Source organism: Panicum virgatum, chromosome 2N (assembly GCF_016808335.1).
Source record: "Panicum virgatum strain AP13 chromosome 2N, P.virgatum_v5, whole genome shotgun sequence".
NCBI classification, from domain to species: domain Eukaryota; kingdom Viridiplantae; phylum Streptophyta; class Magnoliopsida; order Poales; family Poaceae; genus Panicum; species Panicum virgatum.
In genome coordinates this window covers 19,323,472-19,392,267 of record NC_053146.1, presented here as the reverse complement: position 1 = coordinate 19,392,267, position 68,796 = coordinate 19,323,472, and the positions used below count along the sequence as shown (strand labels likewise).

The following is a 68,796-nucleotide window of genomic DNA, read 5'->3' as shown; positions in this document are numbered from 1 at the left end:
CCACTTCTCCTTGGCGCTGATCGGGGCCGGCGGCGGCGGCGGCACCAGTAGAACTCTGCCATGGCGATCGCTGCGTGTCCAGCGCGCTGAGCCGCAGAGACGCGAGCGCTTGAGAAAGCGAATCCGTGATGTCTGACAGGAGGGCCTCCACGGCGCTGCCAGGGGATCCTGCTCCGGCGCGAGCGCCTAGTCCAGCAGCCGGAAGTAGCTCGGCCAGCACAACCTTTGAGCTGGTTGGTTGACTTCTGAGCTCCGACGATGAACCGCTCCACCGTTGCGCCACCCGGGCCGGCAGCCATCTCTCAAACTGAAACTTGAAGATCGCCCAATCTGTGTTGCTCGAAGAGATGAAGATGTGAAGATGATGACTATTGTGTTAAGATACTAGAACATAATGCGCGCTTTGCGCGCCCGATCACGAGTTGCATACAGTATCCAATATTCCATGCAATTATTCTAATAATATTAATATTATTGATTGAATGGGATCTGCAGCTCATAGGTGCTGTGAAAACCATAAATTATATTTAACAAATCAGTATTAGTAGCTACCAAATATTTTAACAGATAACTTAGAATACTGATCCAAATAAGAGTGGAGTACTAAGATATTAAAAGGAGGAGATAACACACTTTGTAGTCATCTGGTATCCAAAAGAGTTTCACTGATGTTGAAAACACCAGGTTATAAAGGGCAGACCCCAGAGGCTCCCACTCGAGTGGGGTCTGGGGAAGGGAAATATATGGGCAAGCCTTACCCCCACAGTAAATTGCGGGGAGGCCGCTCGAACTCACGACCTGGCACTTCGGTGAGCAAGCGCTCAACCAACTGCACCAGGCCTGCCCTTCATATAAAATGCCTAAATATATATAGCACCAAGCAGCAGGGCATCAAATGCAGATCAAGGCATGGTTGGAACTGTGTAAACATAAAATAAGCTGATCCCCTTCTTCCTTCTAAGCATCGTCATTTGGAACTGTAAATATAGGATCGATAGTTAGTTGCTATAGAGCTTGTTAATAGCCGCACGAAGAGTTTACAATAAATCTAATATTTTGAGGAGGCAGCCATATTTGAATGAGGATCTGATGTTGAAAAAAAATTAAAGTGATCAGAAGCATCTCTATGGTACCTATGGCTATGTCTCTCACATATACTCACAATTTGGAAGAGAAAGATATAAAACAATAAAGAGGCACATGTAAAGAATTATTAGAAATTCTATGTTGACATTCAACTTGAGAGGAAGGCTGTTGTCTAGATAGGCAAATTATATAAGCAGAAGGATATGTAAATAGGGCAGCAATATGCAAAATCAGATATATTTTTGCATTGCTAAGTAGAGGAAGATGCTTACATTAGTATAAATGATATATGCACTATCAATTTTATAGATACTATGATATACCAAATGTCCAACTTGGTGACGACTAATAAAGATAATGCTTTACGATCAAGTGCAGCCATGATCTAGTCGGTCTATCTATTTTATTTACAGTTTGTAGCAAGGAGATACCTAGATTTGGAAATGCCATGTTCACAACCACGAGCTTTGCTTCCAGTGTCTTTATCAAGCAGTAGCTTATTGATGATTTTCTTGTTAGAGGAGTAGTGAAACCTGAAAAATAAACATGTTAGTTACCATGGTATTACTTGACATGTTGAAGAAAACAAATTTATGTTTATAAGGTCGATCTTTTCTTACGATAGTCTTTTCTATCTTTATTGCAGAATTGCCAGCTCTCTTGATCCAACTGACTTCGCTAGCGAATGAATCCAGCAGACTCTAGACTTTAGTTACTTTTTCGCGGGGCGTCTATACATAACACGCACGACATCAACCGTCGTCGCCGCAGGAGGTCGGTCCACCGTGGCCCGCTGGATGTGCACCCATGAACTTGCATCATAAAAGATGTTCTAAAAATAAATTAAAAATTGTTTTAGAAAGACAACAATATTTTGATTGTGTTGTTACTAAGGAGATGTAAAAATGTTCATCATAGAAAGATTGTTTAAAGATAAAATAAATTATTCCAAAAATAAAATTTCATATTCTAAGAAAAATATTCTAAAAAATGTTTTAGAGCAAAAAATATTTTAAATATTTTTTTAAACGTAGGCAAGTGTGATCTAGTTTTGAAAGTCTTAACACAAAGATCACTATGGTGTAATCATAATTTGATTTAGATAATTAGTTTGTGAAATACAAATTTTTTTAGTTGGAGTACATGCACATAAACTGAGATATGTCAGGTGAGATATGCAGCCGCTGATTTTTTACACTTGAATGCTCCGTGAGTGTTGTGGTTCGTTCGAGGCAGCTGGCTAGAATCGGCCCATGAAAATAACAGATGGGCTAAAAGCATGCGCCAGCAACTGTGACGTGGTGCATTATGGTCAGGGAGCATGGAGCAACCCAGTTCCTACAGCAACACCAGACCCATCCATCTTACGCCCCTGTACATGACGTGGCGAGAAGCAGAGGGCACCGCAAGCCGCGAAACGCGGACGAGCGAGGAGGAGCTACCTCTCTTTAATTAACCCGATTCTGTCTTCTTGACTCTTGAGGGTAGGTGACTGGGATTGTAAAATCAGTGCACTTTGTTCTCTTTTAATACTAACAAATTGCACTTTATTCAGCAGGGGTCAGTCAAGATAGCAACCAGTGATCCAATCACTGGAGGGCACATCTTCGCCCCGTTCGGCTGGAAATAAGTGGCTGGCTAGAGCAGCCGCTGGAGCAGCCACCGAACAGGCTTCTCCCGCCAGCCGAACAGGGGCTTATCGCTAAGGCGGTAAGGTCACGGAGTGTTTAAGAGTAAAAAACTACTCATAGATACTACCTTCCCAATGCATAGTTTATATGATAAATAAAAAAATAAATCTCATCCAATCCTCTCTCTTCTCTCTCTCCTTATCTCATCCTATCACTCTTTTCCCTTTCTTGATTCTTGTGTAGACATGGCGTCTTGCATAAGAAATCATGTCTATCTTTTTTCTCGTTAACTCACTTGCTGTGTCACCAAATTATTTATGCAACATTCTCATTGATGCTATGAAAATCATCCTAGTACGAGGGTTGGGACTGGTCTAATAAGAGACTAGGACGAACCAGCTCCCATCCGTGGGAACATTTGAAACCTTTTTGGATAATCGCATAATTAGATAGGAGTGTACTTTCTACCACTTGGTATCTCACAGACTACACTTACCTCATTTTTAGTATATATCTTATATTGCGAAGGAAAGGAAATATAACATACACATGTCATTCTCTACGTATAAAAAAAGGTCAATACAAATGGTTAAAAACCATGTATAGGATGTTTTCCTTCCATCTGGGTGAGAGGGTTGGTTATCGAAACCAACCGAAGATCTTCTTCGCATGCAGCGAAATCCAACACTAAAGTAAATTAATGTGATAATATTTCACATCCTCTACTTGCTTCATAGCCCTAATCTATGCCTTCTGCCGCATTTTGGACTTGTAAGTCATTGCCTCAAGTCTCGGAAACAATGAAAAGGTTTTTTTTTTAACGTTCCTTCTGTCGGGCTGATGATTATTTTGTTGCACAATATGAAAACATGGTGACGAATTCGAATGCTTGTTAATTTGAGCAAACCACGTCATGCGTTGCCTATTGGGACAAATACATGAAATGCAATCCCATGCTATGGTTAGGCATCCAGAGTTGTCTTCCAGCATGTGCAGGACGTGCACATGAATTGATAGATAAGACAGCTTAATAACACGCCATTTGGCTAAGCACGCAAGTAATTTCCATCTGTGTGTCACTGTTTTCCAGCTAAGAAATGCACGTGCTGATCTGCACAATTGAAAACAGGGGGATCACAATGCTCAAGGTGATAGAGAAACTAGCAAACTTAAGCTATAATCTTCAGCTATAATAAACAGCAGGGTCAGCGAACACTACTTACTCAACACTTGATAGGGCACAGCCAAGAAACAATGGAGACAAAAGATTACAAACACACCAATATTTTATAGAGGAAAAATGGTGGGTTAAATTATTCAATACATCACACATTACTAGACTATATGCTTCTTTAGCTACACAACACTGTCCTCCAACCTCGATCTTCTTCTGTTCACCCAATTACTCACAAATCACAGTATAAAATACAGTTGCCGAGAAGAATACCTTATAAATACAACATATGCAGGCAACAGTGTCCAAAATGGTGGTTTTGGGTCTTGAATTCAACCACTAGGTGCCGCGATCGCTATATCTTCCATAGTCTTCTGGAACATTATCTCAGTAGGTTTCAAGCACACACGAATGTATTCATGCCCAAGTTGCGCTCGTTCATTGTCCCCAAACCCAAATACAATGCCTTTATTTGTCACAGCAACAGTGTGATATAGTCCGGTACTTATTTGGGAGACATAGTGACCCCGCAGGCTCTCGAGAACGCGGGGCTTCATTACTTTGTCAGATGATCCTCGGTCAGGAAACCCTAAACTCCCAAAGCCCATCCATCCGAATGCATAAACTGAGCCCTCATCTGTGAGAACAAAGGTCTTTCTCTTCCTTGCGCATACCTAATTCAAGAAAATGTGAACGATTTTTACACATGAAACTGATAGGCATGGTCCTACACTGCTACAAGCAGCATTTTAATTAGAACAATTTGCATCATATATCAGTGTAAAGAAGAATTGCTTTAAACTGTTTAAATAAAAACTTTGCAGCTTCATTCTTCTCTAGCTATCGACAGGGCATATGCAAGCATGTTAAACAGACCTGCACAGCAACTTGGCTCTTCAGACTGCTGATCAATTCTGGGCTAGTTTTATCATTCTCATCACCATGGCCCAAGGCTCCACAGTATCCTCTGCCCCATGTATAAACCTGCAAAGTAAAGATTTTTTTAAACTTCTGTCTGGGGAGAAATTAAATTCAGAATATATAACCGAATCGACACAATACAATATATACTCACGTGTCCCAGAGCATCGAGGGCCACAGCATGCTCATCTCCAGCAGAAACACGAACTACATGAATGTTCCTCCTCTTAAACGATTGGATGGCACGTGGACGAAGTTCATCATGCTGATCACCGTGTCCAAGGCAGAAATTAGTGCAAGACCCAAAGGAATGAACTGTTCCATCGTCTGTTACAGCAAATGTGTAGCTTGCCCCAGCTGCTATCTGCACCACTTGAGTGGGGCCTTCAAATAATTCAATAATCTTTGGAGTGGCCTTGTCTATGGTGTCACCATGGCCAAGTTGGCCGTGTGTGTTACTTCCACATGTATATACTTGGCCATCCCTTGTAAGAATCACAGTAAAACTTAGACCAGTGGCGACCTGTCAAATGTTAACAAGATAGCATCAGAATGGGAAAATTGAAATGCAGAAACAAAGTGAAAGATCTTAACCACTTGGAAGAAAAGCTAGCAGATTAGTGAACCCATGATAACATTTAAGAACAAACAATTGCTTCTACAAGGAAATAATAGGTGCAAGTGCAGAAATTAAGAGCCTTAGAAATCTTATCATAAGAACAAATATGAACTAGATACATGTAAAATGCTGACTGATATGATATGTGTTCAGTAGAAGTGCTGATTTGATACAACAACAACAACATAGCCTTTTTTCCCAAGCAAGTTGGGGTAGGCTAGAGATGAAACCCGAAAGAAATAAGTTCAAGGTTCAGAAGTGCTGATTTGATAATTAATAAAAATGAACTAGCAAAAGATGAAAAGATGAGAATCTCCTGCTCAAAAAACAAGTAAGAGAATTAGGTGGTTTGCCCTGATGGCCTGAGCCGTCAGAGAGACTTCCCTAAGATATGTGCATATGCACATGATTACGCGAGGAAGGGATCATTAACAATGGTCAAATCAATTTTACACTGATGGCATATATAAAAAACATCACGACATGGAGAAATTACTGATCAAATCTTCAACATGTGAGTCATAATGATTAGCATGTGCTCTCAACAAGAACTAGAATAAGGGAGAAACATGTGAAAATATCAACCCCCTAGAAACCATTGTTGAGCATGCTGCATTGCTGCTAGCTTCCCAGTCAATACAAATCTCAGCACTAAGTTAGCAACTTCTCATAAAAAAAGTTACAAGAGAATGATAGGACACAGTACAATTTTATCAACACTTAGCAGACCAGTCATGGAAACAAGTACAGAAGCATCACTGTCAAGGAAAAAAATGTACATTATGTCTTGAAATGAAAGTGGATATGCCAAGTCAGATAATCAGAGGTGCACTTGGATACAGAGCACAAAAGGATGAAAGATTTGTGGTCACACCTGCTTGCAAGAAACCCCTTTAAGTGCTTCTACTTGCGTTGGTCGAAATATCGTCCTCCCCACTTCACCATGACCACAGCATAATGATGAATTATCACCACAGGTGAAAACCTATTTAGACCAAACTATTCAGGACAGAAAGGCAACAGAAAAATAGTAATGCACCAATATGCATAACTAGCTTCCATTGAGAGCATCAATTACCTCACCAGACTCCGTAACAAAAGCAGCATGGTTGTGCGAGGCAGAGATGTTGATAACACGGGAAAGTGATGGAAAGGAAACCCGACTGAATGCTGCACACTGTGTAGTATCTGGGCCATGACCTAGCACACCACACAAGCTGGACCCACAAGAATAGAGAGAAGAGTCACGGACCAAAAGTGTGTGATATCTTCCTGTGGCTACTTGCATCTGGAAACATACAGCAGGTTCACATGTATGAGAAAACAATTTGGACATATCGAAAAACTTGTAGCTATTTCAATGCAAGGTAAACCTATATCCAAGCAACAACATAATATTTTTTTTCTCATCTGGTATTCTGGTTTCTTTGTGGCAAACATATATAAATAAAATAATAAACATGAGACTGACAATTAGCAATGCCCTCAACATACTACTAAACTCCCATGTCATCCAAGATCAGGGAAACCATTGTCCAAGAAACAAGAAAACTACATTTTCCTCATTTCGACTTGGTATTTTGTTTCTTTCTGAAAAACATATATAAAGAGAATCATAAACAACATGAACATGATGATTAGCAATGTCTGGACATAATGCTAGACTTATAACCAGGAATTGTGTGCCATCTATATTTACTATGAGAGGTTACAGCTGCATCAAGATATAAGAATTGAAGGTATACCTCATATATTTAAGTAATTATGACAGTAGCAATACAATTTCACCAAGATTTTTCTCCATAACAATTAATCACTTCCAGAAAGCTTCATAGTGTAAGTGTGCTCCATGTTCATGTTAGTATTGTTTCTAACGAGTAAAAGCATACCAGCTTATAATTTCAGGATGTTACCATGATTGTCAATCAGAGATAAGTTGTTAACTACCCTCCAGCTCAAAACTAGAAAAATGATCTCTAGCAGCTTAGCAATAGCATGTAAATTTGTCATCTAATGCAATAATAAATATCCAGTTTAAGACATACAAACCATGCAAAATTAAAATGTCTTGCTAACTACTCCAAGGTGGGTAACATGTGAAATAAGCATTTCTACACAACAGTGCAGTCAAATGGCCATACAAGCGCTATCAAGATTGAGATTTTTTAGTCCACGTAAGTGAAGGAAGAAAGGAAGGACGCTCACGCTGCCCGATGAGGTCGCGACTGTGCCGGACGACTGCTCGACGGACTGAAGGAACCTGAGCACCTTCTTCCAGCTGCCCCCGCACCGCTCCAGCAGGTCCCCCCTCGCCGCGGGCCCCATGGCCGCGAACGCCGCCCGCGCGACGCAGAGCTTGGACGCGGCGTACTCCGCGAGCGGCCTGAGCGCGCGGCAGGTGGCCTCGAGCCTTGCGAGGTCGGCGGCCGTGAGCCTGCCGGAGGTCAGGACCTCCCCGACGAGGTGGCCCGGGAGCTCCTCGATGGAGAACGCACGCGACGCCTTCTCCCCCGCCATGGATCCACCGCCGCCGGGGCCCTGGTGAGGTGACGAAGCCCTGGTCCTCTTGGTCCCGGATCGATCGGAATCATCCAAGGATCCGGCCGCGCGGGTCGAAATGGCGCCGGAATCAGCAGGAAGCGGCGGCGGGGGAGCTGCGGCGGCTGGGGACCGAATTAGATCGAGCAGCGGAGGGTATCACCCGGAGACTCCGCCGCCCAGCTCGAGCAGCTGGGAGCACCCCCGGCGGCGGAAGCAGCAAGCCCCGGTGGGAACCAATCGAATCGCGCGGAGGGGGGCGGCCGAATTGGGCGCGGAACAGCTCCCCCGCACCGAATTCCAGCACCAATCCCGACCTCGGCAGCAGCAACCGGAAGCTAATCGAGGGCGGCCGTGCTGGGGGGATCAGGGGATGGGATTTGAGGCGTGGGAGCGGGGAATCTTTCCTAATCGGGGGATTCCTTGCCCCCCAACTCTTCGAAAATCGGCGCGCGTGCGTGCGCTTGCACGCGATCTCACACGCACGGACGGACGAACGCAGACTCCAAAAGCTACGCCGCGGGGGGAGCCGAAAGGGGGAAGACGAAGGCGAGAGGAAAGAGAGGGGAGCCGCCGCGCCAGCACGCAGAGGGAATTCTTGTGCGCACGCGAAGGGATGGAGGAGAGGGAAAGAGAGGGACGCGACGCGAGTGATGGGAGGGCGGGCTGGTGCCGCCGCAAGTGTGCCGTGGATCCATCCACCAGCGAGCGCCTCCGCCCGCCACCCACCAGGCGCGTGGAGCGGGAGCAGCTGCCCGCGGGCCCGGGAGGCATGGGGCCACCTGTCGGCGACGGGGCTTGGCTGGTGGCTGAGCGTGACGTGGCGTGTGGTCGGGGAGGAGGCGGGGCCCGGGTGTCGGTGCCCGGGGGGGAGGCGCGGGGGAGGGAGGAGAAGGACGTGGCGGCCACTATCGCCTCAGGCGGACTGGCGGAGGATGCGTCGCGGGCGGCGCGAGAGGCCACAGCCCACAAGTGGGATGGGGATGGGTGGTGGTCTCTCTCTCCGCTCTCCGGGCGGTGCGCGGCGCTGGCTGACCGGGCGGCCGCCGTCGATTCGGCTTTCCGGGAGGAACGCAGGAGGACCACGAGCTGCGCTGGCCCCCCGGGAGCGAGCTCACCCCCAATATTGAATCTAGAGTAAAATACACATGAGCACCTAAATGTGTAGCGCTGTGTCAAATAGGTTCATGAACTTAGAAATCAGACATCTAGCCCCTCGAATTTGCGAATCCGTTCACCCCAGGTCCAGTCCGATTTTGCATGGCTTTCATGACACTGTGCGGCCGGGATTTGCTACAGTAACCCCGTATTTGCTAGCGGTTTTGTTTTTTCCTTTTCTAATTTATTTCGGCCGAATCTTCGAAAAATCATAAATCTTCGATACGACATCGGATGAAAATGATTTTTATATGAAAATTGTAGCCCTCAACGAGATCTACAACTTTTTAGTTTTGAATTTTTTCATTTGACGATGTTAAGGTGATCAAAAAAATTATATAAAATTATAGCACCATAATAATCGCGTACTTTTGCTTGTCGCATTAGAAAATTAATATATTTTTTGTTTGTTGTCAAATGAAGAAACTTTATATACCAAAATTTTAACACTTTTAACGATCTAGATTCTTGTAGTTTTGAGTTTTTACATTTGAAGTTGTTAAGATGTCGATAAAACAGGCTTTATACTGTTTTATCGACATCTTAACAACTTCAAATGTAAAAACTCAAAACTACAAGAATATAGATCGTTAAAAGTATTAAAATTTTGGTATACAAAGTGTCTTCATTTGACAACAAACAAAAAATATATTAATTTTCTAATGCGACAAGCAAAAGTACGCGATTATTATGGTGCTGTAATTTTATAGAATTTTTTTGACCACCTTAACATCGTCAAATAAAAAAATTCAAAATAAGAAAGTTGTAGATCTCGTCGAGGGCTACAATTTTCATATAAAAATCATCTTGATCCGATGTCGTATCGAAGAGTTATGATTTTTTTGAAGATTTAGCCGAAATAAATTAGAAAAGAGAAAAACAAAACCGCGGTTACTGTAGCAAATCCCGGCCGCACAGTGCAATGCAAGCTATGCAAAACCGGGCTGGACCTGGGGTGAACGGGTTCGCAAGTTCGAAGGGCTAAATGTCTGGTTTATAAGTTTATGGACCTATTTGACACAGCGCTGCAAGTTTAGGTGCCCACGGTGCATTTTACTCTTGAATCTACATCTGAGCAATTTTTATAACTCACGGTCGAAGTTGAGGTGTCTCTCCCTAAAAATATCTATCCTCCATTCTTCCTCCCATCTCATTCCACTCCTGCACTCTCCTCCCTTTCTCTTCCCCTTCCCCTCCCCGTCCCTTCCCTTCACCCCACTCGAATTCCCGGCGGCGGCGGCGCGAAGCTCCGCTCGCAACGCGGCGGCGGCGCGGAGCTCTGCCAGCACGGCGCAGTGGCGGCGGGCGAGCTCCACTAGCGGCGGCGGGGGGCTCCGATCGCGGCGTGGCGGCCACGCGCTCCCCGGCGGCGGGGGCGGCGAGTCCCCCGGCGGCACAATCCCCGACGGCGGGGGCAGACGGTGGCGGTGACTCCTCGAGCGATGTTTTTTTTTCTTTTTCTTTTACTTTTTTTTCTTTTTTCTTTTATTTCCAAATTAAAGTTTTTTACCCAAGTTTCTTTTTTTTGGATGGAATTTTTTTACTTTGAGCTTTTTTGTTTTAGGATGCAAAAATATTTTACCTAAATTTTTTGTTCTAAGCGCAAAATTTTCCTCTTCAATTTTTTTGAATTTTGTTTTTCAAATTTTTCTCGTCAAAATTTTTCTATCTCTTCAATCTTTCTCTTGAATTTTTTTTTCTGAAATCAGAAAACAACAAAAAATTACTAAAAAAGAAAAAAACGGTTTGAAAAGTCGACCGTAAACTAGCCAACCCCGAGCTCACCTGATGTCACAGCCAGGGGTATGCCCCTGTATGCCTAGGCATACCCAAAATTTAGAGAAAAATATCAACATGTATTCATAGATGTATATACTCCCTTCATTGCACAAAAATTGTAGTTTTAGAAAATTTCAAACACATTACTTATTCAAAAAAATAACTTTGTTACCCATAATTACTTCTACCAATTGTGATTGAAAACTGTATTATTTATTTGGTTTTCTAGATTCTTAGTGAATGTATACACATTGAAACTAGAAAAATAATATCTACTGAATATTTGATTCGCTCTATACGTTCTTCTATGCAATGCTTTCTTGGTATAATTGGTATTGCTTTAATTAGATGAATCTCATTACAAGCTAAAACTACATTCTTTGTGGGATAAAATTTGGATGCCAAAAACTATACTTATTTTGACACGGAGAGAGTATCATATACAACTTATGGACCCAATTCAACAAAGCCTAACAAGGAAGCCCCAAATGCAAAAGAATCATTCACTCCGTCTCTGCTCACAGCTCGCCCTGAGCCTCCGTCCCCCCGGCTCCGCGTTCGCCCCAGTGCGCCTCCGGCCCTCGGCTTTGAGCCCTTCGCCTTTGGCCCTCGGCCCTCCACCTATCCCCTGGATCGGCGTTTGGCGGCACTCCGGCGACTGGCATCCGGCTCTCTCATCCTGATGACCTCCCCAACTCGGCAACGGCAACTCCGGCAGGGGCAGGCCGCAAGCCCCTCGCCGCCCCAGTGCCAGCACCCCAACATCAGTGCGAAGGAGGCCGCCACCGGTTATTATTCGCACCGTTCAACAGCGCTTGGCTGTAGCTACCGCATGTTGAGGCAGCGCAAAATGGCGGTGGCAGCTGTAACAGCAGCCGAACGGTGCGATTATGGATTTGTTATGCAACTTGTCGTCAACTATATTGCGTATTAGCTTCAATTTTTTTTTCTATATTCGGCATACCCAGCCGTAAATTTCTGGCTCCGCCACTGGTCACAGCGCCGCTGGGTTGCTGTGACATGTGCGCCGGGCGCATCTTACCTCCATATTTTAAAAAAATTCAGTTGCACTTGTACGTTCTCATGCAAATTTTTTAATTGTGTACTGATCCGTCCACCTGCTGTTAATATCTAACGTTTAAATTGCCCTGATAGGTAAAACCCATCAAAGAAAATGTCTACATTGCCCTCAGACTGAAAAAGGCCCTCACGGGTCCTCTCGTCCTCTCCTTAGCCGGCGGCGCCCAGGCCAGTAACGTCAAAGCGAGAGCTCCATCTTCGGCAGCGTCCACGGCTCCTAGCTAAGCCAGCGGCATGGAGGCGGGAAGGGGGCTCCCGGAGCAGTGGCACTTAGACCAGCGGCACGGAGGTGGGGGGCTCCCGGGGTGGCGGTGTGGACGCCGGTGGCACAGAGGCGGGATGCTCCCTAGCCAGCAACACAGAGACCGTGAACGCTATGGCTGGTGCCATTACCTGGGACTCCCTCGCCGACGGCGCAAACGCCACAGGTGCCACGCTGGCGCGTGCGGAGGACAAGGGCTCATCACTTCGGACCGGCGCCTGTCACATCCGGCAGCTCTCTAGGATCTCTACCCACAGACTTACTCATTTTATCCTCGCTCGTGCGCACCCGGGAAGGATTTCCCGGTCGGTCACTCATCTCTAAATTATTTCGGACCAAACACGCTTAAACTCGGAGTTCTTTGGAGATCGGCTTCCCCTGGCCCACACGACAACTCTCTAGGATCTCTAAATTGTCCCCACAAACCAACACTAGTCTTTGGAGATCGGCTTCCCCTGGCCCACACGACAACTCTCTAGGATCTCTAAATTGTCCTCATAGACCAACACTAGTCTTTCCTACGTACTTTGTCATCACTCGTGCGCACCCGAGAAGGACTTTCCGGTCGGTCACCCATCCCCAAATTGCTCCGGACCAAACACGCTTAACCTCGGAGTTCTTTGGATATCGACTTCCGAAAAAAAAATTACAACTTATTGATATGAGTATTCTATCAATTCAATTAAACCCAAGGGTCAGAATCTGACAGGGGCTGCTTGGCCAGCAACCCCACCGACACCATGGCTGAGGCGCGAAGGTCACTGGCGCCCAGGCTGTCGGCGTGGGCTCCCTGGCCGGCGGCGCAGAGGCAGCGAACACCTTGGCTGACAACTCGAACGGCACCATGCATGGTCGAATGCGCGTTCAATGGATTAGAGGAGCAATTTAGGGTGCGATTGGTAGGCTACACTAAGGTCTCTAGCCAAGCTTCGATAGTGCAGACTGGTTCGTTTGGTAGGCTGAATAGCACCCTTAGCCAGACTCTGGTTCATTTGGCCTTGTACGGCCTGCACAACCGGGAACGCAATAGAGTTGCATCTCCGGTTATGCAGCCTGCATCTCGCTCCCACTAGCCAAAGTTTGGTGGGCTCAGGCTGGTTACCTGAATCACCTCATTTGCCATGGAGGGAGCGCTCCTGAACCATTTTTTTTTAGCCTTCTCATGCATTGGCACCTGAGCCAATCAACCAGAGGAAGACGAAGCAGAGCAGCTGACGTTGTTGTTTTCGTTTTCTTTAATCAGATCAGCCATGAAGTGGCGCAGATAGAGGAAAGAGAGACTAAGACTTAAAGGATAGGAATGCTTTTTTCATCTTCTGTTAGTCACCGTTAGTGCTCATTTCTTTCAAAAAAATTACACGTGTAAAAAAAAGTGCGCCAGAACATACAAATGCAATTGAATGTTTTAAAGGTACGGAGATAACCATCAATTTTTTTATAAAGGTATATATACGGATCATCTCGTTACGCCTGTAGGACCTCGACGCCCATGTGCGGGCTCGATGCCTGGGGACGTGACGCCGGTGAAGCGGGCCCACCGCGCAGAGGGGCGGAGCGAAAACTCAATCGGCCAAACAACAGTTGCACTTTGGGATCACCGATGGTCTTTGGCAGGCGTGTCACGGAAGAACTTTTTTTTTCTTTTCGTTAATTTGGATAAAGGTCTGGGTGCACACACACTTTTATGATGTATGGGGTCATTGTTAATGAAGTATTCTACGAGTTTATTCTTGTTAAATTCTATACCACATAGACAAAAGTGATAAGATGGTATGCAGTTTAAGGGGGTGTTTGTTTCATGGGATTTATGCAAAAGTCTCTGGGTCTTATGAGCCTAAAAACCCAAACAGGTGAGTCTAAAAACTCTAAAAGGAGGTTGGAGTCTAAAGAACTAGGTGATACCCCGCGCGTTGCTGCGGAATTTTTTAAATAAAATTTTAACGTGAAATTTGAAAGTAGAAAAATTAAGATGCTTGTATGGCAACATTCACAAAAAAATCAGTGGACGGTGATGTGGCATTTGATATAATAGGTTCCTATATGATGCAGATAACTTACATGTTAAGAGAAATAGAATTAATGACTTTAGTAGGTGTCATCTATATAGACTATATAGATGATATGAATTTTACTTGCATATTATTTTTTATCAGGATCCAGCAGAAATCGATAAACTAATAGAATAAACATCAATAGAATATTTGATCACATTATAGAAGAATATGTGCTCAAAAAATAGAGTATGTATATGACTTTACATTAAAGATTAAAAGTATTGCACATAGTCGAGATGATATGGACATTTTTTTTATTTATTGAATCTCGTAAAAATCGATAAACTAATAGAAGAAACACCAATAGAATATTTGATCACGTTATAGAAGAATATGTGATGAAAAAATAGCATATGTATATGACTTTACTTTAGTTAATTAAAGATTAAAAGTATTGCATATTGTAGAGATGACATGGACATTTTTTGTAATTAATAAGGTAGTCGAAAGTTAGTGGGACACTTAGTGGAGAATGATGTGGACACCTTGCATGAAGAGAAAAATAGTTAGTGGGTGCCATCTATATAGAATATATAGATAAAAAGACTCTCTTGAGGAGCTTTTTGGGTCTTTTAGATCCAAATTCCAGCCTACTCCCGCGGGCCCCACACCCCTCACCACCACCGTCCCCCGTGACCCCCCCCCCCCTCCGCGGCTCCGCCCCCCGACCCGTTCCCCCACATCCTCTGCACCTCGCCGCATCTCGGTCGCCGCCCCCCTCCCCTGCGACCCCCAGATCCCCGCCGCCGCCGAATTTGAATCCGGCGGTGTCGGATACCACAATTAGGGGCACCCTAATTAGGGACTAAATCGCCCTCAAACGCAGAACACATGTTCGGCAATCGGGCCCACAAAAGCCTACAGTCTTCTTCCCATCCGAAGGGAAAGAAAGGCTCCACAGAGGCCCCATCTTCGCTAGGCCCACGGCCCAGCTTCACAGTGCAGCCCATCCGAACCCCCTCGAACCCGCGGAGCCATCTCCGCTTCGCTCGAGACCTCCCCGCCGAGGCCCTCGACAGCACACTGCGACTCCGTCTCGCTCGAGGGTAGCGGACCTACCCTCAGGAGAGCGAACTAACTCCGACTCGCTCGAGGCTACCCCTCGGCTGACGGAGTTAACGACCCGCCGGCTCACCCGCCCGCCTGATGGAGGCAATAAATGCCAACCACTCCACCGCAGAGTAGGGAGTCAGGCGGTGATAGGCCACTAGGCTGTCCAGCAGCTGTGACCGGGGTCCCGTCCGCCAACTCCGGTCACTGCTCCGCCATCCCCAGCCCTGTACAGACATCCCCGGCACTGCTCCCGCCACTATGCTGCCTACTCCCCGTACTCCCTCCGTACTTTCTCTACTGCAGAACCCTCGATCGGCATGGACGCGACCCTTGGATGCGGCCCGGGCCTTGACCAGAGCAAGACCTCCGCCTGGAGGACCCTCAACGCTCCGCCACACATGCATGGAGGACGGTACCCTCCACAGCAACCGCCACGACGCCCACATGTGCTATCAAGACGCTGGCGCGATCTCCGCAAGGCCAGGACGTCACCCAGGACAACTGCATGCCCGGCGCCTTACTCTCCAGTACCTCACAGTGTACCTTCTACAGCAGACATCCACTGTGCACCCCCGATTCGGGGAGAAGACGACGACTTCCGACCCCCCGTACTTGTACACCGCCCCTCCTTTATGTCTATAAAAGAGGGAGGCGGGCTCCTTCCTTGGGACCGGATCTAACTTCTCATCCGCTTAGACCAACTCCTTAGCTTCACTCGCGCTCCCTCTCTCTCTGATATTTGCACTTGCCTCAATCAATCTAGCAGAGACCTGGGAGCTTCCCTCCCTCTCTTGCCTTGCTTGTACCCCCTACTACAGGCACTCCGGTGCAAGATAATACAGCACCCCTCGCGCAGCCCTGCTGGACGTACGGCCCCACAGCCAGAACCAGGATAAACCTGCGCGTTCCTGTATTGCCTCTTGCATCAACCGTCTAGGATTAGGGATCACGCAGCATCTTTACTAGTTGGTGCCGGACCGCCGGGTCTAGACGCAGACAGTTGGCGCGCCAGGTAGGGGGAGCACTGCGTGACTTTTGTTTTTGTTCCCTCTTGTTCCTAGATGGCAGACGAGCCACACTTGCTCCCGGCAGGCACGGTGCTCCGGTTCGGGAGCCTCGACTTCGTCGCGACCGGCAACGGTTACGACATGGAGCTCCTCTCGGCCGGGTCCAACCCCGACACTCTGACTCCACCGCCCTAGCGCAGGAGGCGCTCGGGCCAGCGCGCGCGACAAGCGCGCATGGAGCGGCGTAGAGCAGCACGCCTTGCTACCCCCACATGGGTAGAAGTTGGCACGTCGCAGCCTGCAGCCGCGGCGGGGGACATCGCCACCTCGTCACCACCACCAAGTGCGGCCCCGGCGCTTCCCAAGGAAGGCGCGACTGCGCCGTCGCCCTTTCCCTTCGGGATGCGCAACGTCGCTGCAACCTACGCCTCTTCAATCAGCACCAACATGAGCGCGTACGAGGATCTGCCGGGTCATCACCTCCTCTCGATCCGCAACCTCATCGCGTCATCACCCGACGACTCCTACCCCGACACTACCGACGACATAAACTTCTTCATGGACAACCTCGCGGCCCCGGAGTGGGACTACTCCGGGGCACGTGACTTTGATGTTTTTCGGTCGTTTCAGCTTGCGGTGAACTACTGCCTTACCTGCTCCGAGGTTCCAGCGAGGGGGATTATGATCCAACTTGGGAGTGCTTCATGGTCGAGCTGGCGGATGGGGCTATCGACGACGTGCCGAGCGACGACGAGAACAACGAGGAGCCCCCACCAGCAAACCAAGCGGTGGTGCCTGCCGCAAACCCAGCTGCGTCGGCAGGCTCAGCGGCGCGACAGGCACAGCTGGCGCAACTCAGGAGCTCGAGACCAGGCTCGATGAGGAGGGTCGGCAGACCCGACTTCTGCGTACTGCGCTCGAGCAAGAGCGCACCGCACGTGATGCGCGTGCTCGGGCGGCGGGGTGTGTCGCCCAGGAGCGGATCCTGGCCGACGACGACGTCGACAACCCGCTGGACCTGAAAAGGGCCAGCCAAAAACTCGTCACCGCGGCATACCTACTTCAAGCCATGCCCGAACCCTCTACGCCTGCGGGTCGCAACCTGCGTAACAAGACACAGGCGCTCATCGAGCAGGCTGCAGTACAACATGCTGAGAGCTCCACGTCTCGCATGCGTTCGGCAGCCTCGGCAAGGGCTGGAGGCACCGTGCGGCAGGACCCCGAGGCCTCGGTGCACATTCCACCAGGAGGAAAGGGCAAAGCGGCCATGGCTGACGATGCGAAAGCACCCTCGGTGCATGACCGCATCAAAAGGCCTCCTGAAAAGGAGCACCTCCAAGACACGCGCGGGCACGCCAACGACGGCGACGCCCGCAACATCATCAACGGGAAAAGATACAACCCTCGATGCGGGGGGTGGATCGACCCCGAGCATGATAGGGGTGTATCACCAGAGCCTCCGGGCACCCGTGTGTTCAGCCGGGAGATCCGTACTGCTCCCTTTCCCCCACACTTTCGCCAACCCACTACCCTCGTCAAGTACCGCCTTGCATGCCAGCTAGGTGGTGCGACTGATGACGTCGTGATCATCCACAACCTTCCTCTGCACCTCGCTGACTCCACGCGGACGTGGCTCAAACATCTTCCTGTGAATTAGATCCATGACTGGGCCGACCTGGTCAAGATCTTCGTGGGCAACTTCCAGGGCACTTACGTGTGCCCTGGGAACTCCTGGGGATCTCCGAGGGTGTTGCCAGAAGCCCAACGAATCCCTGCGCGACTATGTTCGATGCTTCTCCAAGCAATGCACCGAGCTCCCCAGCGTCACCAACGTCGAGGTCATCAATGCCTTCCTCTGAGGCACGACGTGCAGGAACCTGGTGCACGAGCTTGCGCGGAGCCGTCCCACCAGCAGCAATGAGCTGTTCGATGCAGCCACCAACTTTGCTTCCTGTGAGGAGGCAGTTGGTGCCATCTTCGATGGCAAGACGAACAAGCGCAAGGAAGATGCACCCGCGGAGGGCAACAGCAGCAAGGCCAAGGCCCCCGTAAAGAAGAAAAAGCGGGGGAAGAAAGGAAAGAAGCCGGCACCACCGAACCAGCGTGGACAGGGGCAAGCGGAGGACTCCGACGAGGCCTTCGTCGCTTCCCCAGACCGCAAGGGCCCTCGAGGCCCCCCCTCGAGGCGGTGGCGGCCTGTTCGATGACATGCTCAAGAAGTCGTGCCCTTACCACAAGGGATCAGTCAACCACACTCTCGAGCAGTGTGGGATGCTTCGCAAGTACTACAACCGCGTCGCGCACCGTAACAAGGGCAAGAAGAAGGATGCGGACAACAAGGGTGGCGATGGCAAGTTCCCCTCGGTGGAGAACACCTTCTTCATCTTTGGAGGTCCAACGGCGAACATGACCTACCGGCAGCGCAAGCATGAGCGCCGAGAAGTTTTCTCCATCACCAAGAACACTCGGGGGCCGCGACCATCGAGCCATCGACCAAAGATCTCTCGGCGGAGGAGCCCGATGCCATGGACACTGAAGCCGAGACCTCCTCGGCAGACGAGGCTGAAGCAATGGAGATTGACGAGGCCCCATCTCCGCGAGACTGGCATACCCAGTACCTCGACTGGATGATCCGAGGGGTCCTACCCTCGGACCGTGCTCAGGCATGGTGTCCCCAGGCGGGCCAAGTCCTTTGTTCTGGTCGACGATGAACCTTACAAGCGCTACCCCTCGGGTGTTCTGCAATGTTGCATCCCCATCCCCGAGGGCAAGGAGCTGATCCGGGACATCCACACTGGAATCTGCGGTCACCAAGCCGCGCTGCGCACCCTCATGGGCAACTCGTTTCGACAGGGCTTTTACTGGCCCATCGCAGTCGCCAACGCCACCGACGTCGTGTGGACCTGCGAGGGTTTCCAGTTCTATGCCCGGAAGACACACCTCCCGGCTCACGCTCTGCAAACCATTCCCATCACATGGCCTTTCGCCATGTGGGGATTGGACCTCGTCGGGCCTTTGCAGAAAGCACCTATGGGCTTCACTCACTTGTTGGTAGCAATCGACAAGTTCTCCAAGTGGATTGAGACTCGACCCATCGGCAAAATCAAATCCGAGCAAGTTGTGCTGTTCTTCACTGATATAGTCTTCAGGTTCGGGGTTCCGAACTCGATCATCACCGACAACGGCACCTAGTTCACGGGCAAGAAGTTTCTTGGCGTTCTGCGAAAACTACCACATACGCGTGGATTGGTCTGCAGTGGCGCACCCACTGACAAATGGCCAAGTAGAGCATGCCAATGGCATGATCCTACAAGGCCTCAAGCCAAGAATCTTCAACAAGCTGAACAAGTTCGGCCGAAGGTGGCTCACGGAGCTACCCCGGTTATCTGGAGCCTGAGGACGACCCCAAGTAGAGCCACGGGCTTCACTCCATTCTTCCTCATCTATGGCGCCGAGGCCATTCTCCCCACGAACTTGGAGTACAGATCACCAAGGCTCAAGGCTTATCAGGAGCAGCAGAACTAGCAAGCTCGTGAGGATTCGCTAGACCAAGTAGACGAGGCTCGAGACGTGGCGCTCCTGCACTCAGCACGCTATCAGCAATCCCTGAGAAGATATCAGGCGCAGAGGGTTTGGCGCCGAGACCTCAACAAAGGGGATCTGATGCTGAGGCTCCGATAGGACAACAGGGGGCGCCAAAATCTCTCACCGCCATGGGAAGGCCCATACATCGTTGCCGAAGTGCTCAAGCCCGGCACGTACAAGCTAGCAAACGAAAATGGAGAAATCTTCACCAACGCTAGGAACATTCAGCAACTACGTCGCTTCTATCCTTGAAATTTCAAGCTATTTGTACATCATTTGTACTTTAAATTTCCCGAAGCAATAAAGAGTACGCCTTACTTATTTATTTTTCGGGAACCTTCCGAACCCTCGGGGGCTCGGATGCGCACGAACACTGAGGTTAGCTCAGCTTTACCCTCGGCAAAGCCAAGCCTCCCTCGGGGGCTACTATGGGGGGAACCCCCCGAACGTCTCCAAAAAACGCCAATGTTTTTTTCGAAAAATTTCCGTAGCCAAGCTTCTCGTACACTTAGAAAGGTAGACGCAAGGCATAAACGACTATGGAATGGGATCGGCCGAGCCGCGAGACCGCCTACGCCTCCGGGATATGGCATCCCCACTCACCTCCCTACGCCTAAGTTGTTTATGAACTTAAACTTTCTCGCAGAAGCCTATCTAAGACGCACACGAGAGCACGGAATTAAAGTAAAGAAAACGAGGGCTCGAATGCACAAGGCCCCAAGCTGCCGCACTGTCAATACACATTAACTAGTTTTCTCGCATGGCTAAGACAAAGTACTGATTTATTTACACGGGCTCCACGGCCCGAGGCTTTCACAGGTTTCCTCCTCCTCCCTGCGGACCTTCAGCAGCATTGTCTTCGACATCAGGGACGAGGTCATCCCAATCTTCCTGGACAAGACGGCGGCGTAACCCTCGACGACAGCGTCGCCCTCTTCCATAGAATCCCTTGCTGCATCCCCCTCGACGCCAGGCGCAACGACGTACCCCGATGACACTTGCTCGAGGTCCATGTCGTAGTGCATCGAGGCCACGCTGAGGGTTCTTTGAACGCCGAGGCGGAAGGCACTCTAGATACGCTCGGCCACCCAACCGCCCAGCGATCGTAGGCGATTGGCCACCAAGCTACCGGATGAGGCTCCCTCCCCCTCGAGTTCCCGACACACGGCCACGGCGGTATGCTCCAGGTCTGCATGTTCAACTTGCGCCACTGTGAACGCGACCTGGGCGGCTTCCTTCACCGAGGTCTCGTCCGCCACCACCTTCCTCAGCTCTGAATGTGAAAACAAAGACAAGTTTCGGCAAGCTAAGAAGCAATTCTAGCAAAAACCTCAGATACTTTCCCTTAACGCATTCTTGCGCCTCCTCCAGCTGAGCCCGTGCGGCGTTCGCCTGCTGCTTGAGCACGGACAGGGAGGCCTCCCTCTCCTTGAGGGCAGTTTCTGTGTTGCGGATGGCCTCCTCCCTTGCCTCGAGGATGACGTCCTTCTCCGTGAGGGTGACGGTGAGCGTGGTGACGGCTGCCTTCTCGCGCTGAAGCTCAGCCTCCTTCGCCTCGAGCGCCTGGTCCTTCTGACGCAGCTCCGCAGCCTGCTCCTCGACCACCTGGGCCTTGTGCTCGGCCGCGGCTCTTTGCCTGTCGCACTCGCGGCGGGCTTGGGCCAGCTCCTCCTCCCACACGTGGTCCCGCTCCTCCAGCTCGTCCACCCGGGCGTTGACTTCGCTTATCTGCGTGAGCAGACGGGCGTTGTCTTCTGCGAGCACATATTCCCTAGTGTACCGACAGCCCAGCTCCTCGCTCTTGTCGAGCGACATTTGTTTCAGCCGCTGCAAAAAGTGGGACATGAGCGAGAAATCATGGAGCGTGAGGTGATAAAAATCGCAGGACATTTACTTACATTCTCAGTCTGGAGGTGCTACCCCTGGAGGACGTCTAGAGCGCGCGCTCAATGTCACCGCTGGCCCGATCAAAGCTCTCCTAGGCCTCGGTCTCCGTCCGTTCATTGCGGTCGAAGGCAGGGGGATCCCAGGCTTGACCGCCGCCCAAGTCCCTTCGCGCACGGACCTCCTGGGCAACCAAATGTTGGCGCCACCCTCGGACGTCCCCGCACTGAGGATGCCCTCGGAGGCCGAAACAAATTCGGCGATCCGGGCAACGGCTCTAGCCGCGGCCGCCGGGTCGATCTCCTCCGAGTCCCCAAACTCCTCGTCCGCCGGCGTTTCCTCCACCGGCGCCTCCACCGCGGGTGCCGTCTGCGCCGCTGCCGACGCTGCGGAACCCTCGACCCCTGCCCTCGTGGGCTCTGGGGCGAGGGTCTCTTCCTCCTCCTAGCCGGCGGGGTGCTCCGAAGCATCCCCTCCAGTCTCTCCTCCCCTCCTGCTCCCGGCTGGGCGGCATCACCGGGACCGCCTCGGCCGGCGTCATCCCCGGCTCCCGGCAGGGCGGCATCCTCTGCGTCGCCTCAGCCGGACCCGACTTCGGCTTTCGGCTGGGCGACGTCATCCGCGTCGCCTCGGTCCAACTTCGACATCCTGCCGGCCTCCTCCCCGGCGTTGCCCTGAGTGGTCATTACTTCGGCACTCTGGTCAGCGTCATCCCTGCCCTCCTGCGCTCGGGCCTGCTGGGCTAATTGGGCCCCCCCGGGCAACCACCTCCTGGAGCATCGTGCCAGCCGCCTCTGGCGTCTGGGACCCTCCGGTCGGGGGCTGCGGCGCTGAATGCGGCGTCGCGCTCGCCCTGATCTTTTTGGCCTTGGTCGGCACAAGGCGGACCGGATCCTTGGTGGTGGCCCTGCGGCTGGACCATGGGGGAGAGAACGCCGGAGTCACAAGATCTGGGAATCGAACAAGCAAGTACAAAAAATGGAATTAAGACCACTTACTCTAACAGGGAGCTCAGCTTGCGCTTGCCCGCGCCGCTCCTCTGGGCTCGCGGCACGCTGCCGCCTCCTGACGACCGGCCTGGGGGCGTCTCCCACGGGTCGGCCTGAAGCCTCGGGGCCGCCCGCCCAGGCGATTCCGCGCTCGCTGCGGATGCCCTGCCGCTTGCCGACATAGTGGACGCGGATGTCCGTCTGCCCATCACCGCCGCGGGCGCGGGCAACCTTTGCCCCGTCGTCGGCGCAGGTGAATCTCTGCCTACCGTCGGCGTGGGCGACCTCCTCCCCGTCGCCGCCATGGGAAAACTCTGATCCTCCTTCGCAGCGAGAGTCATCACAAGTGTCGCTGGCACGAGTCTCCTCTCGCCCAGCGTCATCATCGAGGCCTCGACGCCGGCTTCTCGCTGAGCCGGTGGGGGACTTGCGCCTGTCACCACCTCGAAGTCATCAGACTCCGAGAAATCCACCCCGCCGGTCGAGGAGTCTTCCTCCTCAGTGGACTCGGGAGTGGACGATGGCGGGACACCCTCCCTCCGCGCTCTGGCACACGCCTTATCGTGGTTTTCCTTCCTTTATCTCTTCCTGGCGGTAGTCTCCTTCGCCTTGTCCTTCCTCTTCACCACCTCTGCGTGCAGGCGATTTGCTTCATGAACCTCGAGAAGCGGGGGCTTCGAGATGTAGCCTTTGCGGCTTAGTCCCTGTAAGCATGACCAGAATCAAGAACAAGGGGAAGGAGAAGGATCAGCGCGAAATCGACAACAACCGAAAGCAGGACTCACCAGACCGATGTACCCCTCCTCGGGGTGCATCTTGATCTTCTAGAGATCCTCGGGGTCGGAGGGGAAGTGCGCCACTGTGATCCCCGCCCTCTTAACAGCGGCATCGAGGGGGAGCAGCTCGCTCGACATCCTCGAACCCTCGGCCGCAGCCTCGGGGGTCAGCTCGAAGATCGGCAACCTCCTCTCCATGAGGGGAATCACCCTCTGCCGGTGGAAATTCGCGATGACGGTGTTCGCCGTCAGTCCCTTCTTCGCTAAATACTGCAACGCATCGATGAAAACCTCGAGCCTGGCTTGGTGCTCGTGGACCACCCCCCACTTCCATGCGTCCAGTTTCTCCCGGAGCACCTTGTCGGTGAACGCGGGGAGCCGTCCGTCGTCGTTGCACAGGTAAAACCACTCTCGGGTCCACCCGGCGTTGTTCATCGTCATCTTGCAGGGGATGTACAGATTCCCCCTATGTTCACACACCTGGAGCGTGAGACAACCCGCGCACACGAATCTCCTCGGCTGGCCCAAGACGTGCTCGGTGTAAAGCTCATCGTGGAATAAATGCACCCATAAATCCCAGTGCGCCTCCACCCCCAAGTATCCCTCACATACGGCGACGAAAACCGCCGCCTGCGAGATAGAGTTGGGGGCGAAGTTGTGCAGCTCCACCCCGTAGTGGTCGCAGAGTGTGCGAACGAACCTGCCGGCGGGGACGCCGAATCCTTGCTCGTGAAGCCGCATGAGGCTCACGGTGTAGCCGCTCAGGGGCTTCGGCTCCCTCTCCTCCGGCCTCGGGACAATCCACACCAGCCGCGATGGCTCGGTGTTCGGCGGCAAGAGCCCTTCGTCGACCAGCGCCTCTAGGGCCGCGGTGGTGGCGGTTGACTTGACCCATGGTGCCGGCTCCTCGTACCGCACCATTACTTCAATCGATGGGAACGCGGGGGATGAGCTCGAATGAAGGCAAAGGTGTGCTCACTCCTCCTCTTCTTCTTCCTCTCGCTTCTTGGCTTAGATGCAGGGGAGGCGAGGAAAGCGGGGAGGCAAGAGCAAATGGCCAGGTGAACCGAATCATTCCCTCTCTCTCTCTCTCTCTCTCTCTCTCTCTCTCTCTCTTTTATTACTGCGCCGGGCGGGTTCAACGCAGCAACCCTGGATTCACTGCATTAAATGCGGAAGATTTCGCAGCCACCGACAACTGGGCCCCGCGGCCGGGTAACCCCCCCCCCCCACACGCACGCGCAATAATTCACGCGGTGCGGGAACCGACGTGGGCGGCGGCACTGTAGCGCCATCCCATCCGCCAGCCACCGCCCACGCCTCTCCGCCTACCTGAGACGACCGCCTAAAAAGGCGCGCCCGCACAGCACGCTCCGGGCCACGACGCCCACGATCAGCGGAGGACCCGTGCACGACCCGCGATCCCAGCGCCGTTTACAAACTGTGACGGAATATTCCCTCCGGGGGTTCCTTACCGTCAAAGGAACTTTATTTCGAGGCCTTACTGATCAGGGGTTCGAAGCTTGTCCCACCGAGGGTTCGACAGGCGCCCCAGATCGCTAGAGTCAGGGACTGTATGGGCGTACCATACAAGCTACCCTCGAACACGAAGTTCGAGACATCCTGCACAGTGTTCATGGCCAGCCGGGGGTGCCTAGCGGGGGGATCCCATCGAGGGAGAGCATCGAGCCCTCGGGTCCTATCGAATGGATCCGAGCCCCGCCTAGTGAACCTTTGAAAAATGCTTTACGTGACGTGTCCACGGACCACAAGCCGACCCTCATCGAACGGGGCACGAACGTCCACTTGAACTACCCGCTAACAGCTCATCGAAGCAGCCATGGCTCACACCCCGGGCATGGGTAGCATGGCGCGCTTCACCCCTCCTCCCTGCGGAAGGGCGACGAGGGTCGTAACACGAAGTCGAGGGTTCCCTGAACGCCTTCACGCAGGCCAGGGCTCGGGGGCTCCTCGCACATCGCGGCTCAGGCCGCATCCTCGAATAAATCGGCCGCCGCCGATTGTGAAGTTCCACGTATCGAACAAATCCCCCTCGCATGTTCATCTAAAAGTCCGCGGGTCACCGTGTCAGCACTAAAAAACACCGAGGCCGGCTGAAAGGAATGCCGAGGCCGGCTAGAAGGGAAGCTGAGCGGTTGCCCCACCCGATCAATCATGCAACACGACGTCTATAGCCCTTGAACGAGTGCTAGCACTCCTCCATGGCCTCGGAGGCTACACTCGCGGGTGCGCTGACGCACCCCCACGGAGGAAAATTCACACATTCGAGGATCAAAACCCACAGTCCGGCTCTCGACCCTTCTCCCCGCTCCAAGCTAGTGTCGGGTCCGGAGTCGGACCCGTCTCCATCCGTAGCCTCCGGCTCCAAATAAGGCCGCAAGCGCCCGACCCTTCTCCTCATTTCTATCTTGCTCCGCAAAGCGGCTCAAACCCTCCTATCGGTGTGGTGACGACACCCCCAGCGGAGACGTCATGATGCTCAAGGCGACTATGATCTGCATAGATAACTCGGAGTGGCCCTGCCACCGTTTCTCTGTCGGCGAACTCTGATCTTGAACTAATCTCCTCCGGCAACGCCCGCGGGTGCACTAACACACCCCCGCGGGGAGAACAAAACCTCCACAGTCAGCATCTGAGTCACGGCTTCGAGGGATCAAGCCTCTGCAGGGCTGACGCTCATCCCTACAAAGGCTCGGGGGCTACTGTCTGGTACCACAATTAGGGGCACCCTAATTAGGGACTAAATCGCCCTCAAACGCAGAGCACATGTTCGGCAATCAGGCCCACAAAAATCTACAGTCTTCTTCCCATCTGAAGGGAAAGAAAGGCTCCAGAGAGGCCCCATCATCGCTAGGCCCACGGCACAGCTTCACAGTGCAGCCCATCCAAACCCCCTCGAACCCGCGGAGCCATCTCCGCTTCGCTCGAGACCTCCCCGCCGAGGCCCTCGACAGCACACTGCGACTCCGCCTCGCTCGAGGGTAGTGGACCTACCCTCGGGAGAGCTAACTAACTCCGACTCGCTCGAGGCTACCCCTCGGCTGATGGAGTTAACGACCCGCCGGCTCACCCACCCGCCTGACGGAGGCAATAAATGCCAACCACTCCACCGCAGAGTGGGGAGTCAAGCGGTGACAGGCCACTACACCGTCCAACAGCTGTGACCAGGGTCCCATCCGCCAACTCCGGTCACTACTCCGCCATCCCCAGCCCTGTGCAGACATCCCCGGCACTACTTCCGCCACTGTGCTTCCTACTCCCCGTACTCCCTTCGTACTTTCTCTACTGCAGAACCATCGATCGGCATGGACGCAACCCTCGGACATGGCCCAGGCCTTGACCAAAGCAAGACCTCCGCCTGGAGGACCCTCGACGCTCTACCACACATGCCTGGAGGATGGTACCCTCCACAGCAACAGCCACGATGCCCATAGGAGCTATCAGGACACCGGTGCGATATTCGCAAGGCCAGGACGTCGCCCAGGACAACTACATGCCCGGTGCCTTACTCTCCAGTACCTCATAGTGTACCTTCTACAGCAGACATCCACTGTGCACCCCCGATTCGGGGAGAAGACGACGACTTCCGACCCCCCGTACATGTACACCGCCCCTCCTTGTGTCTATAAAAGAGGGAGGCGGGCTCCTTCCTGGGGACTGGATCTAACTTCTCATCCGCTCAGACCAACTCCTTCGCTTCACTCGCGCTCTCTCTCTCTCTGATATTGGCACTTGCCTCAATCAATCTAGCAGAGACCTGAGAGCTTCTCTCCCTCTCTCGCCTTGCTTGTACCCCCTACTACAGGCACTCCAGTGCAAGATAATACATCGCCCTCGCGCACCCCTGCTGGACATACGGCCCCACAGCCGGAACCAAAATAAACCCGCGTGTTCCTATATTGCCTCTTGCATCAACCGTCTAGGATTAGGGATCACGCAGCATCTTTACTAGTTGGTGCTGGACCGCCGGGTCTGGATGCCGACAGGCGGTGTATGCATGGCCCGGTGGTGTGCGCACGGCCCGGTAGCGCGGCCACGTCCCGACCCGGCGGCGCGGGCACGTCCCGGCGGCGTGCAGGCGTCGCGCGTCCCGGCGGCGGCGGAGTCTGCGTGCTCCAAGGCATTGAGGACGAGGAGCGCAGTGACGCCAGCTCCGACCTGTTCGAGCTCGAGACCTTTGCCGCCACGTACAGGGACGAGCCCATCCGCACGAGCGTCGCCGCCACCAGGGTTCCTCAACGCGAACCGGCTTCAGCTCGCCCTCTTGTTTCTCCTCCCTGGTGAACCGGCGGCCGAGGCACGCGGGACGACGGCGGCACTCACGCGCGCGGCGCGGTGCCGGCGAGCGGCCGCGACTGGGCGGGTGGGCGGAGCGCCGCGGGCAGCACGCGGCGCGCGCGCGGTGACAGCGGCGTGCGCGTGCGGTCTCCCTCTCCGGCAAGTGGACTTGAGGCGGCGGCCCGGCCTCCGGCGCCGGCGAACGGCCTCTGTGGCAGCGGAATGTCCTTCATTTACTGTGCATGTAGAGGTATTTTTGTACTTTGTCAACTTTATTAAATGACCTTTAGTCACTCTAGTCTCTGAAACCAAACAGGGTGAAATTAAAAGTTTTAGACCAATGACTTTTAGTAGTCCAGGGACTTTTAGAAACCAAACTGAGTCTAAGGGTAATTTCAATGGAGATTTTATAAAGAGTTTCATAGCATTAAATTCCATACCATATATATCTATTTGATGAAATGGCAAAGAGAGGAGGCAATAGTTTCGTAGAATGAGAGGAGTTTCATCCCTCATGAAACACACTCGCTATAGTTTCTAGTGTCTTAATAACTATACCATAAAACTATACACGAAGACCCGCCTAAGAAGAAAAGGAAGAATAGAGTTCATGGTAACGAAATTTGGTGTATACAGTTACCAAGAGACATGAAACTAGAATGAAACTCCATTAAAAGGATTTGCATTTTATCTACACAAATCCATCAACTTCTATTTATCGCAAGGCACATTTGATCATAATACCAATCAATAATTAAATGCGATAGTTTATCCATGAAACTGTGCCATAAATGTTAAGCATTGAAAGAGATAGTTTTATTGCAGTGTCAAGCTTAACTGTGCAATAACATTGTGCATTATGGCCCTGTTTGGTTTCATCTGTAGCACACGTAGCACAAATTTTGACCAATAATTAAGGGTACTAGATAAAGACAGTTACAAAACTAACTCCACAACCCTGCGCTACTTTGCGAGACGAATCTAATAAGGTCTTTGACCATACGATTAGAGGTTGGTTACTATAGTATTACTGTAGCTAATTATCAATTAATTACCGTCATTAGATTCGTCGCGAAAAGTTACACCCATCTGTGAAAAAGTTTTGCAAATAAACTTCGTTTAGTACTCCATGCATGCAAAGTTCTTTTTTTAGCACGAGTAGCGCAACCCAAACAACCGGGGCCGTATTAGTCTCGGTAACTACGAAACTCTGCTACTAGAATGCCTACCTTTGTCAGTAAGCATTATGGTGGCGGCGTAAGAGCAGTCCCAACCCTCCAAGTCAGCTAGTTTCCATAGCATTAAATAGGTTGCTATGTAAGCAAAAAGCTAATGTGGCAAGAGAATTAATGAGAGAAGAAAATTTTTGAAGAAATCATGTCTCATGCAAGAAACCATGTCTACATGAAAACCAAGATAAATGAAGAGAGGGTTGGAGGGAGAAAAGAGATAGAAGAGATATAATTGGATAGCAGTTTATTATGAAAAAATCATGCATTGGGGATGTAGTTTCTATATGTAGTGTCTATATGACATGGCAAGTATAGAAACTACTAGTAGTGTCTTGGGTTGGGACTGGCCTAAGCAGCCCGTGGAATTGCTGACCGCTCTAATAAACATAGGTGTTGACGCCTTTTACGGGCCAACACACGATCGCGCTAGGTCGCGCGGCGCGAGGAGGGGCTCCTTGCAGCACCTCCTGCGTGGAGCGGTCAGATCGGTCAGAGGGACCGGTCAGACCGGTCGCCGTGCAGAACGGCGACGATCCTACGAACGCTCGCCCGGGAGGGACCCCGTCGGGGTGAGCGCGTGTAGGGTCGCCCTAGGCTCGGCAGGCCAGCTAGGGCGTCCTCAAACACCATGGAGACGAGAGAAGAACAGCATGTCGAGGTTGGAAAAGTAGGGTAAAGGTAAAGAAATAAAAGATATGTTTTTGATAGATTCGATTGGGTTCGATCCTCAATCGGCCATGACCCTTTATATTTATAGGGTGGGGAAGACTTACCCCGCAAAAAATTCTGTTTACAGATCTAAATCTATTAAGAAATCTAATTGTACTCGGACTCCTCATGGACCGGTCAGACCGGTCGGACCCACCGGTCAGACCGATCGGGCTCCTGCCGGATCAACTACAGCATCAGACCGGTCAGACCGCTTGGTCAGACCGGTCAGACCGGTTGATGCCAATTTTGGCTGTCAACATACGCCCCCCTGTTTTTTTGGTAAAGCTTGCTTGCCAAAAAATAATCTTCAGTACCAAAATTGTCTAAGGGCAATGATTAGCAATGCATCGGCCATATATTATTTCTAAACAATGCTAAAATAGCCGAAATAAGGGAACTAGCAAATGTAACAATTTCTAGCATAGGATGAGCAAACTATTTCGGCTTTAGCATGTTCAATAATAGAAATCTTAACACGGCCAATGCGGCCGATTATTCAAATCTTGGCTCCTTGGTAAGGCATAAGTATGAGATTGATAGTCATAATATGGCAACCAAGGATCATACCAAAACCATGGATTATAATTGGGTATACCTGAATACGCGTTCCATGGCATATGCACCGACGGAATAAATGATGAAAACCAATACGATGACCGATGATGCTTTCTTGATCTTGGTGGTAAAAAATTTCTTCTTTGTTTGCCTTCCAATTGATCGCTTTGTTTTTGTTCAGATATCTTCTTGTATTTATCTAGAAGCTCCTCAAAGGTCAGCTTGATCCTATTTTTTGCACCACTAGACTTTCCAGGTTCAGGCCGGTCAGACCGGTCTGAAGAACCGGTCAGACCGGTCCTGTCAGAACCGATATAGATGCTCTTATCTTGCCCCCCAGCCGAATTTGAACATTGTTCGACTATATTGTTTGAAGTATGGTCTCCATTGGGAACAATCTGAGCAACGGAACTAGCCGATGTTTCTTCAACGGTCGGCTTTTCTTTATCTTGTGTCAAATCTGATTTTTTATTCAATCGCCCATCTTTTTTGACACGATAAACTTGCTTGATCACCATGTGTTTCTTTTTCTGTACAGGCCGATTTTTAGGATCAAAACGACCATTATTTGTAGGTGATGGATTACTAATTGCCGGCTCCCTATAAGTAATATAATTTGGGTGCAAATATGTAGGAAGAGACGGCATATATGAATTATGAAACTACGGTGTACAAGAATAAGGCATATTGAAATAAGCACCCCATGGCATGTACATAGAGGATCCATATGATGGAAACGGCATTGACATAGGAGCATAATTCCATTGTCGATTCTGATTATAGAATTTCTGTTTTGGAATAGATTTTGGTTGCTTGAAATCTTTAACCCGACTAGCATGTTTGATATCCTTTTGTTTTGAGGATTTAACCGGAAGCTTCTTACTGGTCTTCGGCTTTTCTTTTTCATGCTTATGACGGCTTTTGGATTCAACAGTTTTCCAAACACCAATCTCGGGTTTCTTGGGCTTCACCATCTTTGGCTTTGATTTATTTTGCGAAACCCTAGATGAACTGGTTAGACCGGTCGTGGAACCGGTCAGACCGGTTGCAATGCAACCAGCATCTTTGCCTTTGTTTTGTTGCCCCCCCGAGCGTTGAAGTACTAGATTTAGTCTCTGTGCTCTTGTTTGGGGATTTTGGTTCAACAATTTCGGCTTGGGACGGCCGAATTGTATCTTGACAAGCAATATCAGGCAAATTTTTGCAAGAATTATTAGCCGACTTTTCAATAACCGACTCTTGAATAACAGGAACTAGAATTGAACTAGCTTCTTGATCAATCAAATACTGAACAAAATCAGATAGGGCATCGGATAATGTATCTGAAGATTGTACCTCTTTTAATAGATCAATCATGGATGGTGGCTTCCACTCCTTTATCTTGATGACGCCTTGTTCTGTTTTATGATAACAGGACAGAAACAACCTTTCATCCGCTTGATTGCACTCTCGCCGATACTCTTGAAGTAGTTCCTCATGTGACGATATATTGCTAGGGTTTGAAAAATCGGTCATGATAACCTAATTCTCTTCCCCAGCGGAGTCGCCAATTTGTGTTGACGCCTTTTACGGGCCAACACACGATCGCGCTAGGTCGCGCGGTGCGAGGAGGGGCTCCTTGCAGCACCTCCTGCGTGGAGCGGTCAGACCGGTCAGAGGGACCGGTCAGACCGGTCGCCGTGCAGAACGGCGACGATCCTACGAACGCTCGCCCGGGAGGGACCCCGTCGGGGTGAGCGCGTGTAGGGTCGCCCTAGGCTCGGCAGGCCAGCTAGGGCGTCCTCAAACGCCATGGAGACGAGAGAAGAACAGCATGTCGAGGTTGGAAAAGTAGGGTAAAGGTAAAGAAATAAAAGATATGTTTTTGATAGATTCGATTGGGTTCGATCCTCAATCGGCCATGACCCTTTATATTTATAGGGTGGGGAAGACTTACCCCGCAAGAAATTCTGTTTACAGATCTAAATCTATTAAGAAATCTAATTGTACTCGGACTCCTCATGGACCGGTCGGACCCACCGGTCAGACCGATCGGGCTCCTGCCGGATCAACTACAGCATCAGACCGGTCAGACCGCTTGGTCAGACCGGTCAAACCGGTTGATGCCAATTTTGGCTGTCAACAATAGGGCTTTGTTTGGTATGACTATAACTATGAGATCAGAAGTTTGTTTAATAGATTAAAATATTTTATAATTTTATTATAAATTTAAAACAAAAGATATGCTTAGCAAATGATCCTTACTTTATGTACAACCTAGATCTAAGAATTTCTAGAGTTAGGTATGAGCAGCTCCATATAATTTGCGAATTTTCTAGAGTTGGACCATGCGAGGTCACAAGAGACAGAGCCCGAACAACCCATTGGTCCTCGCCAATTAAATTCAGTTAAACGTAACCGGTTTGATTATGATGTAATGTTGTTTCAACTACATGGTTATGTGGCATGCTATTTTAGTTTATTTCTCTTCTCTAAATTTTAGGTTGACCTATAAGATTTCTAATAATTTCCGACAATTTTCATACAAGTGGCTAATAGTTTTCAATATATCGAAATAACTATCTTTCATAATTAGTGAAAGTGGGTTTTTCGGAAATTATGTTATCAGTGATTTAGTAAAAGGTCAGCAAATATTCAAATTATACTAGTACAAAACTGTGAAAAGATAGCATATCTCGTAGTGTAATCATCCCAGATGAGTTAGAACTTGCATCCCTAAGTCAAGATGTTTGTCCTTCTGTTCTTATAACTGTCTTAGCAGTGAGGGTGCCGCTTGCCCTGATCAAGTAGCCAACTAGTATGGAAGAAGCTCGATCTAACCCCTGAAAGACAGGATTTGGAGAAGAGCCACCTAGTATCAGGTGGATGGGTGAAATAAGATCAAGGTGAGGGTAGGCGAAAGGGTGCACTAGAAGAGGTGTGAGTATTGCTCAAAAAAAGAAGAAGAAGAGGTGTGAGTAGCAGGTGACGAGAACTGCTTGATGCCACCATAATCGACTTCAAATTAATGTGCACAAGATTTTTTTCTTGACATGAGGATTACTACTTTTTCGCACCTATTTTCCATCACAAATTATTAGTTATTTGTTTTTTAGATACATAATTTTTGCTATACATCTAGATATATATTATATCTAGGTTCATAGCAAAATCTATATATCTAGAAAAGCCAAAACAACTAATAATTTAGGACGGAGGGAGTAATTTTTAACTACTTTTTGGAAGACAAAATTGTACATGCTATTATGTGATATAATGGGTGGATCACAAAAGCAGAATTTATTTGCACAATGGAATAGACCACTAGGGCACTATTCTTGATCCTAAGAATATATACTTATCAAGATGGATTTATACGATGACGTGGTGCATCACCACAAAAAGATTTGCTTTGCACTTCACTTTGAACCTTAGTATCAGGCGTGGATAAGGAACATTTGATTTGTGGCCCAGATAACGGGGTCTATTCCCCGCACATACAAGGTGGCAGAGACGCATTGTAGAAGCACCTCCGCCGCTGCTCCACTGCCATCCTTCGCTACCCTTGGCTCTGACGCCGCCCTCGGTGCCACCTCCGACGTCCTCCACCGCCGCCAACCCTAACCAAGCTCGCCGCCGCCTTCTCCTCGCCCCCGCCACTCACCGGGGATCTGATCCCGCCAGAGCACCGTCTCGCCCTCCATCGGCGGGCCGCCGCCGCCCCCGGCCCCCATCTAGATCCGGTGGCCATTGGAGCCCCGGCAACCCCGGAACCTAAAGTCCGCTGCCGCCCTCCACAACCCCGACCGCCAGCGACTTCGCCGGAGACCGCTCCGTCCACCTACCACTCCTCGCCGGCCACCCCTCCCTTTCCCTGGTTCGCAACCCGTCAGCGGCCGCTTCCCCCTCCCTCTCGAGGTGTCCGTCCTCATTCGCTCGCGTGATAAATAGACTTCCCGCATATGAACCCTGCCAAAATTTTATCGTGGCAATACACTCTGGCTTCTGTTTGCTTCTCCACCGACTATTTGGCTGCGCACTCCTACGAGAAAATGGCAGCCCACGGCACAAAGTCGAAGCTCACGTGCGTTCTGTGGGTGAAGGAAGTGCTCAGGGCTCACCAATTGTTTGTCGTATAGTAAGCGCGAAGTCCATCTGTTGTGTGGGTAAAATGAAAGAAAGATGTCCGTTTATGTGACGTGGCTGCATAATAATAAAGTGTAATAAACAATGTTTGATTAACATTTCAAGACTAATCACTCCCACCGGCTCTTGTCTAAAAAAATACTTGGGCCAAAAAGCAGTGGGCCGTACATGTGCAGGGCCGGCCCAGTCTCACCGCTTCTGGGTGGCGGCGGGGCGGTAGCCCCACCGCGCATGCGTGATGCGTGCCGCGCGGGCTCGGGCGCCAGCTCGCACACGGTCCCAGCCACGCGGCGCCGCCTCCTCCCTCCCTCCCTCCGACTCTCCCTCTCCGCTTCCCGAGGAGCGAGCGCATCTCTCTCCTCCCCTAAACCCCGCCGCCGGCCGCACCCTGATCCCGTTCCCTCCTCCCCTCGCTTCCTCCCTCCCGGTGCGGGCGGGTCGGAAGCTCATGAGATCCCGGCCATGGCGGGCCCCACCTCGCGGCTGCTCCTCCTCGCCCGCCGCGCCGACCGATGTAGAAGCCTGCCCCTCCTCCTCCCCCGCGCCGTCCACGCAGCGGCCGCGGCAGGGGCGCCCTCTCCGACGGCGCCGCCGCCTCGCCTCCCAGTCTCAGCCCCGGTGAGGAGGTATCGACTGGCCTATCTCAGCTACGGTCACCGCATCCAATCCCTAGGTCGCAGTTCCGTTTTACGGGAATTCCGAGTCAGCATGGCTCGTCTCAATACTCGAGAAAGAATGCTGGAATTGGATCAGTGTCGTGTTCGCCACTTTAAGATTCGGAAATGCTAGGAAGAAAAATTGGACGCTCCAACATATGTTTCAATAGTTGATCTTCAATGTTGCAACTGTTATTTCCGCATGTTTCATGATGAATATTGCATGAAACATGGTGTTCATGTTGCGGCGGGAATTTTCACATCCAAGAGTCAAACGACTTAATTAGTTTTTTGTATATTTTTAAATGTTGCACCTATGTATTTTCGATGTTGCACATATCTTATTTCAATATTGCAACGGAGCATCCAATGGAAAAGTTCCCATTGGACGTCCAGGCGCTAGCCAACCCCGTTTGAGATTTAGAGGATATGAGATTTGAGTGAACATTTTTGCAGTTTTTGCACGGTGTGCTACTCATCCACTTATCGCAATTATCAACTGTGAAGGCGAAGAAGGTTTATGATCTGAGAGAACAGCATACAAGGCCAGGTTGGCCTAAGTGTCCCTACCGTGGTATAGGGTTTCATGCATATCGTTGAAAGGACTATACCTGGCTTAATCAATACTGCAAAATAAATTTCTCCCCAGTACTGAACTAACCTTGCTGAAAGTATTCACACAGTCTAGTTAGAATGCTATTCAGATAATAAGACCTAACTCGTCTATGACATTGGATAATTTTGTTTCTTCGCTTGAAGAGAAACTATTTAGTTCAATGATTTTTGCAAAGGTTTCTCCATGCATGTAGGTTGAATGATTCTAGGGTTATTTGGCTATAGACATTATATTCAGATGGTTTATTTTCTATTTTGTAGCTACTCAAATGCATTCACCAGTGTGCATGGAGAGAGGCCGTCATCAGAATATGCAAAGATCAGAAAGGAATCACTAGAAACCCAGTTTGGAAGAATCTTGGGGTCAAGTTCGCGCAGACTCTTTGCTGACCGAGGCTTTGGTCCATTCCTTGCACTTTACAGGGCTGCTACTATCTCTTTTCATGTTGTGAAGCTCACTATTTGGCATTTATTGCTGAATGACATGCGCAAAAGGGCAGAAAAGGTATTTTTCTTGTTCGTTGCTGGTGGAGGAACTGAGCATCATGTCTCTGATTATCATTTTGCTTATTTCAGTTCCGAGAGACCTTGATACGGTTGGGTCCTTTTTACATCAAGGTATGCTGTATAGTACCTTAAGAATTGGCATAGATCTGTAGAATAGACACCAATCTTTTCGATTAATAAATTTTGACACAACATTTTAATATGGTGAATATCTCCTAGGTATTTTGGAAACTACATCATTGTAAAATGTCTTATGACTGCCAGGATTATTACAATTATCACTATGGCTTAGTAACATGATTAGTATCAACCTTAAAGCATTCAGACAAAAATAAAGGTGGTGGATGTGCCAACTGCATCTTAATATGCCCTTATGTCCACATCTTGTTAATGAATTACAATACTTCATTATTTAATCTTGCCTTAGGTGTAATATGTTCCTTTGCCATTTCTCTTGCACCTTGCAGCTTGGACAGGCACTAAGCACACGCCCTGATATACTTCCCAGCGCATACTGTCAAGAGCTTGCAAAGCTACAGGTAACTCTTGTGCATTGTATGCTTTTTCTTAATGGTGAAAACGAACTGTTAGATATAAGAACCTCAATTAGGGGCCACTGTAAAATTTGCTTCTAGAAGGGATCAAGGTCAAAGTTGGGCCCAAAATGGGTGCTTCAGCTATTAGTAATGCTCCGTTCAAAATCTTAAGTCTGAGGAACTTGTACTAGAGGATTCACTATTTTTTATTACATTTTAGTGTTTTTGCTGACTACTACTATTTTAGGATCAAATACCACCATTTCCAACCCGCATTGCCCTCAAGACCATCGAGTCTCAGTTGGGTTCCCGAATTTCTGATTTGTTTGTGGATATCAGCCCGGAGCCGATTGCAGCAGCATCACTGGGTCAAGTTTACAAAGGTTAGACACGTCTGATAAGACCTTTTGCTGATTACTGGTGATTATGCTTCTGTACTAATTGTTATTTACCTTAGCATATATTTCAGACCTGTGTTCTCCAAGTTGAAATGCATTTCTTTGATACTTCAAGTCATGCAGCTCATCTACGCTCAGGAGAGCTTGTCGCAGTCAAAGTTCAAAGGCCTGGAATGGCGCCCTTGCTGACTCTAGACGCACTTTTGTTTCATATGATTGGAGGGCAATTGAAACGGTTTGCTAAGGCTCGCAAAGATCTACTGGTGGCAGTGAATGAGATTGTGAGCTTCTACTTTTTGAACCAAACTTGTTGATTTCAACATGATGCTCTAATCTGATTTCTTGCACTTATACTCCCTCCGTTTTTAAATGCATGATGTTTAGGACAATCTAATCATATCATTTGAACTAATTAGCTTGTCACAAACGCCATACATTCAAACAAAGGGAACTAATTACCTTTGCTGTAGCCCACTGTCTACTATAATTTACTAACATCTCAATCAGAATGGAATATAATGTTTTCCGCATTATTTTATCATTAGCTTCGTATGCAATCATAACATGAGTAAACCCTATTTTAACGATTTTCCTCAGTACACACAATGCATGGTAGATTGTCTTTGGACTATGTGTTGGCTGTTGGCGCATATAACTTTAGAATTGTATAGTTTGCAGGACTGTCCTATGTTTATAGTTGTCTAAAAAATTGCATGCTGCTATAGGGTGGTTCCTGCCTCATTGTTATGTCCCTACCCTCTACATGGCACTTTTGGTTTAGGTTAATGCTTGTTCTAGACAGCCGGCCCTCGCGCAATTAAGCAAGGGCAAGGCTGTCTAGAAATTACCACCACACGCACACGCACACATCTTTATGGCTTCAGAGATGCCTGTTTCCAGAAAATGAAGCTGTATAAAATGTTAAAGACATGACCGTAATGATAGCTGTAGTAGCATTTTCTTATGATCTTTTCTTTTTGCTATTGTCGTGCTCTCCTGTAAATTTCAGATCATTCTGCACAGTTTTAGCCTTTGGTATGTGCATTATATTTTATCTTTGGTTCAACAGGTCAGGCACATGTTTGATGAAATTGATTATGTTTTAGAAGGGAAAAATGCTGAAAGATTTGCTACTCTTTATTCTCATGGTGAGTTCTGAAACACTTCTTTTATTCAATTCCTAATAATTGTTATTTACCTCTTCCATCAGATATGGTCTTACAATACTTGTTCCTCTCAAGCATATGGACCTTTTGCATGCTGACAACTGACAAACACTGTTAATTTTCTGGGATGTTCAGGTGGAGATACTTCTGAAGGCAGTACAAGTATCAAGGTCCCCAAAGTATATTGGAATTATACACGTAAATCCATATTGACATTAGAATGGATTGATGGAATTAAGCTAACTGATGCTGAGGGCATCAGCAAAGCCAACTTGAACAGGAAAAGGATGATTGATGAGGTATTTGCTAAATTGTTGCGTAGCTGTAAATTGGATACTAGTGTTAGTTTTATTAAGATTGTCTTCTACACTGTCCTTGTCTCTCTTGTGATTCTAATTGAAATTTGTATGACCATATCTTGTTTTATCCTTCTCTTAAAAAACTACTAGCTTGAGTTTTTTAGTTAGATAAAAATTGAAACCCCTCTATGAAGGTGTTTTACTGTGTTAGGTAGTGAGTATATGTTCTTCTATGCTTAGTAGAGAATCCTGGCTGACTTTTACAGGGTGTCATCTTCTTGCTTTTGTTTACTAATTTTCAACACAAACTTCACAGGGTCTCTATTGCTCATTAAGACAGCTGCTTGAAGAAGGCTTTTTCCATGCAGACCCTCATCCTGGTAATCTAGTTGCAACTGAAGGTGGATCTCTAGCATATTTTGACTTCGGTATGATGGGAGATATTCCAAGGCATTATCGTGTGGGGCTTATACAAATGGTACATGTGACTGTGTTCTTTGTTTGTTCTAGATTCAGCTGATGTAAACTTGCAAATAGTGTTGATTTTTCACTGCTATTGTGGAATTTTTGACTCTTCATAGTTCTCTATTTCGGTAATTTCAGTTTTAACAGGCTAAGCACTATTGGTGAGGTCCTCTGAGTGCAACAAAGTTATCATAGCAATGCTGGCCCTTGATTTTTATTAGTTGGTTAAATGTGGCTAGTCTTATTTCCTGCTCCAAATCACATTGTGTAGAAACTTAAATAGGAAGTGCACCAAGGAGTAGTTTGCTGAAGGATCGTACTCTATACAACACTAGCGGTTTCTAATAAATAAACAATACAGAACTTTGAGATGTGAGTCACAAAAAATACAAAATAGTCCTGTTTTACCATCAGTGTTGTGAAAAATTATACTAGTAGCCTTGTTCACCCATGTTTGTGAGCTTTGTTGGATTATATTTTTGATGTATGAAATTAGTGCTAAAAATAATCTTCCTTATTACCATACAAGCCCGTAACTGTATACTTCCTTTTGTGAAATGAGTGGCATAGCAACTTCATTTTTCATGTTTGTCTACTCTATGTTGGTTTCATTGATGTTATTTGGTTCCAATCAAGAAACTGATTTATGGCGAACCGAGTGTACCTTTTCAGCTTGTACACTATGTTAATCGTGACTCCTTGGGCTTGGCAAACGACTTCCATTCACTAGGGTTTGTCCCTGAAGGAACAGATTTACATGCTGTTGCAGATGCATTGCGGCTTTCTTTTGGTGATGTCAGGAGGCAATCAAATGATTTTCAGGTTTGTTGATATTTTTCCTTTACAGTGCATGTGCCATTTAGGGTGATTGTTGTTTTTTAGAGTGGATTCAAAATCTGCAAATGCTAACATGTTAGATGCAATTAAGGTTTGCAGTGGTTAGCATTAACATGGGCTAACAAACAATGGCACAACCAAATCATTGTTGCAAAACTTTGGAGTAAATGATGAAACAGATCTGAAGGTGACACTTCAATGATGGATACAGTCAAGATTTATGTTTCATAGGATAGTTTTCAGATTTATTTCTCAAAATATATTCTATTAGCATAGTTCCCTAATGATAGCTATGCCCCTTTTGCTATTCTGTGCCCTCCCATCAAATTAATAGGGCTCTGATGTCTGGCATTTACACTGTTGGTTAACTTGGTTTTCTATCTTGTTTCTCCTACTCAGAATCATCATTATTTTGGCTCTTTATGTTGTGTATGACTTTTGCTCTTATCTGCCTGCTGCTATTTTCTTGTGCCTGATCTCACCCATACAGTATCATTTCAAATTGTAATCATTCTAAGTTCATTCTTTCCTTACCTCACAGGGCGTAATGAACCATCTGTATGATGTCATGTATGAGTTCAATTTCTCTCTCCCTCCTGATTATGCACTGGTGATAAGAGCTCTGGGATCTCTAGAAGGGACTGCAAAAGCATTGGATCCTGATTTTAAAGTTATCGAGAGTGCATACCCATTTGTTATTGGGAGGCTCCTTGCAGACCCCAGCCCAGATATGAGGAAAATATTGAGGGAGCTTCTTATATGCGATGATGGGTCCATCCGATGGAATCGGCTGGAGAGGCTGGTACAGAGTTCTGAACTTTTATGTACTTTCTTGCTGTTTCTTTTATGATTTGGTACATAATAAGGGGTACCGTGATTCTGTCATAGAAGTATCAGAACTCTAACAAGCACACGCTTGGGGGTGGGGGGTGCTTTATTTGTTAGGATGGTACGATGTACACTCTTGATTTCTCATTGTACGCATGGCAGCAAATTAATGGATCTATTCTTTCCATTTAAGATTATTGCTAATTTGTGGTAGCCCTCTTGTAACCTGAACTAAATGATAGGATATGTGTCCCACCCATGGTTCTTACGGCGGTAAGGCGAGGTGTGGTGAGTCACCACCGCCCAGCCCCCTAGGTGGGCTAAGGCGACGCCTTAGCCCAAAACAAGCGGAGCGCCTTGTCGCCTAGGTGGGCGTCGCCATGAGAACCATGGTCCCACCCCTAGGATCAGTTTCATTGAACTCTCAACTATCTGTACCCCTATTAACACAAACCAACAATAATTTTTAATGGAGAGAATAATTTATGTATTCTTCCAACCCTAGAAGGGTGGGTATATATAATGCCTATACATGGGCCTCTATACACACGGGCTCAATATACTCCAACCCCCCCTCTCCCGCAGTCTGAACTACCGGCACAGCGGTGTTCAAGACTGGACAACAAGAAAGTACAAAGGGCTAATACCCCCCCCTCCGCAGTCACAACTAGCCACCGGCTACGTTGAGGCTGGAGCGAAACTCCGAGAAGGTCGAGGAGGGCAGTCCCTTGGTGAAGATGTCAGCAAACTAGGAGGTAGTCGGGACACGGAGTACCCGAACATCGCCAATAGCGACTCTGTCGCGCACGAAGTGCAGGTCAATCTCCACATGCTTCGTCCGCTGATGCTGGACGGGGTTGGTGGAGAGGTACACGGCGCTGACGTTGTCGCAGTAGACGAGCGTGCTCTTGGCAAGCGGGCTGTGGAGCTCCGCCAAGAGCTGTCGTAGCCATGATGCCTCCGCCACGCCGTTAGCGATAGCCCGGTACTCCGCCTCAGCACTGGAGCGGGAGACAACCGGCTGCCGCTTGGACGACCAGGAGACCAGGTTGCCGCCCAGGAAGACGGCGTAGCCGGAAGTGGAGCGACGAGTGTCTGGGCAACCAGCCCAATCAGCGTGGGTGTAGACCACCAGCTCAGTAGAGGACGAGCGGTGAAGCACCAGGCCGAGATCCACGGTGCCACGGACGTAGCGGAGGAGATGCTTCAGGGCAGCAAGGTGTGACTCCTGGGGATCATGCATATGGAGACAGACCTGCTGGACAGCGTAGGTGAGGTCCGGCCTGGTGAAGGTGAGGTACTGCAACGCGCTGGCCAGACTCCGGTAGGCAGTAGGATCAGCCACCGGATCACCCAGATCAGCAGACAGCTTCGCCTGAGTGTCGACAGGAGTGGAGCAGGGCTTGCAATCAGTCATCCCAGCCCGCTCCAGAATATCGAGTGCGTACTGCCGCTGGTGAAGGAGAAGACCAGACGGGCGAGGCTCAACAATGACGCCCAAGAAGTGGTGGAGCTGACCGAGATCCTTCATAGCGAACTCCTGCTGCAGAGAGGAGATGACACTCTGAAGCAACCACTGACTGGAAGCTGTGAGCACAATGTCATCGACGTAGAGCAGCAGATATGCAGTCTCATTCCCACGGCGGTAGACAAAGAGAGAGGTGTCAGACTTGGCCTCGGTGAACCCCAGTGTCAGCAAGAATGTGGCGAACCGAGAGTACCAAGTCCGAGGAGGCTGCTTCAGACTATAGAGAGACTTGTTGAGCCGGCAGACCATATCCGGACGACTGGAGTACACGAATCCCGCTGGCTGAGAGCAGTAGACAGTCTCTGACAGAGTGCCGTGAAGAAACGCATTCTTCACGTCCAGCTGGTGCACAGGCCAAGTGCGCGAAAGCGCAAGCGAGAGGACCGTGCGCACCGTAGCGGGCTTCACGACTGGACTGAAGGTCTCATCATAGTCCACACCAGGTCGCTGAGTGAACCCCCGGAGAACCCAGCGAGCCTTGTATCGCTCCAGTGTGCCATCAGCCCGACGCTTATGCGTCTAGATCCACTTGCCAGTCACCACATTGCAACCAGACGGACGCGGCACGAGGTCCCACATTTGGTTGGCAAGAAGAGCCGCGTACTCCTCTTTCATCGCGCGGCGCCAGTGAGGATCCGCCAAGGCGTCGCGGACAGAGGAGGGTATTGGAGAGACTCGCGGCTCCTCGGTGGCGGAGAGAGTCGCGGCCGGAGACGCCATCCGCCGAGTCACCATGGGATGGATACGCCGAGGATCCCGATGGATGACTGACGGGTGGTATACCTCCGGCTCGGCTCGAGAGGGAGCCGGAGGAGGAGGCGGCGGCGACGGCTCCGGTGTCGGTGTCGCAGGAGCCTCTGGAGCAGGAGGTGGCGCCGGTGTCGACGCCGAACGACGCCGGTACACCTGCACCTGCTGAGCGTACCGCTGCGGCGCCGGAGTCGGCGCCGAGCGACGCCGGTACACCTGCACCGGCTGAGCGTACCGCGCAGGGGCAGGGGAAGGCACCGGGGCCGCGCATGGCGCAGCGGGAGACACCGGGTCCGCGCGCAGCACGACGCGACCGAGGGCACCGGGGCCACACGCGGCGCAGCAGGGATCACCGGAAACGGTGCCGGTGTGCCGGGAAAACCTGCAGGAAAAGGACAGATAGGTAACGGTGGCTGAACCACCGGGTCAGTCGGAAACAACGACTCCAGCTCGGGGTCAGGAGAAGGTGTGGAGGAGGTGGAGTAGGGGAAATCCGACTCGTCAAAGACGTGTCGGGAAATCAGAACGCGGCGAGAGTGAGGTCAAAGCACCGGTACCCCTTGTGGTCAGGGGAGTACCCGAGGAACACACAACGAGTCGAGCGGGGCGCCAGCTTGTGAGAAGCGGTGGCGGAGGTGTTAGGGTAACACGCGCACCCAAAGACCCGAATGTGGTCGTAGCGAGGAGGGGTACCGAAGAGAGCGTGGTGGGGAGTAGGAGCAGGAGAGGCAGTGGACGGAAGGCGGTTGAGCAGGTAGGTTGCGGTGTGGAGGCTCTCAGCCCAGAAGCGCGGGGGGGGGGGAGAAGCCTGGATCAGAAGGGTGCGCACGACGTCGTTCGTCGTGCGAATCATCCGCTCAGTGTTGCCGTTCTGAGGAGAGGTATACGGACAAGACATACGCAGCTGAACACCCCGAGACAGGAAGAAGGACCGGGAGGTGGAGTTATCGAACTCCCGCCCGTTGTCACATTGGACGGCCTTAACGGTGAGGCCGAACTGAGTGGACACCCAGGCAAAGAAGTGGAGGAGGGTGGGGAAGGTCTCAGACTTGGCGCGCAAAGGGAAAGTCCAAGAGTAATGGGAAAAATCATCAACAATGACCAGATAATATTTATAGCCAGACATGCTGAGTACAGGAGATGTCCACAGGTCACAGTGAATCAGATCAAAAGCATGCGCAGCATGCGAAGAAGAAGAAAAAAACGGAAGTCTAACATGACGACCTAACTGGCACGCATGACAGAGGTGCTCAGCAGGAGCCCTAGTACATGGAACATCGGTACTACGGCTGAGCTGAGCCAAAACGTCGCGGCCGGGGTGACCAAGCCGGCGGTGCCAGGTGGTGGAAGAAGGCATCACGGCAAAAGCAGTAGACGAAGAAGCCGAAGGCGAGGCAGCGGAAGCAGGAAGCTGAAGAGTGTAAAGGAGCCCCGGGCTGTCACATCGGAGTAGCGGATGCCGGGAAGCCGAATCCTTCACAGTAAGACCAGAGGAGTCAAATTCGATAGAACAGGAGTTGTCAGCAGTAAACTGGCGAATAGAAAGAAGGTTGTGAACCATTTGAGGAGCAACAAGAACATTAGGAAGACGCGGAGCAGAACCCACGGCGGTGACAGGAAGGCAAGACCCATCACCAACCATGATAGAAGAAGGACAAGAGGGGTGTGGGGGTCGGACAGAAGAGAGGATACCAGCATCTAGAGTGGTGTGGAACGAGGCACCCGAATCGGCAATCCACTCGGTGCTGGCCGGCGGCGTCAGTCCCCTGGTGCTGAAGGACTGCGCCAGTGCGTCCTGGTCCCACCCCCCAGGCCAGGTCGGCTGCTGGCTGTGCTGAGCGGGCGGAGTCCAGGACGGCGCGAAGAGAGGAGCAGCGCCAGTGAACATGGCCGCCGGCTGGAGCTGAGGACGAGGCCACCCTCCCGGACCCTGGAACGGCCACATCGAGATGCGCTCTGACCATGGGTTGCTGAAGGATGGCCAGGGCGTACCTCCAGGGGCAGGGGCAGGGGCAGGAGCAGCGGGAGCCGGAGTCGGAGTCGGCGCGCCCCGACGACCCCCGCCTGTACCGGTACCCCCAGAAACAGGGCCACCAGTGCCACCACGCCCCCCCCCCCCCGGCGACGTCCACGCCCCCCCCCTCCTCCGGTCTGCCCGGCGGGAGCAGCACCGAGCAGGGAGGTGGCAGGAGCAGCGGAGGAGGTTGGTGGAGTAGCAACAAGCGCGGCGGGGGTGGGCGAGGACGATCCGGGCGCGAGACCCCTGGTGATCTCCTCGAGGGCGAGGTCGTCCCGGACCTACAGGAAGGTGGGGAAGGGCCTCTGACGGGCGATCCAGCCCTTCGGGTGGTCGTAGGTGCTGCTCAGGCCCCGCAGGACATTGAGCACCATGACCCGATCGGACACCGGATCCCCGAGGTCGTGAAGAGCATCTGCCATGCTCTTCATCCGCCGGCAGTACTCGCCGACGGAGAGGTCTCCCTGCACGAAGATGCGGAAGGTGGTGTCGAGCTGGAGGGCGCGGTACTCGGCGTTGCAGAGGAACTGCCCCTCGAGCGCCACCCAGGCTTGCCGCGCGGTGCCGCCATGGGTCCGGACGAGGTCCTGAAGATCTAGGGAGATGGTCCCGAAGATCCAGGACAGGGCGACGCTGTCGAGGCGCAGCCACGCCACGTCCCGCGCCTCGATCGGCGAGTCGACGAGGACGTGGTCGTCGAGGGCGTAGCGGCGAAGGGTGAGGAGGACCTGGTCCCGCCAGCGGCCGTAGGAGGAGGACGAGGGGTCGAGGAGGACGGAGACCAGGGCCCTGATGTTCTGGACGCCGGCAGCCTGGAGGTGAAGCTGGGCGACCATGGGGTCGTACCGGGCTCCAGATCCAGCTGGGCAGCTGGCGGGGCCTGGTGGGAGGAAGAGGCGCCGTGCTCGGGGTCGACGGGCAGCTGGCCGGAGACACGGAGGAAGTGCTCCGCCTCGGCGACCCGGAGAGCGAGGGCGTGGGTCGTGGCGCGCTCGCGCTCCCAAGCGATGGCAGCCACGCGGACCCGCTCCTGGGCCGCCGAAGCCTCCGACTTGGCGGCGAGGAGGGCCGCGGCGAGAGCGGCGTCGGCCTGCTGCCCACGGAAGGCGGCGGAGAGCGGCACATCCACAGGAGGCATCCCGAGCTCGGGCCACATGGGATCGGCGGCGGCGGGCTGCTTCCCGGCTGCGCGGTGGGCGTCCTGCGCGGCGGCCGTAGGCCCTGCAGCCCCCGTACCCGCGCCAGCAGAGGCTGCGTCGGGCAGGGGGCCCTGCTGGGCGGCGCTGGCGGCCTCGCCAGCCTGCTGGGCCGCGGCGGCGGCCGCGACTCACCCGGCGGCGGCCCCTGCTGCGGCGTCAGCAGCTGCGGGCGCGAGGGCCGCCAGGGCAGCAGCGGCCGTGGCAGAGGTCCCGGCGGCGGCGGATCCGGGCCCCACGGCCGGAGCAGAGGACCCGGCGGTGGCGGATTCGGGCCCCACGGCCGGAGCGGCGGATCCGGGCGCCACGACCGGAGCAGGGGTCCCGGCAGCGGCGGATCCGGGCCGCATGGCCGGAACAGAGGACCAGGCGGCGGGCCAAGCGGCTGCGGGCCACACGGCCGGTGCAGGGGAGGAGGAGGGGAGGTGAGGGAAGGAAAAGAGAGGAGGGGAGGGGAGAGGAGGAGGGGCCGGCGGCCGGCGGCGGCGGCGGGCTGGTTAGGAGAGGGAAGAGGGAAAGAGGAGACCTAACCCTAGGCTATTGATACCATAATGGAGAGAATAATTTCTGTATTCTTCCAACCCTAGAAGGGTGGGTATATATAATGCCTATACATGGGCCTCTAGATGGGCCTCTATACACACGGGCTCAATATACTCCAACAATTTTTACCACCCTAATGTGATTTGTCCCACCTATTAGCTAGACAGCACACAAACTGACCTTTCTTGCTGTCCATATTACGATGTTGAAAAAGTTGTAGTTCCTGTCTTACTAGGGGAGCAAAGAGCTGTAGTTCTTTGAAACTGTTCTAGTAGTTTATTGATAGGTGCAAAGCATTTTAATTTGTGAATTTATATCTTAGCTAATTTGATAAGTCTTGTAACAGAAAAAATTGTTCAATATTCTAAATTTAAAGTATTAATCAGGTGATCTTTTCTGAAAACTGGTGTCAGTCCCTCTTGTGTAGTGTCGTCAACTCTGGTGTTTCTTTTGTATGAGTGCCATGAAAAAATTGGCAGATATCTGTTTGATCTCTTGTAGTCTAGTTTTTTTTATTTGTTCCCGCTAATACTGTTTGGTGTTCAGATTGCAGCTATATCTGCACAATCCACAGAGTCTTCAAATGCATCTGGAGCTGGCTCTGCTGAGAATGCCAATGGATATTCTAAGTGGAGATCATTTGATATGCATTCAGTAGTTGCAGTTACAGAAGACCTTTTTGACTTCATTTTATCGAGGAAAGGATGGCGGGTTCGTGTTTTCCTTGTCCAGGACATCATTAAAGCTTCAGACGCATTCCTCCAAGAAGCAACATTCCCATATATATTTGACAAGGAGGGAAAGATGGGAGAGCTAAATCCAGAGGTTAGTCATCACTTCCCATACATTTGCTTGTGATGGCTTGATGACAGTAGTGTGCAGTTGTATCCCATGTTAGCTCCCCAAACAAAAAACTTCATTCATTTCAGATTTGCATCCCTCTTTTTGTATTTTTTTTTTAGTACTGCATACGTTTCTAATGACTCAGTCAACTCAACATACTTTTTTTCTTCATACGATGCTCATAGCCATAGATAACTGTCAATGTGGGAAAAATATTTCATTCGCAAAGTTCAAATAGTGCTATCATTTGTCTTTCGAAACAAATTTTGTTCATAATGTAGTTACAGGCATGCGAATGGTTTAACTCTCTATCAGAGGCACATGTTCTTTATCCATTTCCAATTACCGGATATCGACAACCTAGGACATTCACCTGCTATAATTATGTCCCACAGTTTCATTTTCTTTGCAATTTGTAATTTCTGGGGGAAAAAGAGGAGTTTGGTGCCTCAATTCCTTTTAATTGTGAGTTACTTATTCCACTCATCTACACATAACAAGGGCAGAGTTAATACCTTGATATTCGGTATAGCTTCCCTATTGGAGGGCGGGCCTGGTGCAGTCTGGTAGTGTCTCCTCACTTGTGTTGGAGGTCCTGGGTTCCAACCAAGCCTCTTTTTTGCAAGGGTAAGGCTGTCTAGAAATTCTCATCCCCAGACACCACTAGGTGCACACTCTTGTACTCCATTGCCAAGCACTGATATTCAAGAAATCAATGCCTGGTAGGAAGTGTTCCTTTCAAACAACACGATGGCCTCTAGTTCCTAGCCAAAATCAGCTGCCCAAAAAGATAGACGGATATCTAGACCAGAGGGTGTAGGTGATACCACAGGTTCGTTAAACAAATTGGACATGGTCATTGATCATTCAAGCATACTGTTGGTTGTTTCTTTTAGAAGCTTATTCGTAATGAAATTTAATGGTGAATTTTGTCTGTTCCCTCAAAAAAGATAGCCCTTTGAACTACAGGGTACTCAAACGTGTGCACGGGCACCACAGATTGTCAAGTTTTACCATAACATAGCTGTCATTTAGTCTGTTTTGCCCCCTCCCCATTCTTCCAAAAGAAGGCTGATGATCCTCATAACTGCATCACACAAGTTGTGTGCAGGAGTTCAGCACATGGTGCTGTTTTACATGTTATTGCCGCTTTAGCTTGTAATGCTGAAGGTTTCCTTCGCCATGCAGAGAAGCAAGATGATCAGGAGGCTGGTGAATGCTGTTCAATCATTCCGTCAAGCCATCAATTTAGCTCCAGATGCTTGGAGTGCCATGCTAATCCGTACCTTGTTGAAACCTGAATCACAAAAATTTGTTCTTGATGTATTTTTGTCCCTGGCAAGCCATTCCAGTTACAAGATTCCAGAAACATTCTGGCTTTTTATGTCGAGATTTCTGAATTACTTGGACAAGAAAGATACGCTTTAGGAGCAGTTCATATATGCAATTTTTCTTTTTCTATGGTCCCAGTGTTTTCTTATGGCGTCACAGAAGCTGGTGCTGATTCATCTCGTCCAAAAATTATGTGAGTTTTCATGCTCCATCCTCTGATGAAATGACTATTGGTCATTTACACAAATTGGTATTTCCCGTCTCTGAAGTGTTCATGCTCACATGATCTTCTGTAATTCTAAAATGTGCCTAATATGGGTAAGTGATCAGAATTGGTTGAGTAATTTTCAGCCTCCTATAACTGCTCAAGAGTCAGTCTCAGTCCTCCTAATGCTTTCTGATTTGAAGACAAACCAACTTCTGGTTCGTGCTTGGTGATAATTTTACGTATACATGAACAACAGGGAACAAAAAATTCTTTGATTGCTTACTGCTTAGCACGTTGCTATGAAACCAAATGATGAGAAAGTTATGAAGAAGCTGTTGTAAAAGAAATCTGCATTTACGTTTAGCCTGCAGCGTTCATGATGCTAAAGCCATGTACAATGTGACAGCATTGTACAAAGAATGGATGGTGAAAGAAGCCACCAAAGTTCCAGTTCGACAATAAGCTAACCCAGTAATGCACCCTATGACAAAGAGCTGAACGAAACTTCCACCGGAGAGGTGTGCTACGCTGAACGCAAGTGAACTCATCACGACAGCATCCCGCCATTTCATGGAAGAAGACAGGGCTGTTAGAAGGAACCCACGGTAGATTGTTTCTTCCGACAGTGGAGCAATAACACAGTAGAGAAATAAACACAGTAGCTTAGAGGTTGGACTGTCAGAAAGGATTCCTTCTAATATGGGATCATATGCATCCTGCAAGATTTCAAATTGAATGAACGAAGAATTAGGGTCCTACTCACTGAAAATAAAAAAAATGAATCCCCTTTAAAAAAAACTCAAACTCTGATAGCTTGGTAGAGCAAGATCGATGTGCAGTATAAGCGGGATAATTGTTTTTTTTTTTGCGATCTAAGCGGGATAATTGTGGGATAGCCGTTTTACCTCAGATCCTACCAGCTTGTCAGCCAAGATAGATGTGATCCCTACCAAGATCATCAAAACCGTGAAGCCTATTACGGTTTCTTTTATCCAATTCCGTGTAGAAACCTTACTGGCAAAGAAAGCCTGAACATCATTGCCTGGCATTGCAGTGTACTGAAGTAGTGCTAAGGCCAAAGAGAGCTCCACTAGTTGAAGCAACACTGTAGAAATAACCTGCATTGACAGAGTATGCAATTGTATTGTCCATAGAAAAAGGTACACTTGCATAGTGAATTGGAATGATTATTTAACAAGAACTCGTCACCTACTGTTGTCATTGGGTCGAGTGAGGAGCATTGTAGCACTTTGGCCACCACACAAAGCCCTCCAAAGCTCAAGGGGATATGCAAGACGAAGAAATACCCTGCATATATTCTCCATATATCATCAGTCTCCCATGGAACGACAGGGGAGAGAACGGAGAAGTCCTGTTTGTCAATACACAACAAATTAGAGCCGAAGACTTGGTAGCCGTCATGGATAATTAGAACTGAAAACAAGGTAGCCTCACGGTCCAAACAAACAGTATGTAAGGTTGATATCGGAACTAGAGCAACTACTCCCTCCGTTCTAAGATGTAAGGTATTTTTATTTGTCCTAAATCAAATATTATAAGTTTAACTAAGTTTAAAGAAAAGAGAAATAATATTTTGAATATAAAATAAGAATGATTAGATCTATTATAAAAAAAAATTTATTTATTTAATGTGTTAGATGTTAATATTACTCTATAAATTTGGTCAAATTTAAACTACTTTGACTTATAACAAACTAAAATATCTTACATCTCGAGGACAAAAGATTCTTTCCTAGGATTGCAACAGAACGTGCTATTAATTCAGTGAGAAGTTACGTCGAACAGGTGGCGTGCACTGCCCTTGCCACCGTCCTCAGGAAAGGGTGAGGGAGCGGGAGACGGAGATGGAGAGCAGGCGCAGCTGAGAGTGGAGGAGGAAGAGCGCAGCTGCAGCACTGTCAGAGCTTCGGGTCTAGCCGTGCGGATACAAGGCGGAGCTCCTCGGCCTCCGCTTCTGGGGACGAGGAGCGGGAGCGGACGGGAACCTGCGGTTGACGCAACGAGGAGCATCCCCCCTCGATGTCGCGCAGTCCACCGGAGTTCCCCCGTCAGAGCCCCCTGAGCGCCTGATGCCCAGCCCCCCAAGATTTTCGGAATTTCAGGGCAGCTAGCTTCTTAGGCCCTCCACAGTGGTTGGTTTAAGTGGTGCTCAAAATAGAGAGAAGGTGCCAAAAAAAAATAGAGAGAGAAGAAATAGGCACCATTTTTACCATTGCAGCCACCGATGCTTGTGCTAGAAAAATGAGGAGCGATGCAAGTAGATGCACCGATGCCATCTCTTAAAAAATATTTCTATGACTCGTGGCATGGGAAAGAGTGCAAGAAGGCAAAACTCGTTGGCCACTTGGAGTTGATTCTATTTATTATATATTTGTTATGTGGATCCTGTGCTAGCGATGCATATGGTGCTTCCCATTGCAGCTCTTCAAGAGCGATGCTCACTTTTGGTTGTGGGGTCTGATTTTTTTACAGGCATCACTACACATTGTGGAGGGTCTTAGAAAATCGCTTCTCATAAAAGCCATATAAAACAGAACTATGTGCCACGTTGATCCGGTGGCATCCTCCCACACCCCTGCGCACCCTCTTGGATGTTGATTTGTTGGTCCACATTGAAAATTCCACAATTTGCAAAAAAAAATTGGTTCGCACCTAATATGTTCCCTTCTTGGAAGGATGATGATTTTAGACTATCAGGTTATCTAGAAAAAGAGAGAGAGGGGAGAAAGAAACGGTACGGTTTCGAAACATGACTAAATGTTGTTCATCCCCAAATAGCAAAGATTTTGACTCTAATGGCAAACAGTTTACACTATAACACTATTGATGGTTTGTACTCTGTAGACACCAAACTGCCACCTCTTATCAGGTTCCCTCAACTGAGCGGATGCCACCAGCTCTTTCAGCCCTGCCTGCCCTGGGAAGACTGAAGACCCTGCAGCTGTACTCCTCTGACGGCACGTCATTTGCCGGAAGATCCCCTCAAAACTTCTGAAGCTTCTGCTGGCAGTGGTGTTTCGTCCTTTAGGACCTTGACAGCGAACTCGACGCAGGGGTCCGGCACGGAGACGGCACAGAGCGATGCCAGAGCAGACTCCGCCGTCGAAGTGTCGAATTTTTCAGCCCCATGGCTCAGATCCAAGCCTGGGATGATTGCAGGGTCGAACCTAGCACGCTTCTCCCTGTCCTGGTACAGGCTGATAACATCGGTTGTCGCCATGAGGTCATCGGCAGCTGCACCTTTGCTCTTCGTGAAGCCAAGAAAAGTGTTGTCTATGAGGATGGCAGCCTGCTCCATGGAGATGTCACTCGGGCCATTGCTATCTTTGAGCTCAGATGATACGTGAGCCGTCGGGACACCTGTCGGCTTAAGAGCATCTGCATCTGTACCACGCTGCTCCTTGGACACGGATGATGGATCAGATTTGGGCGCAGCATCTGCATCTGCTGCACGGCCCTTTGCCTCGTCTGAACTAGCTGGAATGGGCTGGTTGCTCGCATCGGCTTCATCTCCAACATGCTTCTTTCCCTTGGCCGTCAGCGTCGCGCGGCGCGGCGTCCTGCGCCCCCTGCCTCTACGAGTTCTTTTCATCTTCTTCGAACCAACACCCTGATAATTCCGGCGCGCTCTTGCCACGGTTACTCGGGAGTTTAAAGCCTCAAGCTGCTGTGCCCATGGTTCAGAACTCTTAACCATTGGTCTGGCTGAACGCTTGCGGCGTTTCATGGAGTGCAAAATCTTGGTGATGTCTATTTCTGCTCCCAGTGAATGAGCATCTGTAGTTTCCATATCCACCTCATCTTCTTTCTGCTTGTCTGATTTCGCGCTCAAAATGCTGTCTACGGTTTCTTGACTCAACCGCTCTGACGAGCATCTAGGAGCTGTCTGAACCAATTTATTTGTGGCTGGTCTTAGATTTGCATCAGCTTCAGAACCTTTCACTGCTCCTACCAGAAAACAAAAGGTCACATGCAGAAAAAGTATGCTGACAAAATGGGTTTAATGTAAATCTAGAGGTACACACCTAGACAGAAATCTGTGGCAGTAATCGAGCTTAAACATGGATAAGAAATGCAAAAATTGTTGTCTCAGATAAACATATTTATCCTCTTATTCACAAACAGAAAGAAACTATTATTTGCACAATTTAAAAAATGAAGACACATGATGTCATGGGATACAGGGGCGGAGCTAGGCTGGCCAAGCCTAGGGCCACTAAGTAGACATGATGGCTGGGCTAGCTGGGCTGAGTTTCTGCATCTACAGTAGCTACAGTATAGAAAATATGGACCAACATCTAGGGCCATGGCCATAGTGGTCCTAGGCGTTCCTCCACCACTGATGGGATAGAAAAGATTTACAATAACTTAGGCTGCGGACATGGATTCTTGCAATCTTTCAAAAAAAATATAGGTTCTTGCATTATACTAACCTCCTGTATAGGATTTTTCCAAGAAATTTCTTCCCCAACCACTTGGAACCTTCATTGTTCTTTGTTTTCAGCAGCTTATTTCAAATCTTCGCTACAAAGTAAAGGAAGTGATATAATACAATAAAAAGAGGAAATTAAATTACAAAACAGTATGATAAACTTCTAGTTCCAGCACAAAAAAATCATATGTAAAGATTTTTCTCAAATACATACTTTTGCAATCGTTGAGTTTTATAAATAGCAAAAATATGATTTTTTTTCCCCAGAGCTATATGGTCAATGCAGAAATACGACATATTTTTTCACTATAAAGGGAGTAGTAAAATGGCATGATTATGATAACATGGCATCTAATTTAAACTACCATAAATGCCATGATTATGATAACTAACAATTTTACAGTTTTAATAAGCAAGATTGTGGCGTTATTTTCGTAGTCATCAATTTTATGAAACATACAAATATTTTTAAGACTACTTGACTCCAAGGACCAATAATGCCATCATAGTAACAGGTAAAAGAATGCAGCAATAAGAACATTGCTAACAAGGATGTACAGATGTACAGATTAACAAAACTATAAGAGCAAGCAGACCATTATCAGGTAGACAGATACCAATTTAGTGGATTTGTTTCTAATTAGACAAAAACAACAATGCACAAAAACATTAGAACTTGAGCAAACAAAGGAAATACTTCTTTGTAGGGAAATACCCAATAAACATGCTGGCTGTTCACATCCTATTCAAGCAGGGCTCTTGAACTTCTTTAATCACGGCATATTGCTAGCTTAGCGCACAAGATTAATTATTAACCCATCACATCCTCACCACTCGACCACACATCGGGTAAATTAAAGAGTGGTTCCTCTCCAGCGCTCGAGAGGATTTCACGGGCCACGTGCCCCTCGGACGGCTCTCCCCGTTGCAGAGGCGAGAGGCTTTCCTTTCTTTGGAAAAGACTTGGACTTGTAGCGTGGGGCCTCTCAACTCGTGTCACACGCTGCTCAGATGAGACCCGCAGGATTCGTCACTCGTCTGGTCAAAATGGTTGTACAACCTACGGAGTAGTAGAGCTCTAAAGAACAGGTGAATTGGTGTCAATTGTTGTAGTTCATAGATCAGGAACGATGGGCTGGACCCGTAGGGAATAGGGAGAGCTAGCGCAGCACACCTACTATTTTATGCATGTACCGGTCTTCTACTAACTACTCCCTCCATCTTAAAAAAAATCCGTCTAGGATTCATATTTTGTCTTAAAAAATAAGTCGTCTTACCATATTTAAAAGTACATGTGCATCTAAGAATCAATTAATACCAAATATAGGTAATAAATTAGATAAATATGGTTATTTTACCTTCTTATTAATTTGTCACGAAATTTCTAAAATGACTTATTTTTTGAAATGGAGGGAGTAGGTTCGGCAAATGGTGGGCCTAAGCTGAATATAGCCCCACATATAGCGATAAGATTGCCGATGAGCCATGTATTTAAGTATAAAAAGAGCTGAGAGGCTGGTGGGTAAAGTCATGATTCCCACGCTAGGAAATTGAGTGTCATCCTCGATCCTCCTTGCAGCATAGCGGGCTAAAGCCCGGCTGGTGAAAGCCCGTAGTTGGGAACCAACGACGCGGGAGTTCGACTCCCAGCTTGCACCAAAAAAATTCTCTCGCCTATCCCATATCCAAAGCATAGTAGGAGTCCGACCTTTCTCACAGGAGACGGACCACTATGTATGAGTGAGGCAGGGGTTCGAGAGTTTTCTTGACCAGTATGAGAAAGTCTTCTTCTAATACAGTGTCGTGGGGATGGTTTTCCCCGCAGGTCGAGTTTTTTTGGTTCTCCTTGTAGCATCTTAGAACACCAGGCTATATATTTTCACCACATCATATACCACTAGGTAAATCCTTTCAGAAAAAAGCACTAAGTAAAAGTCTACTCATATAATACTGTAGTTATAGATGTGGACCAAATCATTAAAATCTAGCCCACTTTATTCTCATAAGAATTCTAGGAACTTTTGCATCAGATGGTTGTAAAAAAACAACAGACCACTTCTTTTCTCTCCTATCTTCTCTTTTCTCAAACACATCACAAATCTGAAGTTATAATTTTTACATCCCGTCTATCTTAGTCCTCACCTTATAATATTTGCTCATACCGGAGTGTCCAGTCCAGTCAAAACTGTGCCTTGCCGGCATGGCACCTCACCTGTTTGCGCATGTGCTCTGCTGCGCTATGATGCTCTGCTCCGTAGCGCATGCACCCCAGCCCTCGCTCTCTCCGCAGATGTTAAGACCGTCTCTTGGAGCAATTTTGTGAGGCTATATCATCCTATCGTGGCTGGGAGCGTTCGTACTACCTGTCTTCGTCCTACTCCTACTGCAAGCGCCAAGATAAGTCCTCCCTCTTCCTTATCTATCCCCAGCTTCAGCATCCTGTCTGTCTTGCTGCAGCAGTCGAAAACCATAACAATATTTCTTATTTGTTTTTCTCTCTCTGTTTTTTTCATCTGGTTCCTTCACTTCCCCAGCTTAGAATGTGTACATAAGATAGTTTCGTAAATTTATCAATTTCACCGTACTTATGTTGAAATAGATATTGCTAATAGAAAATTGTTTTTTTACTGCCAATAGAAAATAGTTGATGGGGCGCGCAAAGCGCGCGTTACGTTCTAGTGAGATGCATAGTCAGGGTCGGTCCTGAGAATTTTGTGGGCTGGGGTGAAACCAAGAAATGGGGCCCCTAATATAAATACTAAAGTAACACATAACAGGCAAACTGCGAACAAATCATCCATTTTTCGAGTGAGATTTGAGGAATATCTTCTATATTTAGAATGCATATTCATATCTTTGATTGTGCTCTCAGTTCCTCGAACCAATTATAAAGTCATCATTCATCAGACACAACCTGATTTATAAAGAAATACACAACGACAACAAGCATATAAAATTGACCGCACAAGCTCACAATGATATATCGATGTTCATTACTAAAACTTGCACAAGCACTAGATAACCGCCCCTCGCCCCCGCCCCCCCTCTTTCAGTACCAGTCCTGTGCATAGTGCAGGGAACAACAGTTGGACCCATGCTCTCACCAAGTGAATTAGAAAAAAAGAAAAAGAAAAGGGCGTCTCTTTTCACCTTCCTCAAGTTCCCATCTATCGCTTTCCCATTTTAGTGTCCACTTCCTAAATCACTAGCAACCTAGATTCCAAGTATAGGGCTCAAATGGGCTGCTAGTCCCCACTAACACCCAGATCTGCTATTTTCAACTCTCCCAAACCGCCTGTGTTGCTATTGCTTGTAATAAACATTATCACAAATCTATACATGAAAAAGTAAAGAAACTCTCACTTACCAAATGGATGCGCCGATATATCAGATCAAGATTGGTCGAGTCTCGAATGAGGTCATGGCGGACGCCGTAGCAACAAGCCCTAGGCACGCAAACTTATAAGTTGGATTCCTTAAGTATGAAGGAAAAAAAGATTAATTGCTAGAACTTGATATCCGATTGGATCGAAAGCAGGCGAAATCTCAAGAGAAGTGAGGAAATAAATTTCTCTACAATAGGATGGAGAATTCCCACTTCTCATAGCCCAAGGAAACCATTTATTTGGAGATGAGATTGAATCCACATAATAAATCTAAAAATAAGGGGTGCTTATGTAAATTTCCATCCAGTTGGTGGCATATCTTCTACTGATAGAAAAGTAGCTTTTTGAGGTCATGTCACACCATCCGTGAAGTTATACAAAAATGAAACCATGTTACATGTGTTACATGGTCCCCACCGGGCAATTATTTAAAATAGTTGTATCTCTTGTGAAACCATAGGTTCTCCGTTTTCCTTTCGACATATTTAAGTATTGTGTTGCATGGCTAGTCGAACCACTATAACGTATTATCCTACTATGGCTATTAGGGCTAGTATTGATATATATGCTACTATCTGTGCTGGCAATGGCATGGATAGCTAACACTTATCCATGTCATTAAGTCACTATATATATCATCCTTGAAAGGGTACGGATGAGGGTTGGCATCCAACATGGTGGTGGTTTTTACAGTAGTGAGAATCTAGGTGTTGATGCCTTAAATGCACACATTTTTTACACCACAAGCGCAGTGCAGCTGTAGATAAAACAAGTTTATCAAATGTAAAGCACAAGGGGATGTTGGCTTTCATACTGATTCTACTAATAAAACTAAGTAAAAGAGATCTTTGTGTCTAATAATAAAACTTAGCAGATACAACAACGGCTTGAACATGATTGAATGAACACTCTTGTCAAGGATCTAGGTTCACTCAAATCCGCTTCCACACACAAATGGATATGTGTTCTAAGCATTATGCACTGGCTATGTACTTGCTCGTTCCTTTTTTCCTCCCACGTACTAGGCACTACACAATGGTAATCAATCACCTCACTCATTGGCACTATAATGATGTATCCATAGAGATTAAGATAACCATATTCAGATTCATAAGATGATCATAAGCATATGGAATAACCATGAATCGATATACTACCACGACAACATAAAAGATCAAGACCCCCCCCCCCCCCCCACCCCAACACACACACACACACACAATAGTAGGGATGAACAATCTTTACTTTGCGATCTTATGTGTGTTGATACAAATCCGGCATTTCAAACTTCGAAGAACATCCTCGCCAAAGATAGAAGTGAGGGGAGGTCGCGGAAGCCGTGTGTCGATTGGCATAAGGTGGTTCTCTACCTTCCTGACGTCACTGGCATTAGTTCTTGTGGTTATGTAACCTATTCTCTATCTCCTATCTTGTGATTTGCTATGGTTTGGTTGAATTGCCCAGCCCCCATATGTAGATGATTGAGATGTATTTATACTTCCTCCACAAATAAATCTATGTAAGTTGGGCTTTCTTCTAGGTGAAGGGTCGGGACAAGATTCCTATGAACATTGTCGGTACCTCTGGACTAGGGTACCCCTCTTGCTGTGTCAAGACTCGCGTAGTTATCCGTAACTACGCCCTAAGGAGCTGAGCAGCCGGATCCCTGGGGTCCGACTCCATCTCACCGGACCAACGGTCCCGGACCCGCTTCCCGCTCGGGGATGGGTCCGGTGTCACCATGTGTCCCAGAGGTGTTGCTGTGTCTAGCCGAGAGCCTCGTAGTTATCATTGACTACGCGCTGACGGTCTGAGCAGCCGGACCCCTACGGTCCGAAGCCATTCTCACCCGGTCAGCGGCCCCAGACCCATTCCTTGCTAGGGAAGGGTCCGGTGACGCCGCGTGTCCCGGAGAAGGGAGCGCTCAGCCAAAACAGCCAGGGGCCCCGGACCTCCCACGGGGTCCCGGACCCCGATATACTATCTGGACCCCTCAGTGGGGAGGGAACAGACACCCCGCCTAGGGGGGGGGGGTCCGGAGGCGCCACGTGTTCGCAGGCGCAGGCACGCGCGCGGCCGTGAAGCTTCCTCGGAAAGACTCGCCCACCTACCGCATTCAATACGAGAGACGTAAGTGCGCTCTGCCACATCAGAGCCCGAGGCGACTTTTGCCAGGCTGTACTGTTGATCACGCGTTACCAAGACACACAGTACAGCCGCTGGCGCCGCCCACGCCACGCATGTCAGTCTGCTGCGCCAGTTGGACACGACGGCTCGCCTTCGCCCATCATGACCCCTACGCGGTAGACCCAACAGTCTACGCCGCAACCTACACTACCTCAACGGGCGCCTCGCCGACGGGACAAGTGAATCCACTCCTCGGTCAGAGAGTCCACAGGGCGATGAAACGTATCCGGGGATAGATTCTCAACCACTGTAGCACCATTAATACCTTCTGCGCAGTATACTATACATCTGCATTGGACCCACCTGTCGGGGTCTCAACGCCTGTGTACGCGTCCCCTTGGGCTATAAAAGGGAGACGCCCGTTAGACTTAGCAAAGGCAGAAGAAGTCTCGGCAGAGACCAGTACCCAGCCTGGGCAGAGGATAGATTCATTCATATGCAAGAGCAATACAACTCACAGTGGAGGTAGGGTATTACGCTCCGGCGGCCCGAACCACTCTAAATCCTCGAGTGTTCTTGTGTTCTTGCTCCCTAGGTAGACCTGCCGAATCGCTTAGCGCTTCCCCGAGTACTCACCCTCTGGGATTAGGCGGGTGCACTACGCCACCCGGCTATGGGTCTCCACAAACCACAACAAACATCATGGGCTTTCATCTAGTGGCTTCAATTCAGTAATTGAGTTGAAGAAAGGTAAGCCAAGAAGCTCAATCCAATGTGTTCAAACAAATGTTGTAGATCTTCTCGAGTTGAGCAATTTTTTAAAAAAAGACAAGTTTAGGGCACGGCTATGTGTTGCCTATAAGAGGTGAAGGGCCAAAAAGCCCATGAGTGAAACCAAACGTTTCACTAGCGGAATATTTCTCTGGACGAGTGGAACAAACATCGCTCAATTATTATCAACCATCACTAAGGAGAAGGAGAGAGAGAAAGGTGATGACATGTGGAGCCCACCTCCACATGTCATCCACGTCAGCGAAACCGCCATTCAAAACCAGTGAATGGTCAAATGTAAATGGTTTTAGAAGTTCGATGGTCGAAGATTTCTGGTTTTGAAGTTGGATAGCTAAAACCAAACTCAGATGATAGTTCAATGGTCAAAAATGAATTTCTTCCTTTGTTGTATACCCAAAGGAGGAGCTCACCTGTCCACCATCCCAAGGCTTGCTTAGCTTATTAGTGTGTCCGTGTTAACTCTATGGATGCATTTCAAATATAACACATGATCCATAGTTGAAAATGAAAAATATATATTTGATACAAAGGCCCTGTTTGGATACCAGGGTTAGAGTTAGATTTGGCTTTTTGGGGCTCATCTAACCCAAAAGTATCCAAACATGAGGGTTAGATTGGGGTTAGATGCATCTAACCCACCAAAAACTATCCCCCCAAGGGATGCTTATTGGGGTTAGATTTAGATGGGACCCACTTTTTTCCCCACTTTCTCTCCCCAGGGATCCCATTGCGGCCGCACCGCGCCCCCCTCTGCATCGCTAGGCCGTTCTCCCCACTACGTGCCGGCAGCTCGCCCCCCCCCCCCCCTCCGCGCCACCAGCCCGCCCTCCATCGATTCGTGCCGCCAGCTCGCCCTCCCCCATTGGCGCCAGCAGCCCGCACTGCCCGTCCGCGGCGCCAGCCCGGCCTCCCATGAGGCACGCCTCGGGACCCCTCTGGGAGCGCCAAGCGCCGGCGGCCCCGGAGGAGGCGTAGAGCCAGCCCGCCACTCCCGATTCGTGCCCATGCATTCCTCGCCCGCGCCCCCGGCGGACTCGCCCGACCTGGCCTCATCGACGCGCTGGAGGGTGACGCCGAGGACAAGGGTGACTCAAAGAAGAACGGCGCCGTCGCAGTGGCCGTCACGGCCTTCTTGTGAGCGGGCGAGCGACAGGTGTTCGACGCCTAGCCACACCGGATCCAGTTAGAAAGAAAATTTAAAGGAGCCAAATGATTGGGAAAGTGCATTTATTGTCAATCTAACTGTTGCATCCAAACAACATTTTGCTTAGAGTTAGTTCAGGGTTAGTCATGAGCTAGAAACTAACTCTAACCTCTAACTCAGTTACCATCTGTTTGGTTGTGGGATCTGTGGATTGGGTTGGCTCCAACCCTCGTTTTGGGGATGGCTCCAACCCTCACCATGTTTGGTTACGATAGTGGAGTCGTCCCGGTTTCTTGTTTGGTTGGAGGACTGCAAGGGGTTGGAGCCAACCCGTCACCTGTTTGGATGGATGTATTGGATTGAAACTAGGAATATGATCACCTTCCCACTCAAATGGTGATCTTACCCCAGCCCCTTCTCAAGCATTTCAGCAACATTTCAACACATATTAAAGCAATATATAGATAGGCACCACAACTTAACAGCCAAATACAAGTCTTAGGCCACATTAGACATAATATCAAGGTCAAACCTTACACACATTACCAAGTCTCATGCTTGCACGATGCATCAAGTTCAAGCCTTACACAATATATAGCAAGTTCAAGGCTTCCACATAGCAAGATACAAGCTTACTTAGACCACAAATATATAGTTGTATGTGGTACTAACAAAAGATTAATCCTACCACTACAACTTACCCTTACTGCTCAGGGTAGTTGTCAGCAATGTGCTTTGCAACCCAATTTAATTTATGGTGAAAAGGCAAGTTGTTGAAAGCTCTAGCTATGTGAGGTTGGGAGACCAAATGGGCATAGAAGGATAAGTGAGTCTCATTGAAACTACCATTCAGAGTCATCAAGTTGTCAAACAAATCTGAAGGCACATCATTGTCTGATTTGGCCACTTCCTTTATCGCTTTGGCTATCTTGTTACTTCCTCTATTAATTGCAACAACCAATGGATCAAAATCAGTCCTCGACCTCTTGTTGGTCTTCTTGTTGTTGTTGGTCTTGCCAATCTTGCTGGTCTTGCTTGCAGATGATGTTTCCCCATTGTTGTTTTCATTGGCAATGGCATCCCCATTACTCTTTCCAGTTTCCTCAGTCTCCCAATCCTCTGCACCTTCATCCTCTGTACCTAGAAGTGTACTTGAGTCCTTTGCAAACTTGCCTGTAGCCATGGTACTTCCAAATATTGTGTGCATCTCCCAAAAGTACTCAAGAGGCTTGTTTAAAAAATCAGCATCAGCCTTGTGATCCTACAATTCAGCAACCAATATGTCATCAAATCCTTGATTTCATGCGTACAATTCAGCAAGCAATACGTGAGCAATGTGAGGAACTTCCATACCTTAACATGGTTGTTGTAGTGCTCAGCATCAAGAGTAATAGTGCAAGTATCTTCATGTAACACCCCGGGTGTTTGCACAGTATTTTAATTAGGTGTCTGCACAGTAATTATGTATGTTTACTATGCATCATGTGCTTGAAATGCTTAAAAGGATCTTTTTGTAATTAAGAAAGGTTATATGCGTAATTATGATTTTATGCAAGGTCCTTTACTTAGTTATTTCTGAATATAGCTTTTGTGGAGGGTGTTTGTGCAAAATTTCAGTGCATTTATTGCATGGCATCCAATTTTGCTTAAAGGTCTGCATTTGAAGTGAAATTGCTTTGAAAAAGACAAAATTCCTGGAATTCAAAATCCCTTCAACGATTTTAATTTTAGCTCTTGAATCTTTGGTCAAATAAATTTTTGCACCACATCAAAGTTGTAGATCTTGAAAAGTTGAACAACTTTCATGTTGGGCACTTTTCCATTTGAGCTTTGGTTTAAAAGTTATTGCTTGTTTACAGAAAGGTCCCTGGAACTTTTGGAAATTGCAAAATCGCCCTTATGACCATCTCCCCCTCCCTGCTCTGCTTCTCGCCGCCGGCCACCGACAGCGCCGCCCGCCGACGCCTTCCCGGCTTTCCCGGCCATCAATTCGCCGTGCGCTGGCTCCCACGCGTCGCCGGCGAGCTCCTCCCCCTCCTGTTGCCTCGCGCTGGAGCCCCCACCCCTCGCCACGCGCCCTCGCCGAGCCCAGAACCTCCCCAGCGGCCGCCACCTCGTCGCCGCCGTGGAGAGCCCAAACCAGAGGCCCAGCTCTCGATCTTTCGCGCGCCTGAGCACTACAAGAAGCCCCGCGCTCTATTCCCATCCTCTTTTCGCCAGTTCCCTAACCCCACGCCCCAGAACGCCGCCGCCGCTCACCCCGAACGCCGGCGAGCTCCACCCCGCCGCGGAGCCGCCACCCCAGACCCGCTCCACCCCTACAGCCCCCACCTTTAGCACCGCCTCGACCTCGCGCAGCTCCCAGGCCACTTCCCCTCGCCTGAACCTCACCGGAGCACCCTCGCCGTCGCTCGCCTCCGCCGCCGACCCGCCCTGCTCCGCCGAGCCGCCGCTTCCGAGCCTCTCCCCGCAACCCTAGGCCACCCAGAGGTGCGCCTTGCACCCGTGAGGCTCACGCACCCCTCCACCCTCGCCGCCGGTGAGCCCCTCGCCGGGAAACGGCCGGTCAACCGCCGCCTCCCCTCTCTGACCCGGCCCAGGGACCTCGGGTTGAAAGGAAAGAAAACCCAGGGGGTTATTTGCATAGGCCTAGACTCAGATGAATAGTGCCAGTAGGGACTGCTTTGTAATATTTTCAGTGAACTTTGAAATTCTAGATCAATTCATAGAAAATTCGTAAAATAGAAAATCTTGATGTTTTGGAATCCTCTTGAGGAGCTCTATGCAGTAGAAGCATAATATGTTAGGCTTTAGTTGCAAGTTTTTGCTGTAGATTTCGATTTGTGTTACTAGGTTTATAAATACTAGTTATTTAATCTTTTTCTTATCTGATGTTTGAAAGCTGATATTGCTCTGAAATTTTGGTGGTAGTTTACTCTTGTTACACTAGATTTTCTATAAAAATTTCATGATCAGTTCTTTGTTGTAGCTATTTATTTTATTTAATCCTTGTTTAGTATACTTTATTTATGATAAATAGTTTCTTTTCTTGTTAAATCCTGAAAATATTCCTGAGTGTTCATATGGAGTATATTAGCTTGATCAGGAAGTTTGAGTTTTAGTTCATGGCTAGAACAGGAGTCAAAATTGAATCTTGCTAAACTGATGTCTGTTTTGTTTATTTTCTCAGAATTAAATATGTGTAGATAAAATCATGAAAAATTCACAGTAGCTAAATAATCCCTGTGTAGATCTCATGTCAAATTTTGAGCTTCTGTTTGACTCTAGTTTGATATATATAATTCAAGCTTGTAATAGGTGTTGCCTGCATAAATGATTTATTGTGATTAAATGGTTTCATGTCTATGCATGATTTTTACAGGGTAGAGTACTTTGTTCATGATCTGTTTAGGGTAATTTTGGTAGAAATTATTACTATTTGTACTCTGAGTTGTTGATTTATTTACAAACCATGACTTAATTGTATAGGAAATCACCACCACTCATTTTATGAAGATTAGTTAACTTCTTTTGTGCTGTTGATCATGATGCCTTGTGTAGTTAGTTTTGTTATTTAACTACTCTATAAACGATTGCCCATGTGTGTTTTTAATATTGTCCTTGCATTACATATAGATACGACTACTTTGTCAGACGGGACGTACGAGTTGATTCCGGAATCTGACGGAGGTGATCTCGAAGCTCAAGTTAACACTGCGGAACTAACTGAAGCCCCGGACCAAAGTTCGGAAGAGCCTAGGGCTGAAATAGTTAGCAGCTACCGAGAAGGCAAGCCCCGGACATAACCTATATTTCAAATTAATATCATTTACTGTATTACTTACTTGTGCATTTACAGTTCATAGGATTTGAATTGAAACCCTAGATGCATGATCCTAGGAACCTATGTACTGAAAACTAGACCTGAGTTCGACTATCTGCTAAGCTTATAGGACCGGTAAAAGTCGAGTGATTGCCTGTCACTCGCGAGCCTTATAGGAATTGTCTGTTTACTTTCTGTTATCAATATAAGGACGACGGACGGGGTTGTGTTCGATATCATGTCCTTATGTGAAACCCCGTCTGTGTTGATGAACTTGCTAAGGTCGCGGTGTGTGGTAGTGCTGGTTAAGTTTTTGAATGTACTAGTCACATGCCGTAAATATGGTACGCGGCAAGCCTAGTAGCCGATTGGACCGGGGAGTGGATATACCTTTCACTCTCTCAGTAGAGATAGGTTTTATTTTATGTTGCGCAACACTACGACTTCGAGGGACAAGGTTCGGCCTTGGAGCCCTGTAGTCGGGGAGAGTGACCCTATCCACAAGCCGGAAAGAAAGGTCAACGGTTGTTTGGGAATGACCCGACGGTGTTCCAGACGTGTGTGCTAGGTTACCCTTGCAAGGTTGAATTTCGATTCAGAATCGTCCGCCTCTCACGATGAAATGAGACTGCTTGATCTCTTTGCCACACAGAGTAATAAGAGCAACAATATTCTTATTAATCTTGATGTTTGCTTATAAGTTCCACCATGATTGGATAGTAGATGCTTACTTAGAATGGTTAATCAACTAGAATCTTGAAGCTAAAACTTGAAAGTAAGGACCTACTCTTTATTGCTTTTCAGCAAAGAAAAACCAGAGCCTTACAAAGCTTTGCATAGTCTAGCTAAGGTGGGCTACTTATACCCGTTGACGGTTAAGTCTTGCTGAGTATTAGAATACTCAGCCTTGCTGTTGAAACCCCTTTTTCAGGTATGAGTTTTGAGGATCAGATCGCTAGCTTGACCTATCCTTGCGCTTTGCCTCCTGGCTGGTCCGTAGAATGGGATACGTCTTCGGCCGGCAATGACTATGACGAGTAATACCAGGTTTGGGCTAGCTTGGGATACTTTTGGCGACGTGTGTAGTCATCGTATTTCATCTTCCGCTGTTTAAACTCTGAACTTACCCTTATGTTTTGTATAACTGTTTTACTTAAGTTGGTTTTGTAATAATCTTTTGAACTGGTTTGTAATCTTTAATATGCCTGTGTTGTAAAAAATTGTGGTTGTAATATCTCTGGACTCGCCTTCGTGCGGGGTATGCTTGTTCGATCCGAGAATCGGTGGTTGTATCGGGACGTTACCCGACAGACCAAAAATTGTTCCGTTTGAAGTGCGTTTAAGCTAATGTTGCCTTTATGGTGATGGTTTACGCACTTGAGCCGGGATAATTTAGGCGGTTCTGCCACACTTCATCCCAACTAGCAGCACTCAACCCTCGAAGGTCACAAATATGACGAAACTTCTTCTGCCATGTCTTAAGATGATTCTTAATCTGGTCACCACTGCGCACAATGCCATACTTTTCTTGGAGAGCCTTTGCACAAGCATTGTAGTGAACCATCTTGTAGGTAGATGAAGTCTTGGTGCCATTAACCACTAAATTGGCAAGGTAAGAGAGCATAAAGCCTGACCAGGACGAAGTCCAAGTAGCATGTCCACCAGTCCCTGCAACTCCCGAAAGTGCTAGATCCATTTCCCTACAAAAGTCAGCAAGGTATAAAACTGGTCTTATAATTCAGCAAGGTATAAAACTTGTTCTTAGCAAGGTATATTAAAATTCAGCAAGGTATAATTCAGAACAAATACAAATCAGCAAGCATTATTGTTCTCACAGCAATCATTACAAGACGACTTAGAACAAATACAAATCAGCAAGCATTATTGTTCTCACAACAAGCATTACAACACGACTTAGAACAAATACAAATCAGCAAGCATTATTGTTCTCACACATTACAAAAATGGTCTTATAAATCAAATACAACACGAACTACGTTCTCAAATACTAGTGCCTATGGTTCTGACGATCAGCCCACATTTGGTCAGCCAAGCCTTGCCTAAAACTGACCATAATGGCATTCTCACTTTCAGTCCCAGCATATGTTGTTGCTTCCTCATCAGAGTCATCTGGTACATTGAATTCATCCCTCCCATCTTCAATCACCCAATTATGAATGATGCAACAAGCAACAACAATGTCTACTTGTGTTTGGAATGGAAAAAAAGGAGAGGCATCATCAAGAACTTTGAGTCTCCTTTTTAGGGCTCCAAATGCTTGCTCTATGATGATTCTCAATGAACTGTGCCTATGGTTAAACAATTCCTTCTCATTTTGCACTGGATTACTCCCCCATTCATTCAAGTGGTAGCGTACACCACGAAAAAGGGGTAAAAATCCTGGTTTGGCTCCATATCCAACATCAACAAGGTAGTATTTGCCTAACATATGATGGACAATTTGGTCAGATCTCAATGATCCATTAATTTTGATGAATAAATTAGTGGACACGATTAATTTGTTACCTTGTGGCACACGAAGGCCATTCTCACGTGCTAAAGCATCTCGTAAAACTAGTGCATCATGTGCTGTCCCCTCCCATCCCACCAAGACATATGTGAACCTTTGTTCAAAATCTACGGCTGCCATTACATTTTGAGTACAGTGGGTCTTCCTACCACGAAAGGCATGCTGCATTTCCTTAGGAACAGTGGCTCTTACATGTGTACCATCAATGGCTCCATTACAATCCTAGATGATGTTCACAGAAATCAATATTAGGCCAATTATAGGTTCTCTCAAAAATAAATTGAGAATATGACATAAGGTTCAGCTCATAGCTCACCTTAAAATATGGATCCCACCTTGGGTTTCCTTCTATGTGAGGTGAAGTGTCCAATGAAGGGGGACTAATATAATCCTCTCGTAGCTCACCAATAGCATGAAGTACTTTGTCAAAATAACGACTGACCGTTTCTCCGGATCTACCCAAATTGGTTGCAATTACTCTATTCCTAACATTATGTCCAACAGTATATAGAAACATTGTCACTTGCTGCTCAACACACATATGAACGGTATCTTCAAGTAAAGCATGATCTCTAAACAACTGACAAAACCGAAAGAAACGTGCTTTGTTCATTCTCAGCATCTTTACACAAGTTGTGTTATTCCTCCAAATTTCGTCATTCAGGTAGTCAATCCTCTTCCTATCCCTTTCAAACATTGGGGCATAAGTAATCCCTTCCCTTATTGCAACTCGTTTTCTTTTCCTAGACCTACCAATAATTGCCATGACCGACAAGAACCAATATGAAGCAGCAGTAGAAATGAATACCTTGGTTCTCTTATCCATCTACATACCACAGATTCAAATTGTGACTACAAATGACCTAGCAAAAAAACCATCTAGGGTTTCCATGTACTAACACAAATCTAGCATGGATCTACATCAAACATCTTTCACACATGAACAAGGATGAACAATCTAACATGGATCTACAGGAAACAGCAGTGGATTTACCTTGAACAATGGATGGGACAGGTGGAGGGAGGGGACCGGTGGGGCGGGCGCGGCCGGCGGCCACGAGGCCGGCTTCCAGGTGGAGCCGGCGCGCGTGCGGGGCGGCCGGGAAAGGAAACTGCGGGGCCGCGCCGGCCCCCTGCCCGCTCGGGCCGGTGGCGTGCGGTCCTGGCGGTCCCCTACCCGCGCGTGGGCGGTGGCGTGCGGTCGGAGCCGTGCGGTCACGAGCAGGGCTGGCAGGGCCGGCAGTCGCAGGCGGGGCTGGTGTGCGGTCGGCGGTCGTGGCCGGCCGCCGGGCGGTCGCG

General features: G+C 48.7%; 7 protein-coding genes across 10 annotated transcripts in view; 1 reads left to right on the top strand and 6 right to left on the bottom strand.

Annotated features, from left to right (window-relative positions):
• Positions 1-362, bottom strand: part of LOC120659951 (WRKY transcription factor WRKY71-like) — a 2,422-nt gene extending 2,060 nt beyond the window's left edge. Inside the window, exon 1 of the mRNA XM_039938244.1 lies at positions 1-362. This exon is cut by the window's left edge and continues 12 nt beyond it. Within this exon, the coding sequence (XP_039794178.1) occupies positions 1-299 (299 nt within the window). The 5' untranslated portion in view covers positions 300-362.
• Positions 363-3,886: 3,524 nt separating this feature from the next.
• Positions 3,887-8,624, bottom strand: LOC120659950 (ultraviolet-B receptor UVR8-like). Its single transcript, XM_039938243.1, has 6 exons — positions 7,637-8,624; positions 6,510-6,719; positions 6,306-6,416; positions 4,967-5,335; positions 4,768-4,875; positions 3,887-4,565 (listed from the first exon to the last, which is right to left on the bottom strand). Exons 1-6 carry the CDS (start codon positions 7,946-7,948, stop codon positions 4,224-4,226), a joined length of 1,452 nt encoding a protein of 483 aa, XP_039794177.1. The 5' UTR covers positions 7,949-8,624; the 3' UTR covers positions 3,887-4,223.
• An 11,953-nt stretch (positions 8,625-20,577) lies between these two features.
• Positions 20,578-23,206, bottom strand: LOC120662470 (protein lsd90-like). The gene is made up of 6 exons (XM_039941612.1): positions 22,830-23,206; positions 22,600-22,744; positions 21,298-21,774; positions 21,114-21,218; positions 20,790-21,017; positions 20,578-20,601 (listed from the first exon to the last, which is right to left on the bottom strand). Exons 1-6 carry the CDS (start codon positions 23,204-23,206, stop codon positions 20,578-20,580), a joined length of 1,356 nt encoding a protein of 451 aa, XP_039797546.1.
• Positions 23,207-34,818: 11,612 nt separating this feature from the next.
• Positions 34,819-49,171, top strand: LOC120659948 (uncharacterized protein slr1919-like). Of its 2 annotated transcripts, XM_039938239.1 has the most exons (14): positions 34,819-35,144; positions 36,051-36,294; positions 36,366-36,407; positions 36,764-36,835; positions 37,080-37,215; positions 37,354-37,511; positions 38,300-38,378; positions 38,532-38,695; positions 39,012-39,173; positions 39,833-39,982; positions 40,539-40,799; positions 47,406-47,684; positions 48,235-48,329; positions 48,891-49,053. In XM_039938239.1, the coding sequence occupies exons 1-14, from the start codon at positions 34,981-34,983 to the stop codon at positions 48,901-48,903; spliced, it is 2,019 nt and encodes a 672-aa protein (XP_039794173.1). In that variant the 5' UTR covers positions 34,819-34,980; the 3' UTR covers positions 48,904-49,053. The 2 variants fall into 2 exon arrangements, with proteins under 2 accessions (XP_039794173.1, XP_039794172.1); XM_039938238.1 differs by lacking the exon at positions 48,235-48,329 and having other exon boundaries at positions 34,823-35,144; positions 48,891-49,171.
• A 395-nt stretch (positions 49,172-49,566) lies between these two features.
• Positions 49,567-51,598, bottom strand: LOC120659949. 3 transcript variants are annotated; one of them, XM_039938242.1, is made up of 4 exons: positions 51,474-51,598; positions 50,456-50,614; positions 50,148-50,360; positions 49,567-49,958 (listed from the first exon to the last, which is right to left on the bottom strand). In XM_039938242.1, exons 1-4 carry the CDS (start codon positions 51,537-51,539, stop codon positions 49,617-49,619), a joined length of 780 nt encoding a protein of 259 aa, XP_039794176.1. In that variant the 5' UTR covers positions 51,540-51,598; the 3' UTR covers positions 49,567-49,616. The 3 variants fall into 3 exon arrangements, with proteins under 3 accessions (XP_039794176.1, XP_039794175.1, XP_039794174.1); XM_039938241.1 differs by having other exon boundaries at positions 51,465-51,588; XM_039938240.1 differs by lacking the exon at positions 51,474-51,598 and adding an exon at positions 51,040-51,407.
• A 10,013-nt stretch (positions 51,599-61,611) lies between these two features.
• Positions 61,612-62,396, bottom strand: LOC120658762. Its single transcript, XM_039936962.1, has one exon. The coding sequence runs from the start codon at positions 62,349-62,351 to the stop codon at positions 61,848-61,850; it is 504 nt and encodes a 167-aa protein (XP_039792896.1). The 5' UTR covers positions 62,352-62,396; the 3' UTR covers positions 61,612-61,847.
• Positions 62,397-66,975: 4,579 nt separating this feature from the next.
• Positions 66,976-68,323, bottom strand: LOC120662469. Its single transcript, XM_039941611.1, has 3 exons — positions 67,814-68,323; positions 67,494-67,719; positions 66,976-67,409 (listed from the first exon to the last, which is right to left on the bottom strand). Exons 1-3 carry the CDS (start codon positions 68,321-68,323, stop codon positions 66,976-66,978), a joined length of 1,170 nt encoding a protein of 389 aa, XP_039797545.1.
• Positions 68,324-68,796: the final 473 nt, after the last annotated feature.

What these genes read in the sequence shown, in the direction of transcription:
- LOC120662469 (XM_039941611.1), bottom strand. Translation starts at nt 68,323, where the DNA reads ATGGATAAGAGAACCAAGGTATTCATTTCTACTGCTGCTTCATATTGG. An exon ending in GGTGGGATCCATATTTTAAG is followed by an intron (nt 67,720 to 67,813) that starts GTGAGCTATGAG and finishes AACATCATCTAG; the next exon opens with GATTGTAATGGAGCCATTGA. An exon ending in TGGCCTTCGTGTGCCACAAG is followed by an intron (nt 67,410 to 67,493) that starts GTAACAAATTAA and finishes ATCATATGTTAG; the next exon opens with GCAAATACTACCTTGTTGAT.
- LOC120662470 (XM_039941612.1), bottom strand. Translation starts at nt 23,206, where the DNA reads ATGATGACGCTGGGCGAGAGGAGACTCGTGCCAGCGACACTTGTGATG. An exon ending in TGGAGCATACCGCCGTGGCC is followed by an intron (nt 21,018 to 21,113) that starts GTGTGTCGGGAA and finishes GAGCGTATCTAG; the next exon opens with AGTGCCTTCCGCCTCGGCGT. An exon ending in CGAAGACAATGCTGCTGAAG is followed by an intron (nt 20,602 to 20,789) that starts GTCCGCAGGGAG and finishes TGTGCGTCTTAG; the next exon opens with ATAGGCTTCTGCGAGAAAGT.
- LOC120659949 (XM_039938240.1), bottom strand. Translation starts at nt 51,273, where the DNA reads ATGCTCCTCGTTGCGTCAACCGCAGGTTCCCGTCCGCTCCCGCTCCTC. An exon ending in GTGCACGCCACCTGTTCGAC is followed by an intron (nt 50,615 to 51,039) that starts GTAACTTCTCAC and finishes ATTGACAAACAG; the next exon opens with GACTTCTCCGTTCTCTCCCC. An exon ending in CACTCGACCCAATGACAACA is followed by an intron (nt 50,361 to 50,455) that starts GTAGGTGACGAG and finishes CTGTCAATGCAG; the next exon opens with GTTATTTCTACAGTGTTGCT.
- LOC120659950 (XM_039938243.1), bottom strand. Translation starts at nt 7,948, where the DNA reads ATGGCGGGGGAGAAGGCGTCGCGTGCGTTCTCCATCGAGGAGCTCCCG. An exon ending in TCGCGACCTCATCGGGCAGC is followed by an intron (nt 6,720 to 7,636) that starts GTGAGCGTCCTT and finishes GTATGTTTCCAG; the next exon opens with ATGCAAGTAGCCACAGGAAG. An exon ending in AAGGGGTTTCTTGCAAGCAG is followed by an intron (nt 5,336 to 6,305) that starts GTGTGACCACAA and finishes AACATTTGACAG; the next exon opens with GTCGCCACTGGTCTAAGTTT.
- LOC120659948 (XM_039938238.1), top strand. Translation starts at nt 34,981, where the DNA reads ATGGCGGGCCCCACCTCGCGGCTGCTCCTCCTCGCCCGCCGCGCCGAC. An exon ending in ACTGGGTCAAGTTTACAAAG is followed by an intron (nt 37,216 to 37,353) that starts GTTAGACACGTC and finishes CAAGTCATGCAG; the next exon opens with CTCATCTACGCTCAGGAGAG. An exon ending in GGAAAAGGATGATTGATGAG is followed by an intron (nt 38,696 to 39,011) that starts GTATTTGCTAAA and finishes CAAACTTCACAG; the next exon opens with GGTCTCTATTGCTCATTAAG.
- LOC120658762 (XM_039936962.1), bottom strand. Translation starts at nt 62,351, where the DNA reads ATGCACACAATATTTGGAAGTACCATGGCTACAGGCAAGTTTGCAAAG.